At 43.2% G+C, this 72,089-nt stretch overlaps 1 protein-coding gene across 5 annotated transcripts; it reads right to left on the bottom strand.

Annotated features, from left to right (window-relative positions):
- Window positions 1–26,624: 26,624 nt before the first annotated feature.
- Window positions 26,625–58,687, bottom strand: ARID3A (AT-rich interaction domain 3A). 5 transcript variants are annotated; one of them, XM_072111355.1, is made up of 10 exons: window positions 54,678–54,785; window positions 54,474–54,546; window positions 53,081–53,680; window positions 50,687–50,930; window positions 41,017–41,089; window positions 39,876–40,059; window positions 38,145–38,395; window positions 36,057–36,317; window positions 33,811–33,903; window positions 26,625–31,260 (listed from the first exon to the last, which is right to left on the bottom strand). In XM_072111355.1, the coding sequence occupies exons 3-10, from the start codon at window positions 53,437–53,439 to the stop codon at window positions 31,112–31,114; spliced, it is 1,614 nt and encodes a 537-aa protein (XP_071967456.1). In that variant the 5' UTR covers window positions 53,440–53,680; window positions 54,474–54,546; window positions 54,678–54,785; the 3' UTR covers window positions 26,625–31,111. The 5 variants fall into 5 exon arrangements, with proteins under 5 accessions (XP_071967456.1, XP_071967438.1, XP_071967473.1 ...); XM_072111337.1 differs by lacking the exons at window positions 54,474–54,546; window positions 54,678–54,785 and adding an exon at window positions 58,569–58,687; XM_072111372.1 differs by lacking the exons at window positions 54,474–54,546; window positions 54,678–54,785 and adding an exon at window positions 58,569–58,687 and having other exon boundaries at window positions 33,811–33,900.
- Window positions 58,688–72,089: the final 13,402 nt, after the last annotated feature.

The raw sequence follows: 72,089 nt of genomic DNA, 5'->3' as shown, positions 1-72,089 counted from the left end.
CAACGTCACTATTGTATATTTGTATAAGGCCACGGATGCCCATACATGTTTGTCACATATGGATGTATTGTTCTGTCGCCCGTGATGCAACTCTTGCTTGTGTCCCACCCCCCCCTTTGTAGTGGGGCTCATTTTTAACCAGTACATTATATTTTGTATTCAATAAAATTTACAATTTTTTACCACTTATGATGTTATTTGCTGTTTATGTTGGTTTTCTCACCCCCCGGTTCTGAGGGTTGAAAGATAGGTTCTACTGCACCTACCAGCCTGCCTATGTATTGGCAGGGGTGTTGCACATATATCAAACTTGAAAAGTCCCTAAATGCATTTCTTGTCTTGCCCTAGCAAAATCCTATGGTTGTTTCACTGCGACACCACAGCTTCATTTGGGGGTCTGATCGCTTGAATGGAATCAGGGACCTCATTTTCACTAAAGACAGGTTGCAGAGGTCCATTACATGTGACTTGTCTGTGCTACAGAGGGCTTAGCTCTCAGCCCCCACCTTTGTGCTCCTGTACTGTGCTAAGAGGCGCTCAGATAAACCAGGGGCACTTACTCATAGATCTCGGCGACGTGCCTGTGGTAACCTTCTTATATTTGTTATCCATGACCTCCTTCCTTCTAAGATCAACTTTTCCATAATAATAATGAGCGTGTTACTAGAGGGGATGTTACCAGAGCCCTAAATGTTTTAGCTTCACAGGTTGTTACACGGTCTTCCTCTCCTCCTCCCGCAACCTCAGACGTTCTGCCTTCCCTCTGCCTGATGTAATCTTATGGCAGCAGAAGAAATTTCAGCAGACAATGGGAGGATGAAGTAACAGCCTGTGAATCTGCAGCGGGATTCTGGTAGAAAAGGGATTAAGGGAGATGGAGGAAAGAAACCACAATATGAAGCAGATTGAGGACAGGGGCCACAGTTTTAGGGGGATGGAGCACATGGGGCCCAAATATAAAGGGGATGCAGGAACAGGGGTCACAATATGAGGGGGGGTGGCAGTGAGGCAAAAGCCACAATGGTAAATGGAAGTAGAGAAGGCCCACATTGTTGGAAAGAGGGGCCACAACGTGGAGATAAGAGAGGGCCACAATGTAAGGACACTGAGGAGAGGGCTAACTTGAAGTTATTTTTCGTGTTCCAATTCTGTGAACACTCACGGTGTGCACCACCTATTAAGTTAAGTATTAGCAAAATGGAAAATCTGTTTTATATGAGCAAGAATACTCGTTTAAGATTTTTAAGCAATAAATAAAAGTTAATTTTTAAGATACACTCACACCTTTTCCCTTTCCTACATTCCCTACCCTCTTTTTCCATTTTGCTAATACACTGAGGAGAGGGGCCACATTGAGAGGAGGAGAGGGGCAGGAGTACAAAAATCTAGGGCATTATAACAATGGGAATATAAATAAAAGTGGGGATCCAAAAGTACAGGGAGGATAAAATGAATGAGGCAGCATTATATGTTACTAAATTGCATTAGCATGTATAATATATACCCATAGGGGGTTGGTAGTTACAGTTATCGGTGGTGTAACTACCGAGGTAGACAGTGGAAGGTAGCAGTTAAACTAAATTTGGCATATGTGGCTGTGGGTTGTCCACTTTCAACAAATAATTTATATTGTTTGTGTAATGAAAAGTTATACAATTTTCTACTTTTGTTTGTGTATCAATTATTCACAGTTTTTAAATATTATTTCTTGCTATCCTGCTATATAGATCTTCCTATGTTTACTTACAGGGCTTAGAAATCTGCCCATGGTCATGTGGTGGACATGGAGGTCCAGGAGCTGTTATATCACACATGTCTGATTACTCTCTGCACTACTTCCTGCACCTGCATTTCCATCAGATGATCATGGACAGATTTCTATCCATTGGAAGTAAACACTGGAAGCTTTCTATAGCTGGACAGTATCTGTTACAGAGTTCATTAGAAAATTTTATAAATGTTCCTTACACAAACAATATCAATTATTTGATGAAAGTGGACAACCCCTTGAAGTATTACTGATTTATATTTTATAAATTTTGTATGAGCTGAAATGTGAAATATGGTGGGATTTTTAATATAATTCCCATATTGTAACAATCTTGAATAAAGTATCATTGTACTGTCACTTTGTTTTCCTGTCACTGTAATATCTGTGTTTATTAGTCTAAGAATGTGACATCAGTGTGTTTATCATCCCTTCACTGAAACATCTTTGTGTACTGCGTGTATTATTCCTGTACTATGAAACAAATGTATTTGTATCACTGTACTGTAATATCATTGTGTAAAATATCTATTTATTTTCACATCACCAGCATTTTACATTGACTTCACTGCTTGTGTTATCCATGAACTGTGACAATGGTGACATGATAACTGCGTTATCTAAGCCTTTTGAAACCTGCTGATAATGTATTCTGTTATTGCAGGAGTTCCACTCCAAACACCACTACAAGGTCCCTTGGTTATTTGTTATGCCCCGTGATGGTGGATACAGCCACAACACTCTCACATGTAGAAAAATCTGAAAATATGTGCAAGCACCTTCTCTGGGTAACCAAAAATAGAAAAAACAACATAAAATGATTGTGTGAAAGGGGCTGTAAAAAGCTACTTCAGAGATTTTCACTCAGTGGTTTTCCTTCATCTTTTGCCTTCCTGTATTGTTCCAGTTTCTAGAACAAAGGACAGTACAGTGGTAGATCTGTCACATCTCACAGTCTCTATCTCTCTTGTGTGTTTATATTCCCGAAACTCTTTATGTGAAAGCTTTAGAGCTTAGGCTAGATGTAGGGGGAGGTTAGAGGGTGGGGGTGTTGCCACTTTTCAGGTGTGTTTCCTGTCTCTGCCTTTGATGTGGTGTTTCTAAGGTCAAAGAGTTCACACAGTAGCTACAATAAACCCTGAATATTTCACATTTTTAGGCGCCAGTTTACTGCTAACACATTTCCTGCAGAATGACCAAGTCTCATAGTCGACACACCCCAACCACAATACCCCCTCCTCATGTATTCACAATGCTTTTTATCAGTACGTAACAGACATTGGCATATGTTTGAAATGAAGCATATACATTCTTAAGCTGTTTTTGAGTATAATTAATGCAAACATACACCCTTCATAGCAAGATACCTAATACTATAGTATAATTAGAATTACTCAAGAGACAAAGCCTAATGTATTCATTGCTTTATTGACAACATAGCAGCCATGTTATTAACCTCAGTATAGCTAAGGTAGGGGTGGTGTACCTATGTGCCATGTGCCACGGGTGCCATAGGTGGTACTCAGAGCCATCTTAATGGGCACCTTGAGTTAGGCAAGGCATCCTCCTACAGTCCTGAGCCTCCTACAGTCCTGAGCAGGAGGAGCAAGGATGTGTGGACAAGCTTGGATCATTGGAGCTCCTGCTCCACAAATATTCGTGTTCACAGAGACCCTTGAAGAAAGCTACAAAAATAATCCAAATTTCCTTTGAACAGTATTGGTTTTCTCAAGAAGCCAGTACGATTGAAAGCTGTGGTAGTGCAAAGTTGCTGATTAAGTTGCTGTGTCAGAACTTTGCGATAAATAAGTGAGTTTTGGCTGTATTTAGGGCACTGGGCCTCCAAAAAGGTTCACTATCACTGAGCTAGGGCATTTTTCAATTGTATTGTAATATATCCATCAGTTGACGATTGTTCCTGTTTAGCAAAAACTTTTCACTTGGCAAGGTCTGATGATTAATTCATCCTAAAGCACTAGCTGTAAATATATTACTAATTTTATTACTTAACCTTTTATGGAAAGAGTCCTTTTCTATTTTTGCCAATCTTTTTTTTTATTCCATACCCTCCAAAAGCCATATGAGGGCTTGTTTTTCAGCTAAAGTAATTATACTTGCTAGTGGTACCATTGGGTACCTAGTGGGAAGCTTGTAACTAATTTTAAGAGGGTTGAAGTTGACAAAAATATCAATGTGTGCTATTATCTTATAGACCTTTTTTTAGAGCTTATACTGTGAGCTCCAAATGATAAATCCACTGTATTCTTTGAGTCAGTTTGATCACAGAGATGCCACATTTCTATAGCTTTGTTATGCTTTATTACCTTAAAATAATCAAAGCTTTCATAAAAATTATTCTCTGTATTGCCATATTCTGACAACCATAACATTTTTATACTTCCTTGTATAGAGTTGTGTTCAGTGTCATTTTAGCTGAAGTTATCATTGAGACCTTCTTTCCCTGTGTATTTTAATTTATATGGATGCGATGATCTGTATTCGGACATTTTACTCTGTAATGGGGTTTTGATCAAATGGGATACTTATTTTTATGTTTTGATAAATCTGCCATACCTTAGGCTTAGGGGTTTACGATTTAAAAAAAAAAAGTTTAGGCCACCCAGTGTCCAATCACTCTTACAATAAGTTGCAATACAATTCATAGTATCATAGTATCATAGAATATAAGGCTGGAAGGAGACGCAAGTCCATCAAGTCCAACCTTCAAGAATTAAATAAATGTTTTATCCCCATAACCCGTGATATTTTTTCTCTCCAGAAAGTCATCCAGGCCTCTCTTGAACATGTACATAGAGTCCACCATAACAACCTCCTGCGGCAGAGAGTTCCATAGTCTCACTGCTCTTACAGTAAAGAACCTTTGTCTATGGTGATGGTAGAATCGCCTCTCCTCTAGGCGTAGAGGATGCACCCTTGTCCTGGTCACAGGCCGAGGTATAAAAAGATCTTTGGAGAGATCCTGGTACTGTCCGTTCAGGTATTTGTACATTGTAATGAGGTCTCCCCTCAGTCGTCTTTTTTCTAAACTGAATAATCCCAAATTTTGTAATCTGTCAGTGTATTCTAGTCCCCCCATTCCCCTAATAATCCTGGTTGCTCTCCTCTGCACCCGTTCCAGCTCTACTATATCCTTTTTATATACTGGTGCCCAAAACTGTACACAATATTCCATGTGTGGTCTGACCAGGGATTTGTATAAGGGCAGAACTATGTCTTTATCATGAGAATCTATTCCTCTCTTGATACATCCCATTATTTTATTTGCTTTAGCAGCAGCCGCCTGGCTCTGGTCACTAAAATTAAGTTTACCATCCACCAATACCCCCAAGTCCTTTTCAGCTTCAGTTTTACTAAGTAATTGACCGTTTAGAACATAATTATACTTTTTGTTTCCATGGCCCAAGTGCATAACTTTACATTTATCTACATTAAACCTCATCAACCATTTCTCTGCCCATCCCTCAAGCTTCCACAAATCCCTCTGTAATGCTAAACTATCGACCTCAGTATTTATTACTTTACACAGCTTAGTATCATCTGCAAATATTGAAACTTGACTGTGTAAACCCACTACAAGGTCATTAATAAAAATATTAAAAAGAAGTGGCCCCAATACTGACCCCTGTGGCACTCCACTGGTAACATCAACCCAATCTGAGAATGTGCCATTAATGACCACCCTCTGTTTTCTATCACTAAGCCAATTACTTACCCAGATACACAGATTTTCTCCTATTCCCAGCAGTCTCATTTTATATATATATATATATTACATTGCAATATATACTGCTTATGGCAGGCAGTAAAAGTGATGATTGAATAACAGCCTTGGGAGCTCCAGAAAATCTTACATGTCTTGGATTGCACACTAAAACCTATGTGCCATTCTGAATGTATTGAACTCTGTTCTATATTGGATATTAACCCCTTCCCGCCAAGGCCCTTTTTCGTTTGAGGGCTTAGATATTACGTCTTTCATTGTGCGCTCCAAATGACAATTCTATTTCATTCTTTGGGTCAGTGCGATCACGGGGATAACAAATTTGTATAGGTTTTATAATGTTTTCATACATTTACAAAAATTGAAACCTTCTGTACGGAAAAAATTTTGCTATCTTCTGGTGCAAATAAATTTTTCGTACTTCGGTATACGGCGCTGTGTGTTTTGTATACGTTTTCACTGCTATGATTTGTAGTACTGTACGCCCTTTTGATCATTTTTTGATTTTTTTAGATTTTTCAAAATGGCAAAAAAGTTATATTTTCGACTTTGGGCCCTATTTTCCGTTTCAGGGTTAAACACCGGGAATAAGCGTTATTATATTTTGATTGGACATTTTGGGATGCAGCGATACCTTACACATTTATGATTTTTACTGTTTATTTATATTTATATGACTTATAGGGTGATTTGAATTTTTTTTGCTATTTCTCAGTCTCTCTAGGGTACACCGAAGATGGTCTTCCTTTGGTGGCTGTAGACAGCTGGGGCCTAGAATACCGGAGTGGCTGGCTTACGCGGCCGTGGGCACGCTATAGTCACTGTGCTTAGTATTGGGAACAAAGGCCGGGCCTACAGCCTGGCAGGTCTTCATCAGGTGGTGTATGCAAGAAATATGCAGGGAAAGGCTGATACAATGGTTTCTCCCTGGGACAACCCCTGAGGTGTGTAGATGAATCACTGGGTAATGGATGGGGAGCCCATAATGGTAAGTAGCCTGATCCAAGGATTAGATGGAGGCACTTTGTGCAAATCAACTTGGCCAAACAGTAGCAGCAGATTAAGCAAGATGGAAGGTTGATGGAGATGGGTGGTCCTCGAGACGGTTTACTCACAGCCTGGTAGTAGCTTCAGGCAAGGCTGGCAAAGATGGAGCTGAGTCCAGATGATGTATCTCTTCTCTTTGGATTAAGTCTGCTGACTTGCCCTGGGTGCTAGGCAGAGGCCTTAGGCACCTGTGGTTCCTGGCATTAGGACACTGGCTGTTGCAGCACAGACATGGGCTTTTCTCTCTTCTGATTACTAGAGCTGACGTGCTCCAAAATGGGGTCTCTCACTCTGACTGTTCAGATAGACCATGAGGTCTGGTTCTCTCAGAAGACCATATGCTCCCGCCCAACAGGGGTTTATATATTCCCTTGGTCAGGTGGTAGCACTCTCCAATCAGCTCCAGCTTGCTTTACAATATCACAAGAAATATCATTGGACATTTGGCATTGTTAACTCTTGCCTTAGCGGGCAGTGGCTACAGCTGCAATTACAAAGTTCTCCAATATTTAGAGATCTCCTTGAGAGGTATCTCTCTAACAGTCTCCTGACATGGAGAGGGCGCTATTCGCAACAACCACCTTGCCTATGTGTTGGCAGGGGTGGTGCAGCAGTAAATGGCATTTTTGGACAGTATTCTATGTGTTGGCAGGGGTGGTGCAGCAGTAAATGGCATTTTTGGACAGTATTCATTACAATGAGCCACTGGCTCATCGTAATGAATCTGCAGAAACCAGACAGCCTAGGGTCTGCCGAAGACCTGGCAGCCGATCACTGCCCCCGATGAAGGTAGATCAGATACAAGATGGTGGCGCCCACGCGACACCAGGATTTAAATGCCACCACCGACCACTGTTGTTACTGGTGGGTGTTTGCTGCAATGTATGGAGAAGGCTCAGCCCGTGAGCCCTCTCTCCATACCACCGCAGCCAACATGTAATACTATGTCACATGTTGGTATGGGTTAATATATAATATATTGTGTATGCAAAGAATGACACCGATGCACTCATGTCTATAGTTACCTCTTTATTGAATAACTTCAACTAGAATTTATATCTATATATCTATCTCTTAACAGTCATAGCAACCCCCCTCCCCCAACTAAATTGCATACATGGGGGGTGAATGGAGAGGTGACCTGATATGGAAATGGCTGTCTCTGTAAATTTCTATTTAGAACTACTTAGAAAATTGCTAAGAAGGAGAGCTTTGTTATTTTTTGTAGCAAGATAAAGGGTCAGGTTATTGGCACTTGCTGGACATTTAAGGCTTATTTACATGATATGCCATAAATGTCTAAAATAGGAAAAACCCTCTAAGTGATTACAATAAAAATAAAACACATATTACATTTTCCAACCCATTTCTCCAAGGGAACCTGAAAGGCACATATAGTTCCCCCAAAACTGCAGGTCCTACCTCATTTTCTTTGGTGAGCTGCTCTGCATGATAATATTGAAATGAGTCAGCGGCTCCCTTGAATTATAAAATTATTCACAAGAGCCATTTTTAAACAGGGATCCTTCACACGCCTCCTGCTAAGCTGCAGCACAGAATTGGAGAAATGGGTATGGATGATTCGTGCAGGGGGATGTTTACCGGATCACAAATGAGGAAAGGGGTGCTGCAGCCCGACTCAATTCACAGGAGAACACGCAGAATGGGGGATTCATTATATAATTCACAAGAGCCACTGGATCATTTCAATATCGTCATGCAGATCAACTCACTACAAAGGTAGAGGTAGGACTTTTGGTTTGGGGTGTTTAATGTGCCTGACAGGTTCCCTTTAATATTTCTCCTCATTTTGATTCTGCATTGTTTATTGTTACAACTAACCCCTTTCCCACATTTAATGTAGTAGTACGTCATTACGTATTACAGCTGACAACCGCCAAGATTTGTGATCAGAGATTCCTCCGATCGTGGGTGTTAGCCCCTTACACACCGTGATCACTCATGACCACAGCGTGTGAGGAACTTCTAAAATGGATGGAATCCCATGCGCCACTCACCGGGGGTTCCGATCATCCAGTGGCAACACTGGAGTTCGGCCAGTGCCCAGGGGTTGTGCGATGTCCTCCAGGAGCCAGGCCCTGCCATCTGGCAGGACCCGGCTTTAACACATTGAGAATGCTGTGCATAATCAGTGTGTAAAATAACAAAATGTAATACATCTGTATTACACTGTGTTATATGAATAAGCGATTAGAGGCTCACTTGTTTAAGCCAACGTGTTAGAGAAAAAGAAAAAAAATAGTTTTTTCATTAAAGCCCTAAACAAGCTCTGTCAAACAAAACTTATTAAAGTGATGTCTCCGAAAAGATGGCAATACGAAAACAAATGACATTTTCTCTATATTAGCTTTTCTTCAGTAAAAATTTAAAAATATATAAATCAGGTATTACCGTAATCATAGTGATCCATAGAATAAAGATAACATTTTATTTTTATGGTAATGCAAAAAATAGAAACCAGAATTGATGATTTTATTTTAATCCATACATTCAAGAGTTGATAAAATATCATCAATAAGCTAAACACCCACTTAAAGGGGTTTTCCCACGAAAGAAAATTCTCACATCTCAATTCCCTAGTGATGTTAACACAATAAAGATCATTTTAACCCCTTACTTTACAAGTTTACTCAGTTTTATTGCTGTTTTAGCTCCTATCACTCTTCTGGCTGCTCAGTGTAAAATCCCAGGGTGTGGACGGGGCCTCACTAAGCAGTCACATTACTGTATTATTCATCTAGTTCTGTGGAGTGACAATATGGTTACATTGTTAGGGTACAAGGTGTATATACACTTTCATCTGGCTTCTGACATTGTACTAACACACTGACACATAGTAAGAGATGAGACAGATCAGAGATGCATGAGGTGATTACACAGAGGCTGATAGACCATACACTGTTACACTTTGGGCTCTGCTACATCTCACAGCTCTGCTATGTGCCTGCCACCCCCTTCCCCCGGTTCATTTATCTCCTTGTAGCTTGTAGTTTGCAGTCTCTCTCTGCTCACCATGTGCTGACAGGATGTAATCAGTCAGTGTCTCTGAGCTCCATGCAGGGGGCTTGGCTACAGACAGTAATCTCAGCAGCACAATCTCACACAAAAATCCAAGCCTAAGTGAGAAGTTACTGGGTCATGTCTAAAATAGGATTTATCTAGCTCTCCAAAATACGCCTCTGTCTCTTCCTCGTTGGAGCTAAATTTTTCCTGTGAGCAATTTCTTCATGTTAGGGAAGAAAAAGTCACAGGGAACCAGATTGGGTGACTACGGGGGGTGCGTCTTCGCCTTCTTTGGAGCAGATTCACCGGGAGAAATCCATTGTTTTGATTGTTGCTTAGTTTCTGGTGTTTCATTAACCATGACAACACGACGCAAAAACTCCTTTGGATCTTGCTTATATTGCTCCAATCACTGCTTTGAAGTTAACAGCCGCATCCGCTTGTTGTCCACCGTGAGCAATCGCGGCACCCATCAGGCCAACAATTTTTTCATCGCCAACTTATCATGTAAAATATTAATTGCCGTTCCGGTCGACACACCTACGGCCTCTTTGATTTCCTCGGTAACCACGTCTGCCGGGCGTCCTGGTCGGTCCTCATCAAAAATGGATGTTCGCCTACATTTAAATTCGTTGAACCAATATCGAACTGTGTTCATAGATGGCAAAGTGTCCCCATAAACAGCATCCAACTTTGCTTTTATCTCCTCACATTTTTTCCCATCCTAAAACAAAAAGCAAATTACTGAACGATACTGCTCTTTTTCCATCTTAGCAATATCACAAAGCATGTCTTACTCAAATGGCTACCAAATCCAAACTAACCAAACAATCCGTGTGCAATTTGTTTTGCCGTCGCTTGATAGATGTCAGCACACGATGATAACACCAACTTCCCTTAGGAACACCCTCTGTAGTCGAACTTATTGAACCGCCCTCGTATATCTGTGAAATGCTGTATTTTTGTTAATAACAGTGAATTAGAGATTGTGTTATTTTTGTTATGCTGAGTACATATAAGAAACTTGTCTTCGTGGGAATACCCCTTTAAATGAAGTATTTGCAAAGTGCATCGAATGTTGCAGAAAATAAGCCCTTATATGTCCACATTGCCAAAAAATGATTGTATCGTTTTTAAAACGTGACAATGCTAATCTGCTCTGAACAGCGCACCTTTCCTTTAATGCCATGGTGTGCGCCCATACAGCAGTTTTCCACCACATATGGGGTATTGGCGTACTCAGGAAAAAGTGGGTATCAAACTTTGTGGAGTGTTTTGGTATTTTATCCACCGTTTCTCATCAATTAGCTAAAGACCCACTAAAATGAATTATTTGTAGAGTAGATCTAATCTTGTAGAAAATAAGCCCTTATATGTCCAAATTGCAAAATAATTAAAGATTGTGCCTTTAAAAAGTGAGAATGCAAATCTGCTATGAATTGCGGTCATTCCCATCAATGCCCTGGCGTGTGCCCATACAGCAGTCACCACCAAATATGAGGTATTGTTATACTCAGGAGAGATTGGGTATCAAACTTTGTGAAGCATTTTGGTATCTTATCCACTTAGAATGTGTACATTTTTTGAAAAATACCTTCATTTAGCCAAACAAATGTAAATTTCAAAATTGCACCCAATTTTGTTTTAACCACTCTAAAACAATTAAAGGGTTAACAAACTTTATACAAGTTGTACATAGTTTGATGGGTGTAGTTTCTATAATGGGGTAATTTATGGAGTTTTACTATAATTTAGGCCTCTCAAAGTGATATGATTTTGCTATTATGAAAATGTCAGCCTCATAACATGCTACAAAAATGAGAGGACTCATAAAAAACCATGTCAACATAAAGCAAACATTTGGTAGATGTTACTCATCAATTTACTTTGCTGTTGTGACTATGTGTCGAATTATTTCGCCCAATATCAGTTTATTTCATAAATAAACACAAAACATATCACCAAAATTTTTCAATAAGTACAATGTGTCATGAGAAAATTTCAAAATCATCTGGATATGCTAAAGCGTTAAAGTAAAAGACACATATTGTGACACATGAAAAAATGGGCCATGTCAGGAAGGTGAAAAGTGGCTTCGGTGGCAAGGGGCTGAAGCTGAGAACTTAGTCCAGGAATCTATGAATATGTCACAAAAGCAGTCATGCCACTCTCCTTCTTACTGGCCTATATCTGGCTATAAGACATGGGGAGTAAGTAACATTGTGTAGTTGCCCCTCAGTTCCATAGACAAAAATGAAACTGATTAACTGCAAATTCACCCCTATGTACTTTAAGGAAACCCTAAAAGTAAAATCCAGTAAAATGACAATGGGGACAGGAATAGATCTTGCTTACTTTTATTTTTCATTTATAGCTTCATTGTTCCTTAAAGTATGTTAATTTAAAGAAACAAATTAATACTGTGTCAACTGCAAAGTAATTGGAAGTTCTGCAAAGTAGTAACTATATGTTTTGGATAGGAAAAGTTTAATAATCATTACTTTCAGTTCCTTAAAGGAGCAAAAAATGTATGCCATCTGTTACTCTAGTTCCCTAGACGCGTGCTACCGTGCTGTTGGTTCAGGAGAATGCAAAAGAAAACAACCCATAACATTATAGGATATGTATGGTTAATGTAAATATATTTTCAAAATAGGTGTACAGTGTTTCTAAAAGATGGACATGCTGTAAAAGAAGATGGATGCTGTAATATTATCACCAGTACATATGTATTTCAGATATCCTCAGGGTGGGGGTGGAGGGCGCCCACCAAATGTAGGAAAATCTCCCACAGTGTATTTGGGTCCAGGCTCTCCGGGCCGCACCCAGTAGACATGTGGCAAGCCCCGACTTCAGCCTATGGCAAAGCGAGGGAACAGTAAGTTCCTTTCTCTGCTATTAGAACAGTGGTTCTCAACCTTGCGTTGAAACCAAAACTTGTACAAGAATAACTACTATATTGAAAAAACGAAAAAGAGAAAAAGTAAGGTAATGGCTCACCCCTCTGAAGAGTGCAATTTCCACAATGTGAATTCGGGCCGGGTGCAGGGAAAAACGCTCACACTGGTCCGGAAATCCAGTGTAATAAATATTAGAAACAAAAGCAAAAGCACATATAAAGGCGGGAGATCCAGCATCCAAGGAGTATAGGTGAAGAAATGCTGTTAAGACATAGTAGAAATTTTAATCTTCTTCTTTAAAAAAATATACATGGTGTAAAACATGGAGACACAAAAACAACCAGAAAAAAACAAGACAAAAATAAGCAAAGGTAACGCGCTTCGGACTATTGCATCCTAGTCCTTTGGCATACCTGACCTGCTTGTGTCCACTTGTTGTTTAAGTAATGAAAAAACTCAGCAAGCGGGTTTCCGGCGTGAGAATGACACTCCCAGTTAAAGGTGTGTGTTAGGCTCTCTAATTTTGCGAACTGCAGGTAAGGTAGGACAGCGGCTGGAAAAGTAATAGATGGCGTATATATTCCTTTCAGGTTTCTTCCTTACCTGTGGTAAAGGGTTAATGCACTGACCAGAGACTGCACAGCCCTAATTACCAAGTGCAGCTGGGAGAAGGGGTTTTATCCCAGAGCTGCATACTGGGCTGGGGCTCTGTGTGAGAGACATTGCTCTGGAAGGCTTGCCAGCCGTGTGTCACTAGCCGCTGTGAGTACGCTGCTTTGCTAGAGAAGGACCTGCTGATGTACAGGTAGTGCTCAGATGAGCCCGTTTTTGTTTCCCCGCTTTGTTTTATTTTACTTGCCTGTAAAGCTGCATTGTTTTGGCTGCCAATAAAAGCCGCAAGGAAACCGCATTTCTGCCGTCAAGCCTGTCTGTGTCTCTGAACTTTATCACATTAAAACTGACCCCGCTACATCTTGGTGGAGGATGCGGGCAGTTTCTTAAAGAGACAGTACTCTTAAAGGGACGGTTGCAACAGACAAAGGCCTGACTAAACATGGAGGAGCTTATAAAGCAGCTGGTGCAGTCCAACATCAACCTCAAACAAGCAAATGCTCTGCAGCGACAAGTGCATGAGGAAGCGGTAAAGATGCACCAGACATCGGTGAGAGAGGAACAGCAGCTGAACCAGTCCCTCCAACAGCAGCTACAAGTCTTGACTGAGAGACAAGTGACAGCTCCAGCATTGCAGTCTATGCCACGCCATTTGGTGCAAAAGACTCTAAGAAAGATGACTCCGGAAGATGACATTGAGGCGTATTTGGGTACCTTTGAAAGGATTGCCGGGAGAAAGAGTCTACCCCAGGACCAGTGGCTGGATGTGTGGCCCCATTTTTGTCAGGAGAACCCCAAAAAGCCTACTTTGACCTGCGAGTGCAGGATGCAAAAGTTTTGAAAGCTGAAAGGGGAAATCCTGGCTAGGCTAGGGGTTACCTTGGCAGTCCGAGCCCAGCTTGTCTACAACTGGGAATATGATCCTGACAAGCCTGTACGGTCTCAGATGTATGACCTCTACAATCTCACCAACAAGTGGTTGCAGCCGGAAGCCCTCTCCACAGACCAGATTGTGGACCGTGTGGTCTCTGATCGTTTCATCCGCGCCCTACCAGTGAGGATGCAGCGCGGCCTTAGATATACGAATCCTAAAAGCATTGATGATTTGGTTTCTGCAGTTGAGAGGTTCACCACTACAGAAGAGTACCTGCAGGATGTGCGTAACCCTGGGAACAAAAGAAAACCATCCAGTGGTAAGACTGTTGCTATTGTTAAAGGGATGAGACTGTCTGTTAAAGAGGATGGTGTCCCCTCAGAGGGCCAAGCCAAAAGACTATCATATCCCAGAAGGGACACTGTGCCTGGTGCTCGGGCACAGATAGTTTGCTGGCGTTGCGGTGGTTTAGGACATGTTGCTGCAAGTTGTCCAGAACTAACTGAACCCATGGACTGCGATTTGGGCAGGCGCAGGTCTTATTTTGCAAGGCCCTCATATGCTGCCCAGAAAGACATTGTAAGTGAGCGGCAAGTGTGCCTAGTCAAGATTGGAGGGCGTCATGTGATGGCCCTGCTGGACTCGGGAAGTCTAGTGACTTTGTTGCATGCCAGCCTGGTCGACCCTGACCAAGTTCAGACCCGCTGGATGGGGGTGGTGTGTATACATGGTGATTCAAAAGACTATCCCACAGCCTTGGTGAAACTGGAGACTCCATGTGAGCCATGCAGGATCAATGAATGGTATGTCAGTTACAGCCACAGAACAAGTTGCACGCCCCAATAGAGGCGGCAACTGGAACAAAATGCTTTAACCCAGGGAAGCGTTCTGGATTTTGAGTCTAGATACTCGCTTTCCACAGGGGTTGAATTATAAGCAGGATTTATTATACTTCTATTGAAAACAAGTCATTCTACACTGATATTTGATTACCTGCAGTTTGCAAATTAGAGAGCCTAACACACACCTTTAACTGGGCGTGTCATTCTCACGCCGGAAACCCGCTTGCTGACACTGAGTCTTTTCATTACTTAAACCACAAGCGGACACAAGCAGGTCAGGTATGACTAAGGACTAGGAATAGTCCGAAACGCGTTACCTTTGCTTATTCTTGTCTTGTGTTATTTTGGTTATTTTTGTGCCTCCATGTTTTTCACCATGTATATTTTTTAAAGAAGATGATTAAAATTTCTACTATGTCTTAACAGCATTTCTTCACCCATACTCCTTGGATGCTGGATCTCCCGCCATTTTATGTGCTTTTGTTTCTAATAACTATAATACTTCCCCTACAAGAATGTAAATACTATAATACTTCGCCTACAAGAATGTAAATACTATAATACTGCCCCCTGTGTACAAGAATGAATATAACTACTATAATACTGCCCCCTGTGTACAAGAATGAATATAACTACTATAATACTGCCCCCAATGTACAGAAATATAACTACTATAATACTTCCCCCTATGTACAAGAATATAACTACTATAATACTGCCCCCTGTGTACAAGAATGAATATAACTACTATAGTACTGCCCCCTATGTACAGGAATATAACTACTATAATAATGCCCCTATGTACAAGAATATAACTACTATACTACTGCCCCCTATGTACAAGAATATAACTACTATAATGCTGCCTCCTGTGTATAAGAATATAACTACTATACTACTGCCGCCTATGTACAAGAATATAACTACTAAAATACTGCCCCCTATGTACAAGAATATAACTACTATACTACTGCTCCTGTATACAGGAATATAACTATTATAATACTGCCCCTATGTACAGGAATATAACTACTATTAAGTTTACCAGCACTAGCAAATGTTGTAAGAATTACTGGGCTGACACAATTCTGTTGAGTTGCTGTAATAAATGTGGCGCTCGGTCCGAATCAGCCTGGAAAGCCTCTTTCGGTGCAGACTTTTGTGGCGCTTTGAACAATACTGGCACAGACACTTCATAAATTTATGTGCAAGCAGTTTGCACATTCTTTTCAATGCAAAGTGACATAGAAAACTGTTTAATAAATGTGGCTCAATATTTTAGAGAAGAACCCAGGTATTATCACAAGTGTTTGTGATAGAGTTGATCTGACCAATGATGCTAGGTTGGCAGTGAAGGGGGGCATTAAGATGGTTCCACCAAGCCTGGACAAACTCATTTTCATTTTCGATCAACAGGCTGATCCTTCCAGATTACAGTCTGGAATTGAGTAGTTCTGGTTAATGGTCACCAGGAATCACTTAAATCAAGCAGTCCTGGAAAATTCAGTACTATCCAGCCCACAGAAGAAAGGATTCTAATTGTCAGTATTTTTGATAAAGAAACCCAAAAGTACATTCAGGTCAAACTTCAAATCTAAACTTTTATATTAAATACAAGTTCAAAATGGAGACCATTTGATGTACAGTGAATATCATAGAAAGAGAATTACTACCTGGCAACGTATCTCAGTGGTGGCGAACCTATGGCACTGGTGCTAGAAGTGGCATTCTGAGTCCTCTCTGTGGGAACCCAGCCTATCCTTCCCATACAGAGTCTGCCAAACAGGACTCTCAACAACTTAATTTGCAGCCCCAGGAAGGGTCACATTCAGTGCTATTTAAAGTCATACATCCTGGACTACCTCTAACTAGAGGAGGAGCGAGAAGGTGTGGACAGAGATGGATTAATGTTGATGCTCCTGCTCCGGGCCCCGCAATTCATCCTGTTAAGGAGATCCTTACAGTGGTATTTGAATTTCTCCTCATATCTTCTGTATTGGCTCTACCCTTTGGCCTGACTTTGGCTCCGAAAATTTTTACAAAATGCACTGCTGCATTCCGGAGGTTAAGTAATTCTATATTTGGACCACCTGTGAATTTCCAGGAAAAGCTTTTGACGTATCATTTAAGGCAGCGGTTCTCAACCCGTGGTTCGCGACCCCGGCAGGGGTTGAATGACCCAAACACATGGGTCGCGACCCTATTACGTTTTTGCCGCGATTCGTGGCAAAAACGGTATAAAACGTGTGCAATAAGTACACATTTCTTGAGGACCTGTGGGCTGCTGTATACAGGGGAAGCTGGAGGACCTGTGGTGATGTCATCATTAAATCTTCAATTATTACAGGATCGATGATGGACACATGATCAGCATGAGGAGAGTAATAAAATATTTTTCAAATATTATATTATAAAAAGCTGCAGATATTTTCATTGCATTAACATCGAGTTATATCTGGCTACACACAGACATATTCACTGCATAAAGTTGTGCAAAAGGAGCAAATGGCGGTCATGTTCCCCAACTAAACACTCCTCCGAAACCGTGACTTCCAGAATTATAGTCATCAATGCTGCTAGGACTCCCTGTTCCCCCCAGGACTACTGTCCTGTACTGAAAACTAATAAACTAAGGAAGCTCGTTCTATAGCGAAGCAGCAATTTCCGGCATCATAGATACTATTTTGCTAGGAGTGCCAAAGGTTAGACGTGTAAGGAATTACTATGTCAGTATCTGTACATATTGAAGTGCAACATCCCCCACCGGGGCCTAGCCTTTCTCTCGGGGCCTGGAGTCAGCCGGGGCCCGCAGTACCTGAGGGGCTGGCGGTTGCGGCCTAAGCACGCTTGTGTCACGGTGCTTGGTATGGGGAACCGAAGGGCTGTCCTACAGCCTGGCAGGTCCCCAGCAGGGTGGTGTTGGCAAGAAATGATGAGGGAGAGGCCGCTATAGCGGATCTCCCTGGGGCAACCCCTTTTGGATCCAGAGCATGAGTCTCTGTGTGGTGGACAGGGTGCCCGTGATGATGGCAGCCGTAGTAGCAGGGACCAGACGGAGGAAGAGGTTGAACAAAAACAACTTACAGTTCTTTATTGGAACCGACAGGAACTTCAGCAACGTGCCTTTAACAGAGTGGTGGAGTACTGAGATGCAGTTGGAGGAAGCCACAGGAGGTAGATCGCCAGCCTGGATGCAGAGGGCAGGCTGGGAGGTAGCTGTGTCCTAATAGGAAGCTTCAGCTTGTCCTGGAGTGCTTCAGGTATCACCCTTGAAGGTAGGATGATACCCCTTTCCTCACTAACTCTTATCTATTAGCTCCACTATTCAGAGGCAGGGGCTAGGCTCTTCCTGCTCTGGTATGGTATGCTGGCTGAATAGAGTCTGGACTGGGGTAACCCAGTCTGCTTCTTCTGATCTAAGCTAGGCTAAACTAAACTCTTCTGGTGTCCTGCAGACCCTGAGGGTCTGACTAGAACTGAGCTCTTCTCCCTCCAGGGAGAGACTCTTCTCTAGAACATTCCTGGCCAGGGGTTTTGTAACTCCCCTGGTCAGGTGGTGGCTGCTCCTCCAATTACATCTCAGCTTACATTGGATAGAATGCAATACAAGTGATTGGACGACAGATCTTGAATCATACAAAACACTTAACTCCTGCCTTGCCAGGCAGGAGCTACCACTGCAATGTCCCCTGTGTGATGTGATGACATGCTGTGGGACGTATTCGCAAGCACTCCTTCGCCATTGCATCGGCGAGGGTGTTGCAGAAGTTTATAGTGGAAGGTAAAAATGTTGTTATGACACAACCTGCTCCCTTCCCTCTCCCCTCAGCCTGTCTCAGTCAGTGTGGGTGACGCCATAAGGACAGCCTAGAGCAGTGAGACAGACAGAAGCGGTGTGTGAATGTAGAGAGCAGCATGGCAGGACAGGGGAAGGTAAAGACACAGGTACACATATAACCATGTCTAAAGGAAGAGATGTATTTAAAAGTGGCCAAACCCCATAGACTGCAATTACGCACATAATCTAAGGACAGATGTGCACTGATTACAGCAGCAGACGTTCATCTAATCATAACAACTCCTTTAAAGCCATATTGCCATATCTGCATTGTTCACTTTATCCATAGATTACGTCAGAAATGCACGATGGATACAGTTGACATGTTTCAAACCCACGTCAATTAAACATTTATGACATATGTTGAGACTAGAACCTTGTTTGTAGCCACAAGTGAATGGGAGAAGGTTGTGTAAGCTTCTACATTCATTGGTATGAGAGTGCCAAAAAATAGTCAAGGCTGAGAGCCACTTCCAACAGGCATAATTGGCTTGTCCTATGGATATATTCATAAATAATAATACTCAGCACACCATATTCTAGCAAGGGTACCATTAGTTTAGGCTTTCATCATGCAAGGTAAAATAATAAAACTTTATAAAGTAAGGTCATATGTTATATCGAGTCAAGCCAAAGTAATTTGTGAAATTTCACTTCTGTTAATGTGAAGGGAAAGCCACAATAGACAGACATGATAAATACAGTAGTAGTTTTAGGAGCAAATGTATTCAGATTATAAAACAGTTTAGAGGGCGGCGTGGTTTGGCCATGGAAGCGTGAGGCTGTGTCTTCTGAGAGCTCCCGCGCTGGGCCCAGAGAAACCAGCTTAAAATCACCCCCAGCACCCATGCAGGAGGTAAGATTTGCTTCTACCCCACTATCCCAGCCAGCGACTCGTCGCATCGCGACCTACATGACAGGCCGCTCCTCCACTGCAGCAATGGCAGCGGACCTCATCGATCTGGCCACATCGGAGGCGGGGACCACTGCACGGCCCCGCAACCGGAGCGCTCCATCCTGGACTCGGGTCGGGGAACACCTCCGCTAACGCCCGCTACACCTGGCACTTCAGGGTCTCCACATGGCGCAACCAAGATGGCGCCGCAGAGCGCAGAAGAGCGCGAAAGTCGGGCGCCTCAGGACAGGACCGGGAGTGCCGGCGCACGATCCCCTCCACAGCAGAGAGCTGGAGGGACTCCACCAAGCAGCTGGGTAAGCGACTCAGCCCTGGCCATCACCCAGGCTGCAACCTCTGACATGTCTCCCAAAAACACAGTGCAGATAGCCACATCATCTGCTACACTGCGCTCCCCACGGGCAGTTGAGCAGCTACCCTCACCATGCTAATCACTGCTCATGGTTCATATAGTAGAATTGATGCATATTTAAAGGGGTATTCCAGGAATAAGCATAATTCATATACAAATGGGTACTAAAAAAATAAGCTAATGTGTAATTAGTTATTTAAAATTTTGATCACCACTATGCTTGGCTGTAGTCGGTTGGTTGCAGTGCATCCAGTGTGACTAGTGTTACTGTGATGGCAGTTACACATCATTACTATGGTAACAGAGCAAGAAAACCTGTTACATCATCCCTGGGCGCAGAGCATAAGAGGGAGGAGGAGTTACTGAGAACTAAAGGATCATGGAACTGGTAGTTTCTAGTGGCGGCCATCTTAGTGATAACTCCACCTACTTTAGAGAGGCCATAAATTTTGTAAATCATAAAATCAAACTATTTAAGCTCTCTTTTGTGACTAATGACATTGAGTATTGTTGTATTCATTTATTAATATCATCATGGGTTTTTGTGTAAGATGTTCATATTCCCGGAATACCCCTTTAATTAGTCACAGAGCGCTAGAATGGCAGGCCACTGCGACAATAGGCAACATAGTTCTCTCCGACCCCGCTCCCATCTTCTTCACGGTGTCACTGCCTAACTCAATGCGCCGTTCCTGGAACTGGCGACTTAATGATAATTTGCTAAAAGATCCTCTATGTGTTGCCGAACTTAAATCCTCTATGGATAATTTCCTAGCAACACATTCGGTTGACTCAATACATCTTCCCTTGGAGTGGGAAACCCTTAAAGGGGAGTTTTGCGGTGTATTCATTAGGCATGGCACCCAATTGAAGAGGGAAAAGGCGGCAAAAATTACATCCCTAGCACAGGAGATTAGTGATTTGGAGTCCCGACATAAATCCTCCTTGGCTCCTGACCTCCTGGTGCAACTTACAGGGAAGAGGGAGACATTGAGGGGCCTCCTTGACCAGGCCCATCTTCACCATAGAACTCAATTTTCCCGCTATCTGTATGAATATGCCGACAAATGTGGGTGGCCACTAGCGAGGCTCCTGCATCCGCGCAGTGCAGCAACATTTATGCCTAAAATAAAAACCGCTAATGGGGGGCTTACACATAACCCAAGGGAGAGTGTGGAGACCTTTCGTAGCTATTATGATGAGCTATATAACATCCGGCCACAGTTTGCAGATATGGGAGAGGGGGCCCTTCTAGATCGCATGCAGGATTATATTTCAGATACCGCGCTACCGGTGATCACTAGTGAATCTACTGAATCATTGGAGCAACCTATAGAAGAGGGGGAGGTGCATCATGCTATCAGGGAAACCCTTTCAGGCAAGAGTCCTGGACCAGATGGGTTCACGCCTGCTTTTTATAAACTCATGAGAGAATCCCTCACCCCATTTCTCACCAGGGTGTTTAACTCTATATCTACTGGCACCCCCTCAGGCGTTGGAGGCTCATATAAGTGTATTACCAAAGCCGGGCAAAGACCCTACGGCCCCTAGTAGCTACAGGCCCATCTCTTTGATAAACGTGGACATCAAACTTTACTCCTGGCCAACAGATTAGGCCCACTTCTGCCATCAGTAATACATAACGACCATGTCGGCTTTGTGCCTGGGCGTGAAGCACGGGACAATCTCAATAAAACAGCCTTGCTGATCTCTTGGGCCAAAACATCTAAAACCCCATTATGCCTCTTATCTATCGATGCGGAGAAGGCATTTAATAGGGTCCACTGGGGGTTCATGAACGAGGCACTAAAGCAAATGGCTCTAGGACCGGGATTTGTGGGCAAGGTAGCAGTTCTTTATACTAGTCCATCAGCCAGAGTTAGGGTTAATGGATCTCTCTCGGATCCTCTGTTAATTAACAATGGCACTAGACAGGGATGCCCATTATCCCCCTTGTTATACGCCATTGTGATGGAGCATCTGGCGGTAGCAATAAGAAAGAACCCGAACATCCATGGAGCATGCATAGGGGACACACATTACAAGGCAGCCCTATACGCCGATGATCTATTACTATACGTCTCACAACCACGAATCACTCTCCCGGCCCTACTCCATGAGTTTGAAAGGTACGGTCACTTGAGTAGTTTCAAGATAAACTACACCAAATCAGAAGCACTAAATATTTCTCTGCCGCCAGATGAAGCACAGCATGTGGCTGATAGCTTCCCATTCCGATGGCGTACCGACCACATTACATATTTGGGAATACAGATCTCCCCTTCCTATGATGAGATATATAATCTTAACTACGCCCCTGAGAGATCTTAATAGTTATGATAAAAAGAGGCTGTCCTGGTTTGGAAGGATAAATGCCCTCAAAATGGATATTCTTCCTAGGTTTTTGTATCTCTTCCAGGGCGCCCCAATAGCACCTTCTCCTTCCTTTTTTAAGAAGTTGAGATCAGCGATGACTCTGTTTGTATGGGGAACCAGCAGACCAAGGATAGGGTGGCGGGTACTTACTAGGCCTAAATCAGCTTGGGAGGCAGGTCTCCCAGATCTTCAGATATACCATTGGGCCGTTACTCTTCAACGCCTTGTAGATTTCATTCCAAGACAAAGCAGTGGGTTGCTTTAGAACAGAAATTCTCCTCAGTTCCCCTGGGATACCTTCCCTAGATAGGTAAACATGCACTTCAATCCCTAGCAAAACACGCAAGGTTTTCTCGTGTAGCAATTGAAGCCTGGCACAAAATTATGCGCAAGGGCCTTTTGTCTCATAATCGTGGTCCCCTCACACCACTTCTCCACAACCCCTGCTTTTGCCCCCGGAAAGGACAGGGACTCCTTCTTACTTTGGCGCTATGCAGATGATCCCCGTATGGGTAGCATAATTGAAACCGGCTCCCTTCCCACATTCGAGGCCTTGCAGCTCAAATGCCCGGATGTTCAGTTGTCCTGGTTCGAGTACACTCAACTATGATCGTTTGTCGACAGCGAACGGGCTGCATTCGACTCGATCAAGACGCCTTTTGAGGATCTTCTCAGCTCAGTCTCCCCAGCCCCACGCTCTCTCACAAATCTATTCCCTATTACAGTCGGAGAGATTCACAGGCGACCCGGGATATGACGGCAGGTGGGAACGGGAGCTTACCCCCCAAGATATGGAAAAAAATGTACACCTTCACACATAAACTCTCTATTGCTTGCGCCGCACAAGAAAAAAACTACAAACTACTCACCCGATGGTATCGGGTGCCTGAGATGCTGCATAGGTACTATCCTAGTGTTCCAGATGTCTGCTGGCGCTGCGGGAGTGATGGTGGATCCATGCTTAATGTGTGGTGGGATAAAATTAAGCCTTTCTGGGAGAGAGTATCTAGCACCTACACTGTGGTCACCAGACGCACGGTCACTTTCACTCCTAAGATAGGCCTGCTGTCCATTCTTCCGGGAACTTTCCGGTCCCAAAAAAAAAGGGGCTACTGCGCTTTTTTCTAACTGCGGCCCATTCGGTTATTCCATGTTATTGGAGGTCTCCCTTTACCCCACCATTCATTGATTGGGTGCGGGAGATGAGCCACATATGCCTTATGGAGGAACTTACCGCAGAAGTTAATCAGACAACAGGAAAGTTCGCGGAATTATGGCAGCCGTGGTTCCTTTTCAAAGATACCCGGAGTATAATAATTTATTTATCTAACGACTGGGTCGTTCCGTAATCTATGTCGCCTAGGTATTTGTCTGTGTCAACCCTCAGCCCTGGATGTGTGTCCCTGCCCCCCTCCTCCTCTCCACTTTTCCCAAACCTCTCCTTTATCCTTCCCTTTCTCCTTTCCTTTTTTTTTCTTCTTTTTCCAAAGTTGTTCTTTTTGTGTTCTCATAGCTCTTACACATTTGTTGGCTTATCAAAGCCATGTGGGTTAATATCATTAGGGAGCAGCATAATGGCTGGGGCCTTATGACAATTTTACATATGGCTTCCTCCGCTGCTACCCACAATATAGACAACAATGTTATTTTCCTACTATGGCTTCAGTAATGAAAAATATGTTTCATATTCTGCATGTCTCAATAACTCTTGTTAATCTTTGGGACGGAAGTCATGCTTGACCTTATATTTACAATTATATTATCCACAAACATCTCAGAACGGACCTTCGGGCCAGAAATATGATATGTCTCCAATGTCTATATACTGTGTGGTCCTGCGTGACCCCTGCCTCAGGGTTTTTTTTTTTTTCTTTTTTTACAAGCTGACTACTTTCCTCTGTATAATTGTATATTTTTTCTATGCTGTTTTAATAAAAAAAAAATCTAATACAAATATTTTGAATATAAAATAGTTTAGAATATAGGTGTGTAAAAAATATGTATCACTGTGCAAGATATGTCAGTAAACTTACCTGGTGCACAAACTATGCAAACCTGTAACATTGCAAACAGACCAACCATCCCAGAACAATAGTAGTATAACCAGGATTTGGTGTTGGGACCAACATAGGTCTGAGAGAAGTGTCTGAAAATATCTGAATCCAAAGCTTCAGTAGTATTACATGCACAAAGACTGAATGCAAGACAAAGAAGTTACACTCCTGTGTTCTTGTTTCCTTTGCATTTTAGGAGTTTGAAACAATGGGACCCGGGCATTAAGGTGTTAACTAAAGCAGTAGTTATGGGAGCCAAGTTGAAATAAGAGACTAATAGGTTTGGCGTTTCTCTGCCTCCGTCAATAAATGTACATCCTGTGCACACACAGCCCCTTCCTGCCATCTGATCAACATAATACTAAATTAAACAGTAAATGACTTAAATTGGGAAACCAAAGGCTTCCTCCCCCTCTGCAAACAGAAGGATACAAAGAGATTGGGGGTGGGAATTGGTGTCAAGGACAGATGTGCTCAAAGTCCTTGTAAGGCAACATTAAGGATGTAGAGTATTGAAGTCTATATATTTAAGAAGATGTGATAAAATAAAGCTCTACCGGCTTAAATATAGAATTTCCAGATTGGTTTAAAAACTAGACAGACTTTTTACAATGCACAACTCAGGTTTGTAGTAAATTTTGAACATTTTTTCCTAATATGAAATAAAGAAATGGCTAGTATATAATATAGTAAGAAATATAACATCACACGATCATAATAACATGCATAACGAAATCCAAGCATGGAAACTCTTGTGGAAAATAATGTGGAAGGACAGAAGAAAAATACAGTACAGGCGGTCTCCTACTCAAGAACACTCGACTTACATACGACCCCTAGTTACAAACGGACCACTGGATATTGGTAATTTACTGTACTTTAGTCCTAGGCTACAATAAACAGCTATAACAGTTATCAAAGGTGTCTGTAATGAAGCTTTATTGTTAATCCAATTGTTACAGAGACCAAAAAAAGTTCTGGCTTAATATACAGTTCCGACTTACATACAAATTCAACTTAAGAACAAACCTACAGACCCTATCTTGTATGTAACCCAGGGACTGCCTGTAGTTGGTTTGAATAAAACAACAGATATTTATGGCTGATGGTATAAAATATAGAGGAGGAAAACATATCTTTTCCCATTTCTTCCCAAAATAATAAAACCATAATAGTTTCCACTGACCTGCAATAGCAAAGTCTACCTGTATTTTAGATCAAAATTGATGCAGACATTTTAAGGCTAATATGATGTGTACACCTCTTGTACAGGCTGTCAGTCATGTGTATAGGAGTATCTCATACACACACAGGCTGCAGGGGGTGTGGCCTCCAGAACCACAAAGCAAATGGAGGAGCCAGCAACAGGAGAGTTACATCATTATACAGGCTGTCAGTCAAGTGGAGGGGTGTCTGTGCCCGACACTCGTGAATAAGTTGGACAGGTGAATATGATAATGATTCATTGGAACAATCTCAGGTCATTTGCATACAATTTAAGGACATCTACCACCAGGATGAAAGACTATATGCAAATGAGGGACTCCAGGCTCAATTGACGCCTATGGAGCCTGGAGCCCCTCAGGCTCATTTGCATACAGTCCTTTATCCTGGTGGTAGATTCCCTTTACAGGAATGTGGAGGGACAATGTAGGTATATAGGCAATGCTTTTTAATGGCAGTTTATGAAACTATATTTAGTTTTGGGGGTTAATTTGCCTGACAGGTTCTCTTTAAGTCTCATCCCATGTTATCAACAAAATGAAAAACAAAATCTGTAGCTTTGGATACTCCCCAATGACATCAGGATTAGATATGTTGGATCTAGAATTTTGGAAATTCTTAAGCTCAGTTTACATTTCCGTTCCCACTTTCATTATCAAACAGCAAAAAAATAGCACAGCAGGCAGCATCTTTTTCCTTTATTATAATGGAGGTGTAAGGAAAGGTAACCTGTACGTTGAAGTCAATGGGTAATTAGTTTTAGTTTTTGTTACACTCCCGTTTTTAGGAGAGCATAATGGAAACTGCAGATGCAGGTGTGAACTTAGCCTTTGACTGGTCTCACAAGGTCTCATCAGGGATCTGGACTTGGTGCATTCGAGGATATTTATAACAGTAGCAATCCAGTTCTTCTGGCAGGTCTACTGTCCTATGGTAAATAATGTGAATACAATAGGAGACATTTAATCCTGCATCATAAAAGATTGTGATTTCTTAAAACAGTAGGATTTAGTAGATTCAATGTGGAAAAACACAAAACAAAACCAAAATTTTTAAAAGATTTTTTTAATATGTCATCAAGCTCAGAGTTACAACGGTTTGTTTTCTTTAAATATTCTGGAGTTTAAATACAATCTGCATAATGTTATAAAATGTAAACTTTCAGGGTTTTTTTTTCTTTTTTTTTTATACATTAGAATATTTATAATCACAAGGCTTTAATACCCGAAGAATGAGGGGGGAGGGGCGGGGGGGGAACAAAAAAAAAAAACAAAAAAAAAAAAACTGTGAAATATATATATTCCAGCAATGTGAGTATTTATACCCACAGACTTTTGAGGTAGAGATGTGACATTCCTGAGTTTAACCCCTAATATACAACGGAAAAGTATCCATGTTGTTAGGCAAGTTGTCATTTACCCTGATAAAAAGGGGTTTACATGATTCATCTGCATTTTATTGTTTTATTTTTCACCACTAAATTCTATAGCCCTGCTTACACAAAACAAAGGAATACTGCCAACCCACACCATAAAACGCCACCCACTTCCATTTATCTGGGCATAGAATTCACAGGGCTACAGGATAAGGTGGTGAAATGGTATTGACCCAAAAAAAAACAAAAGAAAAAAGAAAACAAAAAACAAATTCCCTATAAGAACAAGAGAGATAAAAGGGAGATTTGACAAATATTGCTAATTATCTACGAACCCTTAAAATAAAATAAAAAACAAGAGGGAAGAGTCTCACAATAAGGGATATGTTTGGGGTGTCCCACCGACCCCAGACACTGTCTAGCCATTGGGCTTTACCTCGGTAGTTAAGCAAGCTGTGAAAAGAAGGCATTTAGTGCATGAAGAAAAAAAAAAAAAAAAAAGGAAAGCTTTAAATGGACAAAATGCTTAAATGCGGGAGAGCAATGACAAAGGATCCCTGAGGAGAAGGTAACCCGTAGGTGAGCTGGATGAGGAACACAGGACTACTCGGATGTCAGCAAACTAAAGCTGTCAGACAATGAATTCATTTCCCAGCAATGCATCAGATGCTAATATTCATGCTACAGTATGTGGGCTCTACCCAGTTATGCAGGACTCTAACTTTTGGTGGTGGTGTACCTAGATGCATTAAAAATGTGTGTCCAGACAAGTGGCAGCTGTCCTTTTTTGAGGTATCTAAATATTGTAAGGTTCCAACTGTAGTAGTTAAAGAGTATAATATTAATAATAATAAAAAAACACACATGAAAATGAGAGCTCAACATTTTCTGAAGATAAAGGGAAGCCCCAAGACCCACAGACATAAGGCAAAAAACTCCCAAATGTCTCTTCCCTGAGGCAGGCTACGCCAGGGTGAAAGAAAGGGTTTCTGACGTAAAGCCCAACACTGCCTCGGGAGTAAAAAAAAAAATATATATATATATCACATAATGACAAAAAGGATATTATTACACAGAAAAATTATATCATCAAAATAACCCCAGATGTCCTCAGGCATAAGAGGCAGAGCCAGAGAAAACAATACATCCCCTGAGTTATAATCCAACTCTGCCAAAGATTCACATGGTTCATTTTATGTATATACAAACTATAGATATATATTAGAGATTTTTTTTTTTCATTCTAAATTCCATCTATCCCCACCCAATGAGGGTAACAAGGGAAAAGCAGCGAGAAGAAGGGAACAAAAATCTGCCCAGTAAACTGTGCCCTATAAAATATTCCACCTTACAAGGAATACATTTTCTTTGACTGGTCAATCTGATTCTATAGGCATTTGCAATTTCCTACCCTTTGGGGCAACAGCCATCTTGGCTTAGCAGTACAGGCACGTTATTGTAAATGATATACAGCTGCCAGACATTACTGTGGCCACTGGGCACCTCCAAAGTCAAAAACAATCTTAAGATCTGCCAATATCAGATGTACTTCACCAGTTTAACTTTGGGCTATAAAGCTATTCGGGGCAGTTGAGGTATTTGTTTCCGTTCAGGCTGATCACTACCAGGTCTAGGAGCATTATTGCTAATGTCAAATGGGCGTCAGAAAAAGACAATTAACTTCGTGGTGTGCAATATTATATAATGCTCCCCAGGCAATGATCAAAGTACTTCCATACTTCCAAAGTACAGCCATACATATTCTAAAACCTTTCACTATTTTTTGTTAGTTTCTTGCCCTAACAGAGTAGCTACAATTACAGTCTCTTTTAAGGTTACAAAGAAGAAGTGGGGTCAGAGAGACTCCTAGAAACATAGACAACTATGATGCTATCCAGGTCTGGAAGAGCTCTGGAGGACTGTATACAAGGTATAGTTGTAGCCACTGTTATAACTTTAGGGTGATATTTTTATGTCCCTAATAAAAATAGATCCATTATAATGACATGTTCTCTAAAAAGATGTATTCATTGCACCAATGTTATAGGGGTATGTGCACTTCAGGCATTAACATTATTCAATGATAGGCCTTAATAAGTCTCATAGGTGGGGGGCCTTTTGGGTTTATAGACATTTTCCTGCTATAGTTTGGCAAACCAAGATGATCACAAAACAGGAAGAAACCAAAATATAGAGGTCAGGCTGGGGTACTCCCACCACAGACATTTATGGCATATCCACAGAATGAGTTATATACGTCCATTTCATGTGGATGCTGTGAGAGGAGGTAATGTCTGCTCAGCTCTCTCTAATTACATGTAAATATAGCCGAGTATATGTGCTCCCTCATATGCATGGCCACTCTCCCATTTACAGTGGCTGCAAGATGAAGGTCTTGTGACAGGAGCAGGTCCAACAAAAAACCCACCTCCCCTTTAAATCACTTTGTAATGCATTTAAAAAAAAAAAAAGTCAGCTTCTTGACATTTAAGCAAATATTATATAGAAAATGATGTAGGTGACCAATTGGTTTACATAGGCTTGCTAAACAAATAAAATCTTTAGATATTGATGTACACAGCTCATCCGTAGAACCAAAAGTATAGGCAAGCTGATGTAAAAGGTGCCTTTTTTATAAATACATCTCAAAATGACTAAAGTGTTTAGTGCACAAAAACACAAAGAGTTAATCCTATGGAGCCATCTACAGGCCTTAAATCTGATTTTGGGGGGGAAAGGATGGATGTACAATTAACCTAATTTAAGGATTAAGCAAGCATGGTATGGAAGGCCAAAGTAAGGGCACTTTCTGATACAAATGTTACTTATACTATTGGCTGTTCTGTTAGAGTATTATTGTAATGAGTAAAAAGGGTTTGCTATTCTCAGCAAGCTAGGACAATTTATTTTATTTTATCAAACAAGAAAAACTCTTCATATATTTTGTAGCCTTCACTGCTACCGCTGAGTCATTTCACACTAAACAGTTTAAGCCCAATTACAAAGGAAAAGGTAAAAAGGCCAGGCGATCTGATTTTTCCCACGCTTAACCACCACATATGGTGATATATAAGAATATAATATTAAAATAGAAAATCAAAATTGTGTTCAAAGCCAACACGGTACATACAACAAGATTAACACTGCTAACTCTGCAGCAAGTAAGACATTGAGGGTGAACTGACCACTAAACTAACAGACTTGGTGCCAGATAGCTATGGGTGTTATAGCATGGACACATTTACTATTACATTGTATTACAAAGTTTCATATTATACAAGTAATGATGTGTTTGCTTCAGTTTTATCCAAAAATACCAGAAGCAGAACACACTGTGAGCATGCACCCAGCCAAGCGAGCAAACACAGGAAAGGTTCTAAGATATTGTTCCGAAAAATGGAAAACATTTGCCTTCTGATTATTTTTTGCTAGCTGATATGACCCGTATAAAAATGATGAATTGGGAAAGGAGGTAATGGAATGGTGGAGTCTACATGAGGTTCAGATGTAGCCTGAACCCAAATGCATCAGGCAACCACAGGAAAAAAGGGAATAAAAAACACAAGGAAAACATTCTGGTCTCTGCATTCCCTGCTCATTTTGATTACATTCCAGAGCTTGAAGGGTGGGAATGACTAGACACAAGCCTATAAGGAGGCAGCAGGCACGTCCCATCGTGCTGATATTCTGTGCCCCCTAGAAGTCCAGCGTCAGGAATACAGCAATATTTATATATATATATTTATATAGATTTCTTTAGAAGTTTACATTTTTGTCCTTCCTTTAAGAATAAAAGGCATGTACACAAAACCCTCTTTAAATTTCATAGATTTTCGGCATTTGTAGCCATTAAAAAAATAAAAATGCATGTGGGTTCCGGAGAGCAAAGTTGGGATGAGGGCACTTGTTTTCTTTGTATTTGGAGGTATTTGACAGAAAAAATGTATTGTTGCAGTGCAAGAAATGAGGTATATGTGTTTTTTTTTCACAGAGGGTAAAGGGTTAACCAATTCTAACCCTGTACTGGCTCAACCTGAACCCCATCTGGACCCAGCAATGCATTCCGGAGGTTCCCACAGACAAGGAGTAATAAACCTGAGTGTGAAACATTGAGTAATTTTTTTTTTCTTTTTTTTGGCTTCAGCTGTACTGGATTTGGCGGAAATGTCAGGGTGAAGAACTGTTAGAACTGGGAGCCTGGGGAGCCAAGGATGGGGCCAGCGATGTGCTACTTGTTCCACCCACACTTGCAGTCCTGGTGACATTTCCTTTGCTGATTCCAGATGATGAGGTAGAAGATTGAGCAAACAAGACCCCTAAAAGCAGGACAAAAAAAACATAGCATTTTTTACAGCAATATTGTATTATGTAGATCACTATATCATTATAGCACATATGTAACAGTACCAATGACCACAAATAAGGGGGGTGCCAAAAATACACTTTTAGATTTAGCAATCACATCAAAATTGTTTATTAGAAACCCAATTCCCTTTCCAGACACTGAGCTGATACCAGAGTGGATCATCTGTTATATGCAAAGGCAGAGCCGGCGTCAGCACCCGGCTGACCCGGGCAAGTGTCGGGGCCCCAGAGCTCCACAGGGGCCCACCACCACCATGGACCAAAAAATTAAATTACATCAGCGACGGCATCCTTGTCACTGATGTAATTGAAACGCTGCCGCGATCTTACTGTGTCTGCGTGGGGATCCGACAGGGCTTGACAGGGGGCGGCGCCAGGGTGGATCGTGGAAGAAATCAGTTCAGCGACAGCGCGTAGCTGAGCCTAAGCGCTCAGCGTGATAACTTCACTGTGCATGCGACCCTGAAGTCTGAAGTCCGCTGAAGTCCGAAAAGATCGTGGCGGAAGACTGGAGCAGACGGATCGATCATCGCTGGACCTGCATTCTCGTGGTAAGTTAAAGTTTATTATTTTGCTGCCGCGCTGCCTGGCTGCATAATAATTAGAATAGGCTCTGGGTGGAGCTGGGCAATGGAGTGCATAATACCCTAATTAATAGAGACTGCAGCCGCCTGCCTGGGGCTTATAATTCATAGAGGCTGCAGCCTCTGTATAACAATTCATAGAGGCTGCAGCCTCTGTATAACAATTCATGGAGACTTTTATTCATAATGGTTCATGTTTTCATATTTGGTATTTTAAGTTTCTCTGTTTTTTAATGCTGCCACATAAGTTCACTGTTAAGGGGCCCACTGAGGCTCTATCGCCCAGGGGCCCACGGAGACCTGGAGCCGGCCCTGTGCAAAGGTACAAAGCTGCAGAGAAATCTGCACATGATTCTGACATGTGGCATTGATATGTAGCTGGAAAGAGCACTGATCCTTTAGGTGCTACAAAATATCAATCCTCATTCACCGCACTGAAAATAGGCATCTTGCCCTTCTTTCAGTAAAAGTGAATACTGTAAGTAAAAACAATATACATTATACATATAGAAAGAGCAGTAACCAGTAGAGTAGGTCAGTAGAATAGCTGGCATACAATATATCTCAAGTGTAAGGTATATAGAAAGTATTGGCTCCTTAAAGGGGACCTACCAACACGATTCTACCTATAAAGATAGATCGGGTGGTAGGTGGATGAATGGGACATGAGGATAGCCCATTTTGGGCTAGTCCTCAAGTCCCGGCTATGCTTTTGTAAACTTTAATATCTGTATATGCTAATTTTTGTAAGCGGCTACTGGGGCGTGGAGTAGCCGGACAGGAGGCTACTAGTCGCGGCTACACCGCGCCCCAGTAGCCTCGCTCCTCCGCCTACCATGTAATCGCGCCCTCGTCCGAGTACCCAGCGTTTTCGCATGCGCAGTAGCGTCGGCCTCGGAGCTATGGCTGTGCACACATAGACCTCCGTTCTGCGCGCCGAAGATTACATGGTAGGCGGAGGAACGAGGCTACTGGGGCGTGCAGTAGCCGCGACTAGTAGCCTCATGTCTGGCTACTCCACGCCCTAGTAGCCGCTTAAAAAAAATTAGCATATACAGACATTAAAGTTTACAAAAGGATAGCCGGGACGTGAGGATTAGCCCAAAAAGGGCTACCCTCACGTCCCATTCATCCACCTACCACCCGATCTACCTTCATAGGTAGAATCGTGGTGGTAGGCGCCCTTTAACTCCAGCAAGAAGAATTTTGTAGTGGGACTGATTAATATAGTCCTTTATCGTTAGATCAGAGGCCTAGGAAGATAAGATGTAGTTTTTGGACCTTTGGATCTAAAGACACCATCTGGTACTTTGGAAGCAACACCAAGTGCCTCAACTGGACAGTTTGAGGATAGAGCTCTATCCATAGTGAAATGAAGAAGGACTGCATCTATCTATAGAAGCACCTAAAAGCCAAGCGCTTTTCCTGTCTCAGAAATTGTGAATTCACTTTATGTACTCGTTTTGGATAAGCCATCAATAGTCATTTCAGGAAAACCTCTTCCCCCCACCATGTAAAAGGTAAATCTGGTTCCCCAAGTAGAACTTTCTTTTGTCGCAAGGCAAAATATAACTTTTCCAATAAATGGGTGATCACAGTGGTGCCAAGTCCACAAAGACAACCCCCACTTTAAAAAAAAAACCTGGAGGAGACCCACGCGAACACAGAGAGAACAAATAAACTTTTTGCAGATGTTGACCTGGGTGGAATTCGAACCCAGGACCTCAGCGCTGCAAGGAAGAAGCGCTACCCACTCAGCCACCATGCCACATTTTTTGGTCAGTTTGTAAATATATCCCTACTACGGTTTAATAGCAAAACATGCACCATTCACACATGAACAGTGCGAGAAACACAGATAATAGGGCATTACAAATTGTGCATAGATGCATACAGAGGAGTACCCTACACACTTACCAGTATATACAATACCATTCAGCTCCACAGACATGCTAATACTGTTTGTGCCATTGGTGGTAAGGTTAACAGCGGCATCCTGTCTTCCCTCTGCTGAGAAAACAAATGAACAGGGCAGACATATTATCATACACATAAGTTCTTGCCATATTTTGTGTACATTTCCACATTTCATTGAAATATTGATGATTTTCCATACATGAAATTCCTCACACAGCCAATGAATTTCCATAAATGAGATCCTCACATCTGATAATATTTTTGTGCCATACTTCAAAAGTATTTTTTTCTTGAGATCACCGTTTATACTCGAGTCATTCTCGTGGAAGGGGGCCGGCTATATATATACTGGAGGACATGGGCTGGCCGGGTATATATACTGGAGGAGGCTGTGACCAATGCATTTCCCACCCTAAGCTTATTGCTCGAGTCAATTAGGTAGCTCGGCTTATACTCGGGTTGGCTTATACTTGAGTATATATGGTATGATTTTGACCTCAGGATAGGTCATCAATATCATTATCCTTGGAAACAGTTTTATATGAAACAATGTATGTTTCAGTAAACAAATATATTGTGGTAATAATCTTTATTCATATTTCCTTATAAACTATGCTCTACCATCCCTATGCTCTACCATGCAAGGAAATATACATGATGGGTATACAATATCCAATAAATGTTGACAAACCTATCATTAGGTGAATGGCAATACATGAATGTTATTCTTCATGAAATTGTATGAATAAATTATCAGAGGGACAGCTAAACAGAGAGTTCTAGCAAAAGTTTCCTTAGAATTGTTAGGTTACGGAGAATATAACCATTTTTACTACATACATATTGGTAGAGGTGCCTTCTCCTTTATGATTTAGACACTGACCAATTATTGATTTACAATGAATAAACCATGTATATTGATAAAAGAAAAATTGCTATTTGACACTGCAGTTTTAGGAATTAATACTTACTACTAAGTAAAAAATAATATGACTTTACTTCAATTTCCACATGCAAAATTATTTCCATGAAAGTGCATGTGCAACTAATGGGGGCTGCAGCTCCCAAAACAACCAAACCCACTAAAATGTTTCATCTAAGGACACAAGACATTTATCTGCAGAACACTGGTAGAACAAGAGTAAAATCTGCATACTAATAGGGTACCAACCGGACAATATTCGTGGATTACTTTACAAATAGATAGATGGTAGTACAACTCCCTAGATCAATAACACATTCACAAATGATTTGTTCTCATAACATGATATTTTCCCTCACTCGAAAGGTATCTAGGCGCCTCTTGTAATGACTGATACTTTTTACATATTCAACAATTTGTGGCAGTTTCACGGTCTCGCTGCTCTTGCAGTATTGACTCCCTGTCTATGGCAAAGGAAGAAGCACCTCTACTGTTTGCGTAGAGGATGCCTGTACTCCCCATTTGGCATTTGTGCATTGTAATGAGTTCTCCCCTTAAGTCTTTGTCCTAGGCAAAATAACCCTACATTTTGTACACTTTCCTTGCACCTAGCCCCCCCATTCCTTTAATGGTGCCCAAAATGATACCATAGTCCAGTGATTTGGATAAGGGCAAATCTATGTCCCTATCATGAGCATTATTAGCAGCTGCCTGACTGTGGTTATTAAAATTAAGCTCACCATTGTTAAATACCCCCAATACACTTCTGCTGCATTTCACCATTTACTAAGTAATTGTACCTTTTGCTTCCTCGCCCTTACATTTATTTAAATAAAACGGCAGCCATTACTCTGTCCAATCCTTCAGGCTGTACCTAAAAAGTCAATGTACAAAATGTCCAAGCAGACATTGGCCAAATTAAAAAAAATATGCAGGGCTAGATGGCCACAATTCCAGGCTTCTGGACCATAAGGTTGTTAAATATTAACCATTACGGTTTTGAGTCTACATTTCGGATCATGATGCATAATTATTGTAGAATGCTAACGCATTGGAAAAGAAAAGGAATGTGTGAAGGAATGACCTGTATGTCAGCCAATTAACATTTATTTTTCTTTGGAAGAATTGCCTTCGATCTGTACAAAATATCTTTTCAACTGCTTTGCATGTAGCGTCTTGTACAATACTTACACAATAAATCAGTAAATCACAGCCAAAATTGAAACACAGATCATACTTTTTTTTCCTCCCTACAAACCAACTGACAACTTGAAATAACTGACCATAACAACAATGCAATGTAAATGCGACAACAGAACATTACCTTGGCTGTTAATTCGGATGTTCATAGGAAACTGTGTAGTCATTGCCAAGAGGTTTTGCTGGATGGCACGCTGTACTAAGCGTTGTTGCTCCTCCGTTCCGAGTGCCATCTTTTTCTCAGGGGGCTCCCCAGACTCTAGCTTTTCTCGCAGCTGTTCCAGAGCAGCCGCTTGTGCAGCCACTTGAGCTGCCACCATTGAGTGCCCAGCTAGTGTGACTGGTATCCGTGAAGGTACCGTCAAAGACAGCGGGGAATCCTCTTCTACATATTAAAAAAATTATATAGATATTGTGAATCATTCCAAGCAACAGATTACTGCGAACAATTGGGCAATTCTACAAAATGTTAGACAGTCAAACTTTATCATAGTGTCCACGCCCCCCAATGCGTCTGATACGGGCAGTATGTAATCGAGCAGGAGAAGCTGAAACTTTATTGGTGGAGCATTTATTCATATTCATTTTGGGTTAATTTTTAATCATGGAGTCCAGTGGGCGGTCCGACAGGTTGAACCTTCCCTTATACAGAGATCGTAGTCAATAAGACTTCCACTGGGCACTTTAAATGGGGTTATCCAAGGTTAAGAAATTACTTAGGACCAGGCTGGGACGGGCTATTTAAAAATAAATGTGTACTTACCCCCTCTGGCGCCGCTGAAGTTCCGCATCATGGTCTGGCTGATCTGTGGCCCAATCTCCCTACAAATGCTGAGAGATAGGAACGGATGGGCGTGGCCAGCCATCTCGCCGGTCGGAAGCACCCTTTGTGTGGCTTCCAAGGTAAGTACATGCTTATCATTTTTAAATAGGCCGCCCCAGCACTGCCCTAAGTAGTCTCTTAAACCTGGAAAACCCCTTTAAGCAGTTGTGTCACTAACAATAATGGACCTCTGTAATTGGAGCATAGCATTTTGAACATGTAATATACACCTATAGCAGTGGTTCTCAACCTTTCTAATGCTGTGACCCCACAATAGAGTTCCTCATGTTGTGGTGACCCCAAACCATGCAATTCGCAGTAAAAACACAATAAAATTGCGGCTACAATGGCTTTAGGTGACCCCCGGTTTTGGTGGTTCGACCCCCGCTGGGGTCCCGACCCACAGGTTGAGAACCGCTGACCTATAGCTAATTTGGCCTCGTTCTTAATATATCTACTTTCCAGTGTCCCCAGCACCTTGGCAGTTACATTTATCTGTTGTAACAGGCGATGTCCTGCTAAGCAGCCATGTAAGCAGGTCGGGCTCAAGATCATTTAGCTGGAGCTATGTATCCTGGGCGGTTCCTGTAGATATATATGCATCTCAATACCCGGGAATACAGTGTATGAATACACACTGCTATGCACCTTTTCTGAACTGCCTGGGATTCATAGCTACAGCTAAATGAGCAAGAGCCGACCTGCTTACATGGCTGCTAAGCGGGACATCGCCTGTTACAATGGTAAAATGGAACTGACAAGGTGCTGGGGACACTTGAAAAGTCAATATATTGAGAACTAGGCAAAATAGTTAATAGGTGTATATTACAGACATGCTATGCTCTAAAGAGGTACGTTATTGTTAGTGACATAACCCCTTTAAGCACAGAGGGAGCAGAAATTTTATTGAAGTCTACTGCAAAACTACAAAGCAACTTTTAGAGCAAATGGAGGTAAGATTTTAGATGTCTCCTGTTCAGATTCAATAATCTGCATGACAAATTTACTTGGCAGGCAGTCCCCGGCTTAAGGACACCCGACTTAAAGACGACTCTTAGTTACCAACAGACCCCTGTGCCCAACGTGTCCCCTGGTGAAGCTCTCTGGATGCTTTACTTTAGTCCCAGGCTGCAAGGTGTCCGTAATTAAATTTTCTTAATAACCCTTGTTCCCATGACGGCAAACAAAATTTTAAATCCAATTGTCACTGGGACAAAAAGAGATTTGTCCGGAGCTACAATGGTAAAATACCTGTTCCAACTTACATAGAAATTCAACTTAAGAACAAACCCAAATACCCCATCTTGTACGTAACCTGGGGACTGCCTGTGTATTTTATATATATATTAGAAATCCCTTTTTATGACGTATATTCTCATGCTCACTCACCCTTCTTTATCTTCTGCATGGGAGTAAGATTACTTCCATTTGTGGTAGCTCCTGCAAGTGACATGGCAGGCATCTGAATCTTTGGTGAAGAAAGCAAATTTGGAGCTCCACTAGGGGAGTATGTAAAAAGTGATCCCCCAAAGCTTTGTCTGCGCCCTTCTCGGCGGTTACTGTCAATAGCAGCCTGCAGTTCATTAGGATTGCTAAGGCCTCTCTTCTCACATTCATAGGGGTATAAATACTTCATGTATCTGCAAGGGAGAAGAGTGTAGTTACAGAATACAACTTGCTGAAAGTATATTGCAAAACATGGGAAATGAAAAAACATTATAAAACATAACTTTCAAAAGAAAGCTAAATCAGTAGTGTGAAAGTTTTCATCCTGCTTTTTAGAAGTGTATAAAAAAAGCTTTTCCTCCCAAACTCACATTAACCGCTGACCGATAAGGAGAAGCTGAAAATTCCTCTTGGTTTTCTATATTTCTGCTTCCAGTGGATAGAAATCTGCCCCTGGTCATGTGATATCACAGGTGACCGAGCCATTATTAGCACGGCGAGTAATCAGAGCCATGTGATATAACGAGTTGCGCACCTGTATGACCATGGTCAGATTTCTATCCACTGGAAGTAAACATAGAAGCTTTCCATAGAAGGACAGCAAGCAGAGATCTAGAAAACCTTGAGGAATTGATACAGCAAGTATATTAAAAAGTTGTATAACTTTTCTATACACAAACTATATCAATTATTTGCTGAAAGTGGACAACCCCTTTAACTCTTTATAGTCACTGGGTAGTCTTATCTCCTTATTGAGCTGAACAGGTGAATATTCTCTAGGTATGCAAAACAGCTGAACTTCACCCTCTCTCCCAACCACTGTGTACGGATTTGAGAAGGCGTTCAGAATCGTTGCTCACTTAATTTGCCAAAAAAGGGACAGAGAGATGTTATATGAATAAATATAACATATATTACAAACTTTAATGTAATATTGATTTATAAAAAAAGTTGGATTAAAAATAGTTACCCTTTAAAGGGGACTTTATTTATAAATAGTTTATTCTGAAAAGTACCATAAAATGTTGTAAATGGGTTTTCCAGCATCACACTATTCTAAAGCACCAGGATAAAAGCACCATCATAGGTCCTTAGACGTAGTCATGATCTATGACTCAATAGGTCTGAAACACATCAGATTATATATTCTCATGGCTGTATAACTATACTGCTTTTATCCTAGACAAATAAAGAATATTTCAAGTTTTATTCAAACAAGTGAGTCCTGATCTAATTGTTTTCACGGCTTGCATATTAAGGAGAGGGCAGGGCGTCTTTCTGATCAAGCACCCGGGGTAGATTGGATTTGCTTTTTCTTTCTAGCACACTCTTCTATAGGTTATGTGTGAAATTACATCTTAGCACTATTAATAGGTGTTTGAACCAAGTTGGAGACACATCTCTAGTTATGGTGCTCTGTTTAAGTGGTGTTGTACTGCTGATCACTGCACAGGTGTCCCCTTCCCAATCTATGATCATTGATCTTTGCTGAAGAAAGCCAAAAGTAGTTCCTGGAAAACCCCTTTAAGGCGACAATGAGAAACAGAAGCCATAAGAAAGACGTGGGTGCCATTTTTGGAAGAGGGCAGCAACACTTTTCTAATCTCCTGTAAGTGGTGGTACTACTACCAGAGCCAGTGTAGACCAGCAGAATGAACAACACACAATACTTACTGAGTGCGCAGAGTAAAGGCTGCACTGGTGATTGAAGTTGGCAGATTTAGGCCTTTGGTGATCTCTCGCCAGAGCTTCTTATTGATGACTTCTACCAGTCCTCCCTTCTCAGTCACCAGGACATATAACATGTACAAGTCTAACACCTGTTTGGCCATTATAGGAATTCTGTTCACAGGAGTTCCTGTTAGTGAGAGCATTAGCGTTAGTAGTGCAAGTAGCTGTCCACATAGTTGGTCCTCATACACGACTAATCCCACTTGTTTCAGCACTGGTTTAAGCAACACATCCAAAACCATAATGTACTACTTGTATAAATGAAGTACTGCAGAAGGGGAAAAAAGGCAATTTCCTAGGCACTGGGCTGTCTAAAGAAGCAGATCAGCCACAATGGTCAAGGTGAGATTACCCCGGTCTCTGCCACACTCAGGTGCTTGGAGATATGGAAACAGAGGAGACTCTGCCATTTCTGTTACTCAAAGTCTCTTGGAGTTGTGGAGGCAGTATAGCAGTGATTGGGCATGTTCATAACTCTGACCACCTCCGCGTGGCATAACCAGGGCTATTAACATCTCAGCTGGGAATCTCATCAACTGAGGTATTCAGTCCGGCTACAAAAAGAATGAAATAGGCAAAGCGATGAGCTTATTTTTTTTTAAAGCAGCAATATAAATAAATGTAATGTTTTTTTCATAGTATAGTATAGTATATAAGGCTGGAAAAAGAGGCAACTGCACCAGATCCAGTTATCAGCATGACCATTTAGTTATAGCAACACAGAGGATTCTCATCATAAGGTCATAGAGGCTGAAGACACATTGGTACACAAACCTAAATAGCCATAAATACATGTTACATGGGGGGGGGGGTGTACGTGATCTGTAAACACAAGATCTGAGACAAAAGTCATTCCACATTGCCAGTAGCCATGCATATTCTTCAAATTGCTTTGTTGAGAAGGCCAAATCCCCCCAGGGCTGAAAGCGGGTAGGGGGGTTGGAATGCAGCATTCCCAGGTGGGTGAGGCCATTTAGATCAAACACCAGCCCCCAGCTGGAATTTCTGCAACCCCCTCCACAGCACCTATTTTCCACCAGCCCCAGTATAAACACAGGGCATGATATGTGGGTACTGTACTTACCTCTTTTCTGCATGAAACTGAATAAATCATCCAGAAATTCCTTCCTTTTAGGGTCACCATCCAGTTCATAAAGCTAACGAACATAAAAAAAATAAATACTGAGTAAATAGCAGGGCAACTAACAGGTTTAATGACATAGAACAGACATAGCCAGAGACAGAAAGTTATGCTACATGGCAGATGGCTGGTTCAGATATGCTTTGGCACAAGGACTCAATCTTTCAAGTCACTTTAAATCAATAAAATAAAGAGAAAAAAAATGACACCTATAAAACGCCTCAAGGTCATACACTAAAGTTTACAATCCTCAAGCGTGAAGGGCATAGATCAACAGGGGTGGAGAGACAATAGAAAAGCCATAGTAATGCACAACCCCTTGCAAATGGACACACAAGACAACTCATGTTCCATGTGACCATGGTCAGATTTCTGTCCACTGGAAATAAACAAAGTTTTCTATACAAGGACAGCAAGCAGAGATCTACAAATCCGTGAGGAAATGATACAGCAAGTGCATTTGCAAAATTCTATAACTTTTCATCAGATCAACAATATGTATATGCTGAAATACCCCTTTAAAGCCTACTAGATGTAACCCCAAATTTTCTGGTCTCATTGTCAGAAACAGTAAAGGAAACAATACACATGCGAATAGATGGTTTGTAGCCAGTGATGCATTGGATTAACAGGAACTCATTCCTTTTGTACCAAGCATTATGGGTTATTGTTTCCAAGAAAGATTGGACTGCGGTAAAATCATAAAATAGAAAAAAAGTCAGTGAAGCATAAAAACACACAAGTATTTAAAACTGCAATCAAAATGTAGCATAATAAACCAGGGGCACTAACTCATGGATCCAGCCACAGTGACGGTGGTAATCTTCTTATATTTGTTATCCATGGCACCCTGTACAGTATTTGGTACCAAAAGGGTGCTCAAGCAAAAATATATAGTGTGAAGATCATCCATTTCTGGATTTTACTGTACTCATACTTAGGAAAGCATCCAGCCAGCATTAAAGAAAAAGGAAAGGATAAAGAAAAAAAGAACATATATGCCATACACCGCAAGTTTTGCCTATAAAAGCAGCAAAGTAAAGACCCTAGCTGCTCAATATTCTCAAAGCAACATCAAGGAGTCTGTGGATAAAAGTGAGTTCCTACCATCTGCCGCTACCGTAAAACAAGGAAATGAAAGCATGAATGAGTCAGACAGTGTGTTTTTGGACCAGATCCAGCATCTGTCAGAGGGGTAATAAAGCCGCAGGGTGTACAACTCTGGTGAGGTCCCATATTCCAGGAGAGATGACTTTTCCCATCACAGAAATTCTCTAGACATGTTGCATGACGACATACAGATGTGAAAGAGCAGTGTTTACCTCTCTAGCAAGAACACGTGGTGGCAGGGAATTGGCACGCAGCCACCCAAAGTGTGCAGATCTGCCAGAATCAGTGTACTCATTTACATGACAAGATTGCCAACAACGATTACGCAGAGTGTTTAACTCCTTCCAAACATCTGCTCCTAGAAGCCTTTCTCCAGAGGCTCACAAGCCACAGAACAAGATTACCTAATTGCTGGATAACAAACAATAGGACATCCATTGCTGGGAGTCACACACAGCAGGCCAGGTGGCAGTGGGAAACTTACCCAGCGCAAACATCATCCCCTTTTAGCACACTGGTGTAATACTCTGCTTAAGCTGCCGACTAAATGATATAGGAAAACACTACGCAAAGCTTTGGAAACTATTTTAGCACACTTTTCACATACTGAGGGAGCTCAGCATTTGTGCCCCCACCACATATGCTGCCGAGGAAGAGGAACAAGATCAGCATGTGTGCTTTATTACACTAGATCACTGCGTTCTCTATACACCAAGTATCCCAACAATGCTGCAGAATATTTTGGTTGTTCCACACTGCACAGAATAAAATGACATAGATGGCAGATATTGAATAGAAGACCCTATTGCAACAAAAATTATCCTTCTGTCAGGTTGTGCTTTGGCCCGGAGCTACGTACAGGAATGAAAATGCTCAGGTTATCCAAAGAATTATTCTTATAGCCAGAATGAAAATAATCCCCCAGCAAAAATGGCGGAATGATCTGAGATAAATAGATATCTATACAAATAAATCTACCTACACAAACTTTCTAGGTGTTATGTGTAGCATGTATGCATATAAAGTGGGTATAAGACATTGTATGCATACAATACACACACTCGCACAACAAGCCTGGAGCCAAGAATCCGCCATGAAACACATCTAGAGGTGTTTAGTAACTACAGCGTGTACGGAGCCCAGCCCTTCTCAGAAGGCAGGATAAATAAAAGATGAGACCGGCTATACACCACTTCCCAAGATTAATTATTTAATGAGTTGCTGCAGCATCAGCTAAACCAGAGGGTGGGGGTTAGAGATCAAAATGAAGATATGGCGGGGGTGGAGAGCAGAAAGTTAAGGCTCTGTAAAGATAGATGACGGTTAAGAAAGGAAATTGGAACAAAACTGCACAAACAGACCAGTTACCCAAGAAAGTTTGGTAGGCCGCTTATATTTTAGGGAGCAGCTTGGGAAGTATAGCTCCTGAAAGGAGAAATCCAGTCAGATCAACAGTGACTTCTGCTTTCAGATTACCACAAGGGTGTATCCAAAGCTCTCTGCCATCATTATTCCATTTTGTTTGTTTGTAATAGGAACTAATGTGCATCAAAGTATAGATCGCATCCACTCATGTAAGATTTGCATCTCCCCCACAAGAAAAAAAAAAAAAAAAAAAGGATTGGTGAAAGTGGTCCCGTCTTTGACCAGTTTTAATTAAGATATTTGGTAAAACCTATCAAAACGGGTTCAAAACGCCATGTGTGGCATCACCCTAAATGTGGGAATTCGTGGTGGTCCAGGATCACAGACTATTTTTTATTTTCACACACAAAAAATCAATGATGTATAGATTTTACTGGATTATAAAGCAATTGGAAGCAACTGGAGAATTTTAGACACCTCTAAGAGCAAAAAACTCATCATAAGGCTCCCTGTACATGGTATGGATCTTGCTGAAAAAAGAACAGTGAACTTGATGTATCATTCAGCAGAATTTCCAAAATCCATGTGTAAAATACACTGTGGGCCCTTAAATGGACCACAAGGAACTCCATTCTTATGAGTGGTGGAGCGGCCAGGAATCACACACTTCTCACCCAACCTCTGCATAGGTAGGAGGGTGTGACAGAGAGACAATACTTTATAAGTGTAATAGTCTATACCAAGCAACAGTATCAGAATGGATATAAGGGGCAGCACTCAATGTAACTCAGCTCTGTTTTTCTCATCTCAGGGAGCACACTTGTCCAACGGAGGTACGCGGGACAATATTGGACCCCCTCTTCTCGTGATCTGTGGGGGTCTCATCACCGAGACCACCACCGATCAGCAAGTTATGCCCTATTCTGTATATGGCCTAACTTGTTCCCTGGGAAATCCCCATTAAAGGTTTCTCTGATAAATGGAAAAAAAAAATAATTATATCTAATAAGTGGCTGTAAAATACTACGTAGAAGAGTTCTCATCTAGTAAGCTTCAAGGAGAATGTACAGGGGTGGAGGAACATTGTTCCATCTGTATGGACACCTATGGGACACAGTGCCGTCAGTGAACACAGAATAGATAGATAGAACCAATATAATTTTGTCACTTGGACACACGAAACAAGCTGGATCCAGCCACGTTGGGTTATGTTTGTTCTAGAGACGTTAACGGAAAGTAGTTGCATACAATAAAAGTCAGCCATGTAACCCAGAGTCTGGTATGTAACTGCAGACTAGATTAAAATACCATCACAATAGGCACTTTTAAACATTAGCAGGAAACATGAATAATTGGACAGACTGGATAGGCCTGTTTGTTACATTAGCCTGTGTACATAAACCTAGGCCTGGAAATTTCCATTAAGACTCCACAGACTTGTTTCCCCACTTGGCTAGTAATGTTTTAGCAGATTTAAAAGCATATATTGCAGTAAAGGGTGGCAAATAAAATAATAAGCAAATTGGTGTAGTAAAGACCGAAGAACGGCGACTATGGGGGCTCTAAATTCTAACTTACATATGTCACCCCTAGACTTTTAGTAGTGCCAAAATCAGTAGTGGTTGATGTTGTCTGAACAGATATTAATGCAAAATAAAAAGCAGCATCAATATAGCAACTCACTGCCGGGAACAATTATACAGAAAAGCATGTAACCCAGCTATGATGTGTACAAGACGCTTTTGCACTAGTGTGTGTATGTGTAGTCATTACATGAATATCCAAGGACATGTGACAGTAATAATCTGAATTCCACAGCTCAGAGTCATCATAAGCTGGGGGAAGGGAGACAGACAGACAAGTCTATAGATGAAGCATGCAGCAGCTCCAAACTGTGTTCTGGCCTATACTTTCTACTGCTGTTTTGTAAACAGATATAAATATTGCGTTCACGTCTCTGCATCTAGAAGTAGCAATGCGTTATTTCTGATAAGACTTCCGATGCCGAATTTACTTATAGAATTCCAGGAAATAAAAACCAATTTAGAAAACCACGTGAGCTTTTAGACAAAACTGACACAGCTTGCATCAAAATTCAGCTTCCCTTTTGTGTCAAAATTCAGTTTCCCCTGCACAGCGCTCAGGCCTCTTCATGCAGAAAAACAAGACCCAACTGCACCATCTGAATACACCCTTCAGTTATTTCCTAGAGCATGAAATATTACTGACCCCTTTGGATGTTTTGGTGCTAGAACTGTACAATTTTGGTAGGCCATAGACGTCCAAGTGTAAAAGGGGAATAGATACCAGAATATTTTCAGTGGGATCGTTTCAGGCATCTAGCTCATTAGTTGAAGTAGGGGTGGGCGTGCCCTTTCATGCCCACAACATGCACACGTATTATACAACTAACCAGATATAACGATTTATACGCACACCCGGTGTAATCAGTGTTACCACTGCAAAAAAGGAAGTAAAAAAGGACCAAAGAAAGAAGTTCCTAAACTGCTGTATTCATTCAGTGATGTGTGCAACTAGGGAAGACCCTCTTTGTGCATCATGAACCTTCTGTGTAGAGGTCACGCCCTATTCCACGTGTTCTTTGTTTGAAAGGGCTAACTCCTAAGCATGGATCCCCCACCTCCCATTCATCCGGATGCTACCAATTTGTCACGCCTTTTAATGGCCTGTCCCCTTCCATCAGCCAGTCATTGGAACACGCTTACTGACAGGCCAGCTTTACCTGTAAAAAATGCACTGGATTTTCATTCTATATAACCGAGTACCTAGAGTATATTGCCTTGCACACATTACCACCGCAGTCAGAAGATACAACTGTAAATATGTCTCTGACCAGTGATAGGTTGTGTTATGACAGCCAATTACAGGGAGCACTCCGATCAATAAGAGTGTAAGTTACCGTTTAACCTCCGTAGCTCCTCCACCCACAGGCTCCAGTATACGGAGAAGGACAGTATGAGCGGCTCCCCATCAACTAGGAAAAATTAGGAGCTCAGAAATGAACAAAACCAAAAATGTTATCATTTCTAATGCTGAAATGTATAATGTAAATCATAAGCTACAGGACACACACATCAGCACATAGGGTTTAATAGTGGTGGCTCCTCAGACCACAAAGGAAGTTTTATCACTGTCTATCTTAGCACTTCCGCACGCGATCTTGCAGCAGGGCACACAAATTTATATAAACCTAAGATTTCACTAAACCTTAAGGGAAATTAAACGATTTATAAAGGGTTCACAAAAAAGGATACTTTCTACATCTCATACAAGTATATAAACAATCCTGACTTATGCATCAAATACGCCATTTCAGTCCATATAAATTTCACACCTAGGCCCATCTGTCCACCTTGTGCAAATCTCTAGTAGTAGCAGTAGGACCATCCATTCAGGAGAGTATGAATAGACATACAATTACGTACACTAGCGAGTTGGTAATAGAGAAAAGAGCCAAACATATCAAGAAGAATTTTCCTTTCTTTGCCTCTCCTGAGCCGGTAACGTTACCAGGTGAAATGCCTGGCATAAAGAAGCTGCGTTGTAGCTAAAAAAAAAAAAAGTCTACACAATCTGTCGCTTTATAAAGCTGGCCAAAAATTTGAGTCACCAAGAAGTAACCTCTGACACTCTTGAAATAAGAGCTAGCGGTTGCGTATGAGTTATTTCAAGTGATTAAGGTTTATAGAACATGGCTCAAACCCAAACCAAAGACGGGAAACAATTACCAAACAAGCGGGCAAGAAGCCAAACCAAGATTCCTGGAGAGAACCTGCACTTTCACCAGTGATGCTGAGCTATTAGATAACATGCTGTCATACAGACACTGCAGGAGTTACGCTTCTATGCCTTTTAATCAAAAATTTCATCTCTTACTGCTATTTTTGTGAGTACAAAAAACCTAAAAACAAGCATTGAAATGCACCCTTATAAACAGTCAGCATTAGATATAGAAGCCACAGATGTATGTGGGGGAGGGGAAGTCAGTTTATCCACCCCCTCCTCATTATAACCTCACCATTCAGGTTATGTTCCCTTTACGTGAATCTACATAGCATATAAACAGGCTACAGTCCCCAGACGCGCTTCTTTAAACAAACTTTAACGTTCCACCTGGCATTTATCAGAAACAAAAGAACAACCCCCACATGTACAGTGACACCAACTCCTCTTTGCATCTGAGCTACACAAAAAGTCAGAAAGGGAGTGCGGCAGGTGCAGCTGCCGGGTCTCCTCCCTCCACAGAGATGAAACAGAACTGGACACATATGTGCACCTGGAACCGCCACCAAGCCCAATACAGGACATGGCATCGTTCCACATCTGCCCAAGGACATTCATCGTCCAGTCACTATATATTGATATTATTTATCTGCACACAATAGACATCACAATCGTAAACAATATATGCACTTGTATATTACTATTGAAGGCCTACTAAATAATCATAATATACATATCTGTAGGAATAAGTGGAAATCACTATTGAATTTGATACATTACCACAGCATAAGCACTTTAGAGCACACATTTGGTATATATTTGGGGGAAGGGGAAAATTAGCAGGTACATGGAAACATCTGCCATGTGTTTTTTCTGAACCTGCCTCCTCCTTTTATCTTTGGGGTCTTTTGAACTTCTTTTATAGCTGATGGGAAAGGGTCTCACATCTCCGGTTGTTCCTGAACACATCAAATGTAGCTCGGGAAATTTCAATACAAGCATAGGCTAATCATAATAAAAGGCTAACACTTGGGAAAGGAGACATGTTGGCGAGGTTATGTTTCTCTGTATAACTGTACAACATTTTTGGGATCTAAAATACATACCGCACATGGACACAAGTCCTAAGGCTCGGTTCATGCACTGCTGGAGGTCAGCTTTCCAGCTAGACAAAATATTGCACCATGTGAACACAGCTCTAGCCATTCCAGGCTTGTAGCAAATTAGCACACAGCGGCTATAAAAACATTACTAGTCAGCTTATCTTCAGCCCAAAAATACACTTATTACCCTTAAATCATTGTAGACAACATAAAAAAGACAATGTACGTCACACAGCAAATGTACCAAGTGTTTAGATAGGGAGGACATGTATATACACACATGGGTCTTATCAAATGTCCTGTGCATGGTTACAGGGGGGAGGGATCCTATATTTGCATTGTACAAGTAGGCACAGATACACACCTCCTGCTACCCCTCAATTGCCCACCCTGCAGTGTCACACCCTACTCCCTCCCCCCATTACAGGAAGTGAGAGAGAAAAACCCACACAGAGAAGCATTATCAGGGGAGGAGAGGGGAAGCACAGTGATATAAACAAGGATCTAGTCACGCAATACCTGCTGCTAGGCAGAACACAGCGACAACATACAGCTACACTGCAAGACAGCCAGAAAGGAAAACATTAGACATCACAGTGTACTACACTTTACAGTATGATCTATGAAAGCCACCCATCAGCCTCCAATGCTAACAAACATGATTTATACATATGTGCCATCCATGTGCCCTAAAATAGCATATGGACATTAAAATTAGTGGCGGGCTTAACAGCTTTGGCTGATTACAATGCTGTTAACATTTAATTTACAAAACATTTGTTAACATACCATTAACCCTTTAAAACATGCATTTTGTAAACAAAGATTTAACAGCAATGTGATCAGGCAAATCTCCTCATCTGTTGTGTTCCTAAACTCAATGTAAACGCCACATGTGAACCCAGCCTGCTTGTACACCTGAACACAGACCAGTTGTTGTATACAACAAGATAAGTAGAAAGTCAGGGGCCATTACTACACATCTCAACAATAATCACTTATCATTAACTATCCTGCTGAAACTTCAAGGGTAATATCTACCATTCAGTGTGTGCCAATGCCATTGCTCCATGATCTGGCTATTTTAACTACCGACTCTTTGATGCCCATCCTATGCACTCTGTGGACATTTCTTAGCGCAGTGGGGGGGCTGCAAAGAATACAGTGTTTGTATGTGTGGCCTTCCACAGCATCATACCAAGCACAGCAATGTGTATAGTATAGAGTCTGTGCTTGGTATTGCAGCTCAACTACTTTTACCCAATTAAACTTAGCTCTGCTTCATATGCCTGTGACATCACACTCCATCCCCTATTTGAAGCCAACTTGAGTACAAGAACGACTTCAAGCATCTTATTAGAGGGGGTGCCAGGTGTCTCAGCCTTCCCCCTCAAAAAAGTTTTTTCACATACTGAGATCACAATATTCTGTCACTGTCTGCAACTTTTCTGTTTAGAATAAATTTATTCTGCACCATCTCTGATACTTTTCCAGAAATTACATAGATGCAAATACAAAGAACCACACAAAAATGGTTGCCAATTAAGACTGAACAAGGAGTTCCTCACATACAATGCAGAAAGTTGTTATTCTGTGCCCTCACATATGTTTCAGCCTTTAAGATTGTTTTGGCTTTGAAATACGGGTCCATATTGGAAACATGAGAATAGTACTGTACAGTAGTGCCTCAAGGACTGTTAGGGCGATGCCACACATGGCGTTTTGAACCCGTTTTTGGTCCGTTTTTAAGCAGTCCGTCCAAAAACGCATGCGTTTTTTTGAAAAACACAGCCATTTTTTACCAGTTTTAATTAAGATAATTGGTAAAACCTGTCAAAAACAGATGCATTTTCAAAAAAACGCATGCGTTTTTTAACAGACTGCTTAAAGACGGACCAAAAACGGGTTCAAAACGCCATGTGTGGCATCACCCTAAGGGCGCTGTAGAAAAGTGCGTTCTTGGGATCATTTTTAAATGGACTGAAAACACATGGGTTTTTGTATGTTTACCATGCATTTGGCTGGTTTGAATCTGTTTATCTTCATTTCTAGAAGTATAGGCAGCTGTAAAACAGATTAAAACCAGCCAAATGCATGGCAAAACACACAAAACCGCATGCGTTTAAAAACAGATTAGTTTTCAGTCTGTTTAAAAATGGACCAAGAACCATGTGACCTGACCCATATAGCTGTGCTGCTGGAAGAGTTTGTTCCAGGAAAAACAGCCACAACATGAACAGGAAAAAAGACCATCACTGATTAGGAAAGTGTATTTCAGCAGGTTGACATACCTGTTTGAACTGCTCTTCATATGTCCAATCCCCGTGGTCCTGAATAGGAGGATGTGTATTTTGTGGCAGTCCTGGACGCTCCGCTCCAGCTGATGGACGTATAGGTAAGGTCTGTTGAGCAGGGTGCTTTGGTTGCAAGCCTGTCCCTTTTACTGGCCTGCCAGCTTCACTCACTTCTAGTTCTTCATCCAAATCATCCATATCATCTTCATCTTCAAAATCATTTTCATCCCATTTCCCCTTCCTAAAAAAAGTGATTGAAGTGAAGATGAAAAAATGTAATAGAAAGCAACAAGCTACATACCCCTAAATAAGAAAGTTGTACACATATATTGAAAATGTGTCCACATAATACTTTAGTTAAATACTAGAAATTGGCAACAACCAAAGCAAACTAATGTATAGTCAAAATTGGGAAATGCTCCAAAACACAGCCCTATTGTCAAGAACTGCTTTTGCTATGAATGGCCGCTCCTGAAATGTGGACATTTAAAAGTGTACTCACTCGTTTGTAATGACATATTCTATTGTTGACAAATGCATACTATGGGGCCTCACTTTATCTTCATATAGTATCAATAAATGCTACTGGTGTACAGGGCCCAAAATCTGGTGACTCAAGTACAAACCCTCTGTTCACCTGTTTTCTATTAAAAAGTCTGGACTCTTATCAGCAGCTCCCAGTGCATCTTTCATACACATGCTCAAGCTTCACCAACTTTAGGGTCCCCCACTGCATAAGGAGTGGCTGTTCCCAATTGCCTGCTTGGGTCAGCCTGTGTAAAATGCCCTAAAAGTATCAAGACTGGACAGTCTAAGAGTGATGCCACACATGGCGTTTTTGGTCCGTTTTCAAGCATGCGTTTTCAGTCCGTTTAAAAATGTATCCATTTTTGACCGCTTACCATTCGTTTGGCTGCTTACAACCTGTTTATCTATTAAGATAATTGGGAAATCTGACAAAAACGGTTCTAAACACATGCGTTTTAAAAACCGCATGTGTTTTTAAATTGACTAAAAACGCCATGTGTGGCATCACCCTAAGAATTGTTGCCCATGAGCAAGTGTGAGCCGATTTACTCACATTGTAAACTTGCCTGAATGTCAAGTCCAAACACTTAGGCCGGCGGCACATGTGGCAGTTTGAACCCGTTTTTGGGCCATTTTTAAGCAGTCTGTTAAAAATCACATGTGTTCTTTGAAAACAGATCCGTTTTTTAACTGACTGCTTAAAAACGGCCCAAAAACGGGTTCAAAACGCCAAATGTGCCGCCAGCCTTAGAGACCAGAACTGAACTCAGCATGTCATTTCAGTTCGGGCCGCTAAGTGATCGGGCCAGATATTCAGGCAAGCTTACGATGTGAGTAAATAGTATAACACTCGCTTGTGGGCAATAGGCATTAGACTATCCAATCATAAAGGCAAACAAGATAACAAACCATGTATAACTTGGCACAAATTGTGTGAACAATGAAGCTTCCACTTCAGAACAGTTCTATCTGTCTGAGGTTTCTAACCGTCTCTGACTGACTGCCAACATATGCAGGCCTGCTGCCAGTTTTTGGCACAGTCTGTATCACTAGGTCATCCAAGGGACAGAATACACAAGTGCTTCATTTTTTTTTTTTGTATCAATCTTTTTATTGATTTTGTTCTAAAGTGTTTAATTTTAATACCATAGATAACTAAATTGGTTAATTAGCTCCATATGTTTAGGGATTTCCTCCATCCAAAATGCCTCACTTACTGTTACTTGTTGGGGCAGATAACCTTTGAGGGTCTGTGCACATGGTATGTGTTTGCTGTGATGCTCGGGATGAACATTTCATACTCTTTAGCTGCTGGTCTGATATATATGATCATGGAGAAGGAGCAAGCAGGATGAATTTGAACATGCTCTATTCTTTATGCTCCTGCAGCAGCCCATCCCCTCTCTAGATATAAAGATGTGCAAGCTTTAACAGAGCCGAGGGTGCATGTACAGTATATAAGGAACTTGGGAAGAGCATCCATGGACTAATAAATTCTGCAGGTAGCTCTCTTTGGTGTATGACAACTTAAAAATAATAAAAATTAAAAGGACAACCCCCCCGCTTCACATATGCAGATGGTTCCTAGATACGGAACTAGCAATTACTCATGGATGTTAAATGTAGAAATGACTGACACTACTACTATTCTTCAGGGCTACTGGAAAAAATGGGCCTTAAAGTGAAAAACCTTTTACCTGAGAGTAATTAGCACAGTTAAATTTATACTTGTTTAGTTACATGGATGACCCTGACCCTTAAACAGAACGTAAAGTGTGCAAACATGGATTACAAAGAAGAGGTGGAAGTCCTCCCACACAGTAATCTTAAATCCTATAACATATAAAAAAAACCAACACTTACAGTTCATCCTCCTCTGAGCCCATGTCCTGGTATGGCTCACTTTCCCCATCTCTCTCTCTTTCATCCTCCGATGCCATGCTCTCCCCATCATCGTCATCATCATCATCATCTTCTGAGGCGGCCGGGCTTGCCTGTTGACTTAAGCCAGCAGCTGCAGCCCTCATAGCGGCAAGAGCTGCTGCCTGTGCTCGCTGCATTTTTAAGGTCTCTGGCTCAGTATCCTCAGTACCATTGGCAGGATAACCCCCATCAGGAGGAGCACCTACCACATCTGGCTGAAGCTGCCTTGCTTCCAGTTCCTGCTGCAGCCGCGCCCGTTGCTGTCGCTGAAGCGTCTCCATCACCGCCTGCAGCTTCATGGCGCGGTGAGGCGGGCGAGGAGGGCCACGTGCTGCCTCCTCCACCTTCTGAATTTTTTGAAACTACTCAACAAAGACCTGTGGCGTCCAACAATGCTCAAGTTCAAGCAAGCAATGTCTCAGCTAGGGTAAGTTAGGGATCTATGCATGGTAACGTAGATATGACTTCTATATAGTGCCAGATCAAAGACTCTTGCTCCACATAGGACTGATCGCAAACCATACGACTTCTGCAAGTTCTCTATCAATGAAAAATAGCAAAAAAAAAAGTTAATTCAAGGCATATATAAAATGCAGTACACGATTACATTACTAAACACAATCACGAACCATAGTCACTAGGTCAACTGACCAAAGAGTTATACAAGTAGTAACAAGTTATTACAAGTAGCTGAATAGCAAACTATTGGTAAAACCACACAAGTAATATGGCTCAGTAGAGTTCCAAGGTGTACCATAACCACATGTATCTAATAATATGGCCAAATTATTTGCAGCATGTAAAATTTTAATATACATAGACATTTTACGGCAGCAGTGTTCCACATCTTCATACATGTTCTGTGCACCTAGCTCTGCTGTTCCCATAAAATAAAGGGACTCCAGTCCAACTGCTCTTCTTAAACTACAGTTGCATTTCTCAAGACCCCCTCCCCAAAAAATAGGTAAAAACAATACTCTATTAGGCTACATTAACACTAAGTATGCCCGTTGAACCGTAGTATGGCTGGCATACATCGGCACCGGGGAGAGGAGTAGGGGAAAAGGGCCGCACATCCCCGGCCCTCTCCATAGGAATACACAGCGCCATATTCCGTAGAAAGATAGGGCATGTCCCATCTTGCTACGGAACGGCACGGTGCAGAAGGTGTGCTGCACCGTACTGCTCCTGTACAGCGCCGTGAGTCCATAGAAGTGTATGGGGGGGCGTATATACGTCCCCCATACATGCATGTGAATGTAGCCTCAACCAATTGCTTGATACATAGTAACACAATTTCTGGTTGTTGTTAATTCTTAGCTGATTATCTTACAGTTGCAGGCTTCGCTTTATGGGGAGATTTGGGGTTCCCTTCTTTCTTATGGCATATTCACATGACAGACAGACTATACTTAAAAAAAAAAAAACATGGTAAGGTAAAGAAACACGAACAGGATAATGGTGACCACACATACTGCAATCTGCCAGATCATCATGATTGCTGAATGACTGGATAGATAAGCAACCTGATACCTACACAAGGGAGCAAGTTCCACTCAGCTACTGTGTTCTACCACCTCACTGCAACCTGAGCATGTGCTCTTACAATGCAAGTCAAGCGGACCATCGTACAACCAGTTTTTCTGTTCTGCTTCTTGCCAAAACTTTTCTTTACAAAGTTTCAGAGCGTCTCGATTCCAGCGTGCAGTTTCACCATTCTTTTACAAAAGAAAAGGGAAGGAAAGTTGTGGCACGTACAAAGATTATGCCCGCACGGGCATGGAGAACTTACTCACACAATGCTTAAACTCGGTGCAAAGCTTTGTACAACTTCAGTGACAGCTTCCACCTCACCAGAAAATACACAGCTCCAGAATGTACAAGGTGGCAAGTTCAATAAATCAGGAGGAAATTAAAGGGGAAAACTCTCCCTCCCCTATCCTGTTGGGAGTGGGCTCAATGTATTTCCTACCAAAGGGCCAGAAAAGCTGTTACACTACATAGTTATGGCAAACTGTTATCCGTTAGTGTTACTGCTACCCCAACATTCCTTTACCAACTAAAGGTTAAACATTAGTCACTATCAAAGCACAAGGTCTACCCGACCAGACAGTATAGGTCCACTTCTATAAAAAGTCCCCATCCCCCCCCCCCTTCTCCCAAAATAGAGCAAGCAACATACATCAGGTCATACCTCAACCACCAACCCCCACGAGAAAATATACATATATCTACCTATATACACCTTGCTCCTTGTACCCCTTATGGTTCCACTGACCAGCAGCGTAGATCCTGGCACTTAAAGTGTATGTACAGGAGAGGGATCACACACTGGGTGTTCAGAGATTAAACAAATACACCAACTGGAGACTGGGTGGGAGGCCTGGGGGGGGGGGGGGGGGGGAATTAATGGAGGGAGGGGCTGTACACCCCCCTCCCCCATGGACATTAGCTCTTAATTATCTAAGCAGATAGACTGGATTAACCAACTGTGTGCCAGAGCAGTCAGCATAACACAGGGGAGTAGAGCAGTGGGCTGCTCCGAGATTAATGTGATCACACACACACAACATGATCTCAACTGCTTCTATATACAATAAAGAAGAATATATGTGTACAAAGCAGAAACCAGATAAGGGAAACCTCCTCACAGGTCTCGCTGGCGACAACAAGATCTCACTTCACTTTTTTTGCTTTCAAGTGTAACATTTAGATGAAAAATAAGATCAAATGAGTAGTCAGGAAACTATAAGTTGAGAAGCCTCTGCCACCCACCCCCAGAAAGTTCTTGTTTCCAGGATTACTTGTAAACAGCCAGCATGGTGTATATTGCCTAAGGCCACCTAACTTGTCACATCCCCAGCATTGTTCTGTGTAACAAATGGATTCAGACTAGTCATTCAATGGGTTAATACAGCAGCTGGAATCCCCCCTTCCTATAGCTACTGGATGTTTCCAAGGAGGAGGGGAGGGGACACTCCCCAAAGTGTGCCTGTACACAGGGTCAGTGCTCCATTCTGGCACAAAGGGAGGTTTGTTTTGGACACGAGGCACAGTCAATGGAAGACATTCAAGTCTTAGACACTAGAAAAGTAGCACTTGGAGTCGCCTTCCATGCGGTGCTCATTAATCCAAGCTGTGGAGCCATCATGAGCACAAATTCAGCTCATTCGTACAGAGCAGGGTAACAAGATATAGAGTGATGACTCCACTATTTGGTGTATGAACATTTATGCCCTGCATGACTGGTGACTTTGGTTTCTACACTGTGTGAAAAATGGAGCTTCCCCTACATCTGTTCCTCTAATGTATGCTACACTGTTTCCCTGAAAATAAGACACCCCCAAAAATAAGACCTAGTGCACGCTTAAAATGCCTCCCCTGAAAAGAAGACCTAGCTGCAGTCAATGCTACAGCTCCATGCGCAGCATACATTAGTATTAACAGATAATTTATACACTGCACAAGGTTGTGACATGGGTGAAGAATTCATGGGATAAAATCACTGTTATAAATGTCCTCTTTAAAGGAAAGTGCCATTGCATGAGAGATTGAGGCCAATGGTTCTAAAAGAAATGGAGTCACAAAAAAAATTCAGCATGAAATCCAGGTTTAGGAGAGTTATGATGAGGTTCCATAAGAAGATACAACAGTCTTAAAATAGAGTGGTAAATATACCATAGAGATTGTTGTACATGGAAGAAAGAACCGAGTCACAAGAAATTCTTGATGGAATTCAGAGCTTGGCTGGTTATGCCGATGTTTGTCATGGCATGACTACCATATATTTATAAATGTTGATTTTTTTTTTATCAACATTTGAATTCTTGTACATCAAACATTAAGGCATCCCCTGAAAATAACACATAGCTACTTTTTAGGAGAAAAAAAATTAATATAAGACACTGTCTTATTTTCAGGGAAAGAAGGTAATCACAAACTCTCCCTTAATATAGAATACCACTTAATTCTGTAGGAGAAGCCCCCCCCCCCCCCCCCCTCTACATATAACATAGAAGGGCACAGTATACAGTGCTACTGGCTTCCTCTACATACATGGAGCTCATATATCATAGAGGGGCACAACATCCAGTGCTGATGTATTCCCCTACACACATGCCCCTTATAGAAGGGCACATCCTACAGCTCTGAAAGCTTCTCCTATGTACATGGCGCTCATATATCATAGAGGGGCACCATGCTGAAGGATTACCCAACATATATGCCTCTCATATAGGTTATTCATAGAAGGGCACAGTATACAGCTCTGAAGGCTTCCCCTACATACATGGCGCTCATATATCACAGAGGGTAACAGTGCTAAAGAATTACCCTACATACATGCCTCTCATATATGTTATTCATAGAAGGGCACAGTATACAGCTCTGAAGGCTTCCCCTACATACATGGCGCTCATATATCACAGAGGGTAACAGTGCTAAAGGATTACCCTACATACATGCCCCTCATATATGTTATTCATAGAAGGGCACAGTATACAGCTCTGAAGGCTTCTCCTATGTACTCCTATTCTCATATATCATAGAGGGGCACCATGCTGAAGGATTACCCTACATACATGCCTCTCATATATGTTATTCATAGAAGGGCACAGTATACAGCTCTGAAGGCTTCCCCTACATACATGGCACTGATATCATAGAGGGGCACCATGCTGAAGGATTACCCTACATACATGCCTCTCATATAGGTTATTCATAGAAGGGGATAGCATACACAACTCAAGGCTTCCTCTACATACATAGCGCTGGTATTTCTCATTATTCACAGAAGGGCAGTACATACACATACTTTGTTCCCATGCTGACTATGGGCTATAGCAGCCATGTTATACTAGTATTAATATAAGGCCTAGTACATGAAGCAATGTGGACAGCAATGCTGAGGCTTCTGTCAATCCTGGGCCCAGCTGAGGCCACATAAAATGACAGTGCCCCTGGAGCCCATGAGGTGCCAGGCAGCACTGCTGCTCACACACCCATAGTCCTGGCGCCTAGTGTGCCATATGGTACAGGCTGCTGGCAGGACAATGCGGAAAGCTGGGTACTTCTCAGTACTACAAGTACCAGCCGTGTGCTCTACAGTACCCCAACCCCACCCTATAACCTGTGTCACTGCTCGGCATACCCCGGGCACGCTGGGTACTCTGTCCATCTTCCGTCACCCAAGTGAGCCATGGTTAACACTTGTACCCACCAACTAAGCCCTGTGCGGGAACCCCCTATCTTCATTTCCCCCAAACCACGTCATCCTTAGCAGCACCCCTCCCCCCCCCCCCAAACACCACCTCATGCCCTAACAGGCCCAAGACATTAGCCCCCTCTGCCACCATGGGCAGCCCGGCGCTGACTCCCCCACTCCCACCCCGGTGAGGGTCATGTGTACCCCGTCGTACCCCACTCTTACCCTCACTGTCTCCGCTGCTTTTTCTCGGAGGAGAAACTTGGGATCTGAGCGGAAGGTGGAGCCACCACGCGAGGGGGTACCTGATTGGCCACAGTCCAGGGAGAGTCGGCAAACTTCCAACCTCGTAATACTAGAGCGTACAGGAGGACTAACCTTTAAAGGGAGCGTCTGCAAACATGTAAAGATAGGGACAGTCTGTAAGTGAACATCGTGAATAATGAGCGCAGGATTGTAAAATGGCCTGCTAATTGGGGTTGGTGTGCACATTACCCGCCGCGCTGCCCTCGGTGTGTAATGCATACAGTATCATATGTAAGGGGTAGTCTGACAACTACTCAAGAGGGATCTAAATAGAAGTAGTGCCAACTGGTTTACGGGAAGAGTTAGTACCCAGAAAATAGAGAAAGGGGAAGAATACAAATAATGGACGCCTCAACAAAATAATAGTTTTAATATCTGAAAATCTTACAATACTCGACGTTTATTTATTCAGATGTAAAGTATGCAAAAAATATCCGGTCCTAAAAATACAACTGTATTATAAGGAGCCTAATCCACCACTGCTGATATTATCAGGGCACCTGTAGCAAATGCTGCCACACGGTAGTGCTTTCATTCTGTTTGGAAAGTAATCAAAGTGAACAGGGGCGTGCCACGGCATTTAGAAAATACACACACTGGGACTCATTTACTAAGGGTCTGCGGAGCGCATTTTATTAGTTTCCCAAGGATTTCCCTTTTGCGCCGATTAGCCCCGGGATTTTCGCTCACGCGATCGGATTTTGGCGCATCGATGCCGGCTTGCACGCGATAGAAAACGGGGGGCGTGGCCGTCGGACAACGCAAAAGATTTAACATTTAGAATTGTTTAGCAACTCGGACTTACAAGCATCGGGAAGAAGGAGGTGAACTCCGGCAGACCTCGGCGCGGAAGCGCCACATGCAGGGAATTGGACGCACAACCTTAGTGAATAGCGGCAGACCAGGATCCTCGTCGGACAACGCACCGTGGGATCGCGACAGGACCGGGTAAGTAAATCTGCCCCACTGGGTGCTGGTTGCCAATCACATGCAATGCATGTGTGATCGTCCATTGAACGCCTCCGCGAGTTTTGATTCAGTTTCTAAACAGAAACAGAGGAAGATTTCTCAAAAGTCTCTTAGAGCAGAACTGTTCTGGTTGCACATGACAACCAATTAGAGCTCAGCTTTCATATTTCTACAACCGTTTATAAAATTAAAGCTGAGCTTTGAGTGGTTTTCATGGGTAACTGGAACAGTTTTACCTCAGAAACTTGATGATAAATCTCCCCCATAGTGCCAACGTGTGACCGCAGCTTAGCGGCACTGCTAGCGCTGCAGATAGGGTATGGGGCGGACCTCTGTGTCCTGGTAACCACCGGGTTCTGGTTACCGATCGCCTGCGTTTCCCTAGAAATGCATACGCGAACAGGCCGAGGCCCGTCCCTGTGCTCTAGCACTGCGTTTACAAACCGGTACATGTGACCGCACCCACAGGGCGCGTTCACACGTTCCGCTAGCGCCGCGTTCAGAAACGCATGCGATCGGGTTATTAATCGCATGTGTTTCCCGGGAAACGCATATGTGATCGGCCCGAGCCCCGCCCACTGTGCGCTAGCGTCGCGTTATGAACGCGACGATAACGGAACGTGTGAACGCGCCCTTAGGGTGAAGACACACGTGGCGTTTTTAGTAGAGCAATTTCAGATTGGAAAAAAAAGGCATGCGTTTTTGAAAAACGCTTGCGTTTTTTGAAAATGCATGCGTTTTTGACCAGTTTGAATTAAGATAATTGGTCAAACCTGTCAAAAATCTGAAAACGCACTAACTAAAAACGGCCCAAAAACGCCACGTGTGTCTTCACCCTTAGGCCGTGGCGTTTTTAGGCCGTTTTTAGTTAGTGCGTTTTCAGATCGTTAAAAACGCATGCGTAAAAAAAGCATCAGTTTTTTGAAAACGCATGCGTTTTTGTCCGTTTTTAATTGCGCAAATGCAAAAAACTGCAAAAACGGATGCGTTTTTTAACGCTTGCGTTTTTAACGATCTGAAAACGCACTAACTAAAAACGGCCTAAAAACGGCACGTGTGTCTTCACCCTTAGGCCGGCGGCACACGTGGCGTTTTGAAACAGTTTTTGGGCTGTTTTTAAGCAGTCCGCTAAAAAACGCATGCATTTTTCAAAAACGCATCCGTTTTTGACTGGTTTTATCAATTGTCTTAATTAAAACCTGCACCACCGCGGATGATGAAGTAAGCCGACACCTGGGACCGGAGTCTAAGTGGTAACCCGTTTTCATGAGAACAAAACTGGTTGAACTTGTTGCGGCATGGTACCACTAGGTCGTTCCACAGGCGCGACTTTGTCCGTGGTAGCGGCCAAGGCGTAGTACAGAAACGTTAGGCACACTCGTGGTCGGGGACAGGCCGGAGGTCGAGACAGGCAGCACAGGATCAGAGTTGAGAATGTAGCGGTAGGACAGGACAGGCAGTCAGGAACGGAATCAAGGTCACAACAGGAAATCAAGATAATTGCAGAGGGCTTGAAATATAGATTTCTCTCAGGGTGAAGACACACATGGCGTTTTTTGGCCGTTTTTGGGCCGTTTTTACTAGATCAGACCGTTTTTTAAAAACGGATGCGTTTTTTAACGATCTGAAAACGCACTTTGTAAAAACGGCCCAAAAACGCCATGTGTGTCTTCACCCTCAGGCATAGAAGCACAAAGATCCGGCAGGGGACATAGGAAGGGGCTGGAATTTATTAGGGCAGGCAGATGTCCAGAGTCAATTAGCGGCGCACTGGCCCTTTAAATTTTACAGAGCCGACACACGCCAGGACAGGTGAGTGAGAAGCTGGGGCAGAGATACATGGGTGCGTCTGCGACCCGCGTTATGGGTTGCAGGGGCACCTGTGATAGCTGGCAGGCTATATACTACAGGGGGCTGTAGTATATAGCATCAGACACAGTGATAAATTTGACACAGCAGAGAATTGTTTCGTTGTACTCTGCACTGATCTAAAGACCCACACATTAATACATCTCCAGTCTGGTTCAGTAGGCAACAAATGGCAGATCTTCATATAAGCGGTATGGGCGGGTGGATAGGGCCTTCGTCTTCCCAGGGGCCCATTCACATAGCTGAGCCCTATATAAAGATCACCAGGTTTAAAAATAAAATGCCATACTCCCTACTGCCATACTTTTCTAAAAAGGATGGGCCCTTCTGTTAACCCCTTAAGGACGCAGCCTGTTTGCAGGTTAAGGCTCGCAACTTTTTTTTGAAATTTGACCAGTGTCTCTTCCTGTGTTAATAACTTTTGAACACTGTTACTTATCAAAGCGATTCTGAGATTGTTTTTTCCCCACATGTTGTACTTCATTTTAGTGGTAAATTTTGGCTGATAAGTTTTGCGTTTATTTACAAAAAAAAGAAAAAAATGATGAATTTTTAGAAAAATTTGCCATTTTCGAAATTCAAAATTACCGCGTTTTCAGGCAGATAGATTTACCACCTAAATAACTTGCAGAATAACATTTCCCATTTGTCTACTTTACATTTTCATAATTTTTGAAATGTTTGGATAATTTATTTTGACGTCACGCGGCCTACAAATCGAATAGCGATTTTCCGTATTTTCGGAATTGACTATTTTGGGGATAAAAACTGTTTGAAATCAAATTTTACATATTTAGCAACAAAACCCCCTATATAACCAACCCATTTTCAAATCTGCACCCCTCAAACTATCAGAAACAGCATTTACAAAGATTGTTAACCCCTTGAGATCTTCATAGTAATTGAATCAAAATGGCGGTGAAATTTAGAATGGTCAAATTTTGTCGGTTATACGTTCATTTAGCCCTAAAATTTACACATTTCCAAAAGATAAAAAGAGAAAACTCACCATAAAATTTGTTCTACAATTTCTCCTGAGTGCAGCGACCCTCCACATGTGGACATTACTTGTGTTATGGGGGCACAGCTAGGCGCAGAAGGGAAGGAGCACCCTGCAGCTGCCAGGATTTTAGTTTTCTGGTTGCCCCCTTTTGAAGGCTATAAAATTTTCGCTTTTCCATTATTTGGGCCATGTGACGGCATTTTTTTTGCGGGACGAGATGCTTTTTCCAGTGTTGCCATTTTGGGGTTGGTATCCCCTATTGTTGAAAATTTTGGAACTTTTTTTGAGGTCATGAGTAGAAAAGCATCAATTCTGTACTGGATTTTTTACTTTTTTTTTTTCTCGTGTTCACCGTATAGCCTAATAATCATGTTATCTTTATTCTATGGGTCGATACGATTACGGGGATACCAGACATGAATATATTTTCTTACGTTTTACTAAATTTGTCAAACAAAACCCTAATTTGGGGAAAAATCTATCTATTATGTGTTGCCGTCTTCCAAGTGGCATAACATTGTTACGTTTTTGGCTACAGAGCTGGTTGATGGCTTGTTTTTTGCGGGACATGTTGTTCTTTGCAACAATATCATTCTGGAGTACATATGTTTTGTTGATCACTTTTTATTGCATTTTTAGTGGGATATAATAGGTAAAAATCATATTTTTTGGCAGGTTTTTGACGTTTTTTTTTTACGGCGTTCATCATATGGGTTCAATAGTTATTTAGTTTTATTCTATGGATTGTTACGGACGCGGTGATACTATATATGTGGGACTTTTTTGAGCGTTATATGTCTCTTTATATGTTTTGGGGCTTATGGGCATTTTTAGTAATTTTTTATTGAAAAACATTATTTTGTACATTTTTTACTTGATCCACCATGGGATATGAACAAGCAATCATCTGATTCCTTGTTCTTGATAATACTCTGCAATACTAATGTATTGCAGGGTATTATCAGTGCCAGCCTATGCAGATGCATAGGCTGACACTTTGCCTTTAAGATGACGTCACAGACGCCATCTTAAAGGTAAACCCTCCAGGCTTCTCTGGGTTCCCGATCGCCCCCCCCCCCGAAAATGGTGCGGGGGGGCCGATCGTGGGGTAAAGACCCCCAGAAGGCATGTTAGATTACCGCTGAAATCCCGCGGCTAACGATGCCGGTTCGGCTGCTATGCAGCGCTGAACCGGCATCGGCTCTGCGCAGTAGCTGTACTGCGCTGAGCGCTAATCGCGGGACTCAGCGCAGTACAGCTACGGCGCAGAGCGCTAAGGGGTTAATATTTAGGGGGGGCTGGGGCACAGATCAGGACAGGGGGGGCTGGGGCACAGGAGGATAGAGGGGGCTGGAGGCTACAGGAGGACAGGGGGGCTGGAGGCTACAGGAGGATAGAGGTTGCTGGAGGCTACAGGAGGATAGAGGTTGCTGGAGGCTACAGGAGGACAGGGGGCTGGAGGCTACAGGAGGATAGAGGGGGCTGGAGGCTACAGGAGGACAGAAAGGGCTGGAGGCTACAGGAGGATAGAGGGGGCTGGAGGCTACAGGAGGACAGGGGGGGCTGGAGGCTATAGGAGGATAGAGGGGGCTTGAGGCTACAGGAGGACAGGGGGGCTGGAGGCTACAGGAGGATAGAGGGGGCTGGAGGCTACAGGAGGATAGAGGGGGCTGAAGGCTACAGGTGGACAGAGGGGCTGGAGGCTACAGGAGGATAGAGGGGCTGGAGGCTACAGGAGGATAGAGGCTACAGGAGGATAGAGGGGGCTGGAGGCTACAGGAGGACAGGGGGGGTGGAGGCTACAGGAGGATAGGGGGGGCTGGAGGCTACAGGAGGACAGGGGGAGCTGGAGGCTACAGGAGGACAGAGGGGCTGGAGGCTACAGGAGGATAGAGGGGCTGGAGGCTACAGGAGGATAGAGGGGCTGGAGACTACAGGAGGATAGAGGCTACAGGAGGATAGAGGGGGCTGGAGGCTACAGGAGGACAGGGGGGCTGGAGGCTACAGGAGGACAGGGGGGCTGGAGGCTACAGGAGGACAGGGGGGCTGGAGGCTACAGGAGGACAGGGGGGGCTGGAGGCTACAGGAGGACAGGGGGGCTGGAGGCTACAGGAGGATAGAGGGGGCTGGAGGCTACAGGAGGACAGAGAGGGCTGGAGGCTACAGGAGGATAGAGGGGGCTGGAGGCTATAGGAGGATAGATGGGGTTTGAGGCTACAGGAGGACAGGGGGGCTGGAGGCTACAGGAGGATAGAGGGGGCTGGAGGCTACAGGAGGATAGAGGGGCTGGAGGCTACAGGAGGATAGAGGGGCTGGAGGCTACAGGAGGATAGAGGGGCTGGAGGCTACAGGAGGATAGAGGCTACAGGAGGACAGGGGGGGCTGGAGGCTACAGGAGTACAGGGGGGGCTGGAGGCTACAGGAGGACAGGCGGGGCTGGAGGCTACAGGAGGATAGGGGGCTGGACGCTACAGGAGGACAGGGGGAGCTGGAGGCTACAGGAGGATAGAGGGGGCTGGAGGCTACAGGAGGATAGAGGGGGCTGGAGGCTACAGGAGGATAGAGGGGCTGGAGGCTACAGGAGGATAGAGGGGCTGGAGGCTACAGGAGGATGGAGGCTACAGGAGGATAGAGGGGGCTGGAGGCTACAGGAGGACAGGGGGGCTGGAGGCTACAGGAGGACAGGGGGGCTGGAGGCTACAGGAGGACAGGGGGGGCTGGAGGCTACAGGAGGACAGGGGGGGCTGGAGGCTACAGGAGGACAGGGGGGGCTGGAGGCTACAGGAGGACAGGGGGGGCTGGAGGCTACAGGAGGACAGGGGGGGCTGGAGGCTACAGGAGGACAGAGAGGGCTGGAGGCTACAGGAGGATAGAGGGGGCTGGAGGCTACAGGAGGACAGAGAGGGCTGGAGGCTACAGGAGGATACAGGGGGCTGGAGGCTACAGGAGGACAGGGGGGCTGGAGGCTATAGGAGGATAGAGGGGGTTTGAGGCTACAGGAGGACAGGGGGGCTGGAGGCTACAGGAGGATAGAGGGGGCTGGAGGCTACAGGAGGATAGAGGGGGCTGAAGGCTACAGGAGGATAGAGGGGGCTGAAGGCTACAGGAGGACAGAGGGGCTGGAGGCTACAGGAGGATAGAGGGGCTGGAGGCTACAGGAGGATAGAGGGGCTGGAGGCTACAGGAGGATAGAGGCTACAGGAGGACAGGGGGGCTGGAGGCTACAGGAGGACAGGGGGGGCTGGAGGCTACAGGAGGACAGGCGGGGCTGGAGGCTACAGGAGGATAGGGGGCTGGACGCTACAGGAGGACAGGGGGAGCTGTAGGCTACAGGAGGATAGAGGGGGCTGGAGGCTACAGGAGGATAGAGGGGGCTGAAGGCTACAGGAGGACAGAGGGGCTGGAGGCTACAGAAGGATAGAGGCTACAGGAGGATAGAGGGGGCTGGAGGCTACAGGAGGACAGGGGGGCTGGAGGCTACAGTAGGACAGGGGGGGCTGGAGGCTACAGGAGGACAGGGGGGGGCTGGAGGCTACAGGAGGACAGGGGGGGCTGGAGGCAGCAGGAGGACAGGGGGGGCTGGAGGCTACAGGAGGATAGGGGGCTGGACGCTACAGGAGGACAGGGGGAGCTGGTGGCTACAGGAGGATAAAGGGGCTGGAGGCTACTGGAGGAGGACAGGGGGGCTGGGGCACAGGAGGAGAATAGAGGAGGAGGAGGCTGCAGGAGAGGATGAGGCTGGAAGACAGGTGGAGGCTGCGGGACAGGAGGAGGCTGGAGGACAGGTGGAGGCTTAGGACAGGAGGATGCTTGAGTAGGCTGGGGGACAGAAGGAGGCTGGAGGACAAGAGCAGGATGTTGGAGGGGGAGGAGGCTGCGGGACAGGAGGCGGCTGCTGGGGGACAGGTGAAGGCTGGAGGACAGGAGGAGGAGGAGGCTGTGGGACAGGAGGAGGCTGGAAGACAGGTGGAGCCTGGGGACAGGTGGATGCTGCTGGGGGACAGGTGGATGCTGCTGGGGGACAGGTGGAGGCTGGTGGGGGACAGGTGGAAGCTGATGGGGGACAGGTGGAGGCTGGAAGGCAGGTGGAGGCTGAAGGACAGGAGGAGGAGGATGCAGGACAGGAGGAGGAGGCTGCGGGACAGGAGGAGGAGGCTGTGGGACAGGAGGAGGCTGGAAGGCAGGTAGAGGCTGGAGGACAGGAGGAGGATGCTGTGGGACAGGTGAAGGCTGGAGGACAGGAGAAGGATGCTGTGGGACAGGTGAAGGCTGGAGGACAGGAGGAGGAGGCTGGAGGACAGGAGGAGGAGGCTGGGAACAGGAGGAGGATGCTGTGGGACAGGTGAAGGCTGGAGGACAGGAGGATGCTGTGGGACAGGTAAAGGCTGGAGGACAGGAGGAGGCTGCAGGAGAGGATGAGGCTGGAAGACAGGTGGAGGCTGCGGGACAGGAGGAGGCTGGAGGACAGGTGGGGGCTGCGGGACAGGAGGAGGAGGCTGGAGGACAGGAGGAGGAGGCTGGAGGACAGGAGGAGGAGGTTGGGGACAGGAGGAGGATGCTGTGGGACAGGTGAAGGCTGGAGGACAGGAGGAGGATGCAGGACAGGAGGAGGAGGCTGCAGGACAGGAGGAGGAGGCTGCGGGACAGGAGGAGGCTGGAAGGCAGGTGGAGGCTGGAGGACAGGAGGAGGATGCTGTGGGACAGGTGAAGGCTGGAGGACAGGAGGAGGATGCTGTGGGACAGGTGAAGGCTGGAGGACAGGAGGAGGAGGCTGGAGGACAGGAGGAGGATGCTGTGGGACAGGTGAAGGCTGGAGGACAGGAGGAGGATGCAGGACAGGAGGAGGAGGCTGCGGGACAGGAGGAGGCTGGAAGGCAGGTGGAGGCTGGAGGACAGGAGGAGGATGCTGTGGGACAGGTGAAGGCTGGAGGACAGGAGGAGGATGCTGTGGGACAGGTGAAGGCTGGAGGACAGGAGGAGGATGCTGTGGGACAGGTGAAGGCTGGAGGACAGGAGGAGGAGGCTGGAGGACAGGAGGAGGAGGCTGGGGACAGGAGGAGGATGCACCATGTGATAAGGGGTGGTGGAAGGGGTACAGATAATATTATGTTTAAGTTTGTGGAGATAAATAAAAGTGGAAAATGAAATGTAAAGGGAGGATAAAATTAAAGAGGGGTTTTATATGGTGCAGATTTGCATTAGGGGGTAAAAATACGGGTCCATGGGGGGTGGCCAAGGGGCATTGTACTATGTGGGGACCGTAAAGGTCGATATTATACTATGCTTGTGGGTGGGACGATAGGCGTGGTTTAGAAAAAGGGGGAGGGCTTTTGTCCCTCTTTGTCTCATCTAAAAGTTGGGAGGTATGGGTGCATGGTGTTTTATCAAGACCAAAGTCATTACAGCTGTCTACCGGGAAATTTTACAGCACTTCATGCTTCTGCCGACAAGCTTTTTGGAGAGGGAAACCTGACAACACTGAAAAAATTACCAATACCTTGTGTAATAACCACAGTATCATTGTGCTTGATTGGTCAGATAACATGCCCAACTTTAACCCCATAGAGAATGTATGGGGTATTGTCAAGTGGAAGATAAGATATACCAGACCCAACAATGCAGACAAGCTATAAAAATTATAAAATATTTTTTTACAGTTTCTCTTTTATAATATTCTAATTTTCAGAGATAATGACTTCCTTGGCTGGTTCTCCTTGGCTGTAAAGCATAATCATCAACATTAACATAAATAAACACTTTTAGTAGTATTTGCATCATTGTTACCTTGCAGCACTAGTGTTTGTAATAGCTGACTTATTATTACCTTGCACATCATTTTAAAACCTATTTTTGGTATTGTTACCTTACAGTACTAGTCTTAGTAGTATTTGCATCAGTTACCTTACACTATCAGTATTAGAACTGTGTGCTTCATTGTTACCTTACACTTCCACTCTTAGACCTATTTGCATCACTGTTACCTTTCAGTACTGGTCTTAGTAGTATTTGAATCGGTATTACCTTATGCTACCAGTTTTAGAAGTATTTGCATCATTGTTACTGGTCATAAACCTATTTGCAAATACTATAACAGTGAAGCAAATAGATCTAAGACTGGTTTGAATCTATTTGATCTATTTGAATCAATGTTGCCTTACAGTATTAGTCTTTTTGTATTTGCATCACTGTTACCTTACTGTACTATAAACGAAAAAAAAAAAGAAATCAATATAAAAATATCTTTTATTAAATAACCAAAAATGTATTAAAAACATAAACTAAAAGTAGGAAAACACACAAGGGGAGATTAATTATGGCTTCTCCACCAGTTTTCTGGAAGAGAATCCACGTGAATCTCCCTCTCTCCTGAACACCACTATGGGCGTGTAAGGGTGGAGACCAGACAGGAAGCGGGGTGAGCAGAGAGCGGGTCAGGGCGTGAACATTTAGTACAGCGGAAAACAAGCAGAGACTACAGCAACAAACTCTGCCAGTTTCGATGTGGTCTAGTTTGTGTCTATATTTACTAACAAGCAGGAGCCTGTTAGTCAATATCAACACAGGACAGATGGCGGGGGGAATTTCAAATGCCCATTTTAATGAATCCCCCCGTCAGAATGGACACGTCATGGTGTATACTAAATGAATATATGTGGAGAAAAAACGACAAAGCATCTCATGCAGGACACTTGTCAGGGATCGTCTTCTGTGGTCTGTGTACAATTATTTTTGTTGCCATATTTAATTTTTGTATTTATGCTTATGCTAGGTACAAGCTAACCTGTAGTTGGGATTTACTCTGCTCTAAATGTCAACATTGTTGTAGTTTTGTACCTATTTGCAACACTGTTCATTTATAGTATTGGTCTTAGTAGTAATTGCGTCATTGTTACCCAGGGGTGAACCTAGCCTCTCTGCTGCCTGAGGTGAACTATAGAAATATGCCCCTAAGCATACCCTCCCCATCAGGTCAAGTATAGTTATATACTATGCTTAATGCAACAATTCAATTGAGACGTCAGCGAAACAAGAGAATGGGGTTCGCTATATTGCAAATTGAAAGAGCAGCTGGTCGCACATGCTTCTTTTCTAATTTCTGTGGCACTGGCAGAGATACCTGAGTTCAGGGGCGTCGCTAGGTCAAAAGATTTGGGGTCTGTGCCCCGGATCTTTTGGCCCGTGCCCCGGATCTCCCCGGATCAGCAGGTCACCGGTCCCGCTGTCCAGGGAGAGTTTTCCACTCTCATTTTTATCTGTGTCATCAGGACACAGATAGAGATGGGTAGAGTAATGGTGCACGGAGCCGTCAGCTCCGCGCAGCACTAGACTGAGCAGGAGACGTCCTTATGTGACTTAATACAGCAGCCGGGAGCAGGAGACGCGATGTGATGACGTCACCGCTGATCGTCCTGCACAGATTCGTCCTGCACAGATTCGAGATTTTTTTGTGTTTATTAGTTAACAGTGTGGGCATTACTTTATAAAGGGCATTACTGTGAACAGGGGGCATTATGTGGACTGGGGGCATTACAGTGAACAGGGGGCATTATGTGGACTGAGGGCATTACAGTAAACAGGGGGCATTATGTGGACTGGGGGCATTACAGTGAACAGGGGACATTATGTGGACTGGGGGCATTACAGTGAACAAGGGTCATTATGTGGACCGGGGGCATTACAGTGAACAAGGGGCATTATGTGGACTGGGGGCATTACTGTGAACACGGGGCATTATGTGGACTGGGGGCATTACTGTGAACAAGGGGCATTATGTGGACTAGGGGCATACTGTGAACAAGGGGCATTATGTGGACTGGGGGCATTACTTTATATGAGGGCATTATGTGAACTGGGGGCATTACTGTGAACAAGGGGCATTATGTGGACTGGGGGAACTACTTTATATGGGGGCATTATGTGGACTGGGGGCATTACTTTATATGAGAGCATTATGTGGACTGGGGGCATTACTTTATATGTGGGCATTACTGTGAACATAGGGCATTATGTGGACTGGGGGCATTACTGTGAACTGAGGGCATTATGTGGACTGGGGGTATTACTGTGAACTGGGGGCATTACTGTGAACTTGGGGCATTACTGTGGACTGGGGGCATTACTGTGAACTGGGGGCATTAATTTATAAGAGGGAATTATTATGGACTAGGAACATTACTTTATAAAGGGATCATTTCTACGGTATATAAAGGGGACATTACTGTGGACTGGGAGAATTTTGTTATAAAGGGGGTATTACTGTGGACTGGGGGCATTACTTTATAAGAGGGAATTATTATGGACTAGGAACATTACTTTATAAAGGGATCATTTCTATATAAAGGGGACATTACTGTGGACTGGGAGAATTTTGTTATAAAGGGGGTATTACTGTGGACTGGGGGCATTACTTTATAAGAGGGAATTATTATGGACTAGGAACATTACTTTATAAAGGGATCATTTCTATATAAAGGGGACATTACTGTGGACTGGGAGAATTTTGTTATAAAGGGGGTATTACTGTGGACTGGGGGCATTACTTTATTAGGGGTGCATTTCTATATAGAGGGGGTATTTCTGTGGACTGGGAACATTACTTTATGAAGGGGGCATTTCTATATAGAGAGGGGATTATTGGACTGGGGGGCATTAATGTAGAGTGTGGGTAATACTGTAGCCTGCAGAGAATTACTGTGGGTATTTTACGTTGACTGTGGGCAATAAACCGGGCATTACTGAGGAGTTTGGGGGCATCACTAAGGAATGTGGACTAAGGAATAAGGCACTTTTAGGTAGGGGTTCCTTTCAGTGGGCAATGTTAGGACAGGAGCAACAATTGGGGAAGGGGATTATTAGGAAGGAAAAACCAATTGGGGAGGGGGCCACAATTATGGGGCGTAAAGTGTAGGGTCTTTGAGGGGGCATTTGTTAGTGTTTGGAGACACAGTGAGAGGGAATTAGTGGTGTATACAGGGATTAACTAGGTGGAATTACAGGCGGTCCCCTACTTAAGGACACCCGTTTTACAGACAACCCATAGTTACAGACAGACCCCTCTGACCTCTGGTGAAGTCTCTGAATGCTTTACTATAGGCCCAGACTGCAATGATCAGCTGTAAGGTGTCTGTAATGAAGCTTTATTGATAATCCTTGGTCCCATTACAGCAAAAAATGTTTAAACTCCAATTGTTACTTGGGCCAAAAATTTTTTTATCTGGATCTACAATTATTAAATATAGAGTTTCGACTTACATACAAATTTAACTTAAGAACAAACCTCCAGACCCTATCTTGTACGTAACCCGGGGACTGCCTGTATAGCACATAGGCCACATGTATGTAACATTTATTGGGTGGGTGGCACAATGGGTGTCATTATTAAGTGCCAGTGAGACAAGAGAGAGGGAAAATGTAATGTATGGGACCATATACTAGGACAGGTTATTAGACGGTTCATTATAAAATGTGGCTAATGTACAGTGTCTAAAAGTGAATGTGGAGTTAAAGACGACCTGTCACCAGATTTTAACCGGTTCAGGACCGGGCCCTTTCCTGTTTTTTCATGTCCATTTTTCACTCCCCACCTTCAAAAATCTATA

This window comes from Engystomops pustulosus, chromosome 1 (assembly GCF_040894005.1).
Source record: "Engystomops pustulosus chromosome 1, aEngPut4.maternal, whole genome shotgun sequence".
Lineage (NCBI taxonomy): Eukaryota > Metazoa > Chordata > Amphibia > Anura > Leptodactylidae > Engystomops > Engystomops pustulosus.
Note: the sequence above shows the minus strand (reverse complement) of the source record. Positions and strands in the feature narration are given on the sequence as shown.

Bases quoted from the DNA above. Each gene is read 5' to 3' on its own strand.
- ARID3A (XM_072111337.1), bottom strand. From the start codon at position 53,439: ATGAAGCTGCAGGCGGTGATGGAGACGCTTCAGCGACAGCAACGGGCG. The intron at 41,090-50,686 runs GTATGTCAACCT...TATGTTCGTTAG, and splicing joins ATGAAGAGCAGTTCAAACAG to CTTTATGAACTGGATGGTGA. The intron at 40,060-41,016 runs GTAAGTACAGTA...TCTCACTAACAG, and splicing joins CAGTTTCATGCAGAAAAGAG to GAACTCCTGTGAACAGAATT.